The 71,853-nt window shown below is 43.6% G+C and overlaps 4 protein-coding genes across 4 annotated transcripts in view; all 4 read right to left on the bottom strand.

Annotated features, from left to right (window-relative positions):
- Positions 1-10,523: 10,523 nt before the first annotated feature.
- Positions 10,524-24,365, bottom strand: LOC134405705 (vomeronasal type-2 receptor 26-like). Its single transcript, XM_063136950.1, has 5 exons — positions 24,120-24,365; positions 22,515-23,369; positions 19,986-20,213; positions 11,863-11,989; positions 10,524-11,434 (listed from the first exon to the last, which is right to left on the bottom strand). The coding sequence occupies exons 1-5, from the start codon at positions 24,363-24,365 to the stop codon at positions 10,524-10,526; spliced, it is 2,367 nt and encodes a 788-aa protein (XP_062993020.1).
- A 6,736-nt stretch (positions 24,366-31,101) lies between these two features.
- LOC134405706 (vomeronasal type-2 receptor 26-like) lies at positions 31,102-32,450 on the bottom strand. The gene is made up of 2 exons (XM_063136951.1): positions 32,444-32,450; positions 31,102-32,012 (listed from the first exon to the last, which is right to left on the bottom strand). The coding sequence occupies exons 1-2, from the start codon at positions 32,448-32,450 to the stop codon at positions 31,102-31,104; spliced, it is 918 nt and encodes a 305-aa protein (XP_062993021.1).
- Positions 32,451-51,220: 18,770 nt separating this feature from the next.
- LOC134405707 (vomeronasal type-2 receptor 26-like) lies at positions 51,221-60,368 on the bottom strand. The gene is made up of 5 exons (XM_063136952.1): positions 60,225-60,368; positions 56,982-57,839; positions 54,583-54,810; positions 53,909-54,035; positions 51,221-52,131 (listed from the first exon to the last, which is right to left on the bottom strand). The coding sequence occupies exons 1-5, from the start codon at positions 60,366-60,368 to the stop codon at positions 51,221-51,223; spliced, it is 2,268 nt and encodes a 755-aa protein (XP_062993022.1).
- A 3,438-nt stretch (positions 60,369-63,806) lies between these two features.
- The window catches only part of LOC134405708 (vomeronasal type-2 receptor 26-like), an 8,317-nt gene continuing 270 nt past the window's right edge, over positions 63,807-71,853 (bottom strand). Inside the window, exons 2-5 of the mRNA XM_063136953.1 lie at positions 70,019-70,876; positions 68,189-68,416; positions 67,412-67,538; positions 63,807-64,717 (exon numbers count right to left, since the gene is read on the bottom strand). Of these exons, the coding sequence (XP_062993023.1) occupies positions 63,807-64,717; positions 67,412-67,538; positions 68,189-68,416; positions 70,019-70,876 (2,124 nt within the window). The remainder of the gene's footprint in view (positions 64,718-67,411; positions 67,539-68,188; positions 68,417-70,018; positions 70,877-71,853) is intronic.

Below are 71,853 nucleotides of genomic sequence, written 5' to 3' on the forward strand. Positions count from 1 at the left end.
TTTCAAACCAAGGTCCAGGGAGTCTTCCCAGCTTCTCCTCCCCAGTGCAGCTTTCCTTGTTTGGCACATAAAGATTATATTGTGGGAGCGAACAGAGAAACGCACTAATCCAGAACTGCTGGATGAAATAAATCGTTGACTGAAACGGATTGATGCTCTCAAGAAAGTCTTGAAATCCTGGCACCAGATTTGTATGGAATGTAAATGATAAGGTGCCGTTGAAAGTCCTTGTGGTGAGCATTGCCCCATTGGATACAGCAGTGAAATCCCATTGAGCAGTTATGATCCATACTCTTTCCAATGGGCGCTTTTTAACGATCTCAGCTGAATACAAAACCATTCGAAAACCCTCCACAGACTGACCATCCCCATACACAAGGATCACATTGATGTCACTCAAAAAGAGGGTATTACTAATTGGGAGCAATTTTTCTTGGATTATCTTATTTGGTAAATATGGTGTCACTGTTGGGATCACTTGAGTCCAAGCAATGCAGATAGTGTTTTGCAGGAGCCTTGGTTTCAGGGTCCAAAGGAAAGTTTCTCCACTGTCATCCTCTGAGACAACGAGGCCAATCCAGTTCCATCCAAAATGCTTGAGCAGCCCAACAATCCCGACATACTGAGGATCTTCATTTGGGACCATCCGGTAGAAGGAAGGGAACTGAATTTTGTCACTCAACACTGGATCAAAGGAGCCATAGCTGAGCTAGTGGGGAAAATACCATATCTGATTGAATGAGTGATTGAATGAGTGAATGGCATTCATTTTTTTCTTCAATGGAAACTGACACTGGACATCCGAAGGAAATGTGCTGGATTTTAAAAGAGACCGAAACCATCATTTTCCTGTGTGTGGGAATGCAGATGTACAAGCCACTTCTTTTGTGAATTCTGACTTGTCACTAAGCTTTACCACCAATCAGATCCTTCCCCTTCATCGACCTTGTTCAGATGACATGCTAAGCCACGGTGGTTAAGCATTTTTGAGCTCAACATTATGGCTTAGCATGCTATGTGATCCATGTCTTAGCCGTGTCATGTGAACCAATTCTAACCCTGATTTAAAAACATAACTATGGTTTAAACATGTTCACTAGCATTTGCTGAGGAAATCTAGAGTCCAACTGTGTGATTGCACTTACGAAGAAGAGAAAGTTCTTTGCATGCAGAAAGTGCCTAGTTTCAGTGGCTTCCAACCTCAATAAACACTTGCTTCCTCTGTGCCACAAGAGTGTGAGTGAGTGAGGTTTTGTGTGTGTCTGCCAGTCTGCGGGAGTATGAGTTCACTCATAAAATGAATCATTACATGCCTTGAATGCCAAAGGTCCCACATTTCATCAACCCCCATTTCCTAGACTTCAAGATATCTGCAGGTGTCCTCTTTCTTTCTTTCTTTCTTTCTTTCTTTCTTTCTTTCTGGCCCCAAATTGTTGAGAACACCAACACTAGCCAATTTTGTAATGGGACCCTCAATACCTCTTCAAAAATTCAAATGAGGCTCAAGCCCACAAAGTTAGCCTTCCTCTGCTTTACACACATACCTGTGGAATCTTGAACATATTTAAGATGTTGGCCATCTGGATGGACGTTTGGGAGTTGAGCCCACCAAGAGCAGCCATGGGTTCCTCTCTCCTGTTACATTTGTAGGTAGAAGGATTCCTCAGTCCTCTGAATAGCAGATCCAGAGTAGTCCAGTAAGTCCTTATTGCATTGAAAAAATTGTCATAGATTTTGGCTCCCAGTGTGATGTTGGGTAATAACTTGGCGTCTTTGTTGATCTCACCCATGGCAAAAACAAAAGCAAGGACATGCTGGTAGTTTTTAGGGATCATCCTGAAATAAGATTTTAATGTAGTCTTCGATCCTACATTACAGAATCAAGTGTGTTACAGCTTACATTATGATGTATCCATCTGTGTTGAGGGTGGGCAACTACTGGTCCTCCAAATGTGGGCCAAAATATACAACTCTGATCAGCCCTAGTGAATTGTAAGTGATCATGGGAGTTTAGGGCAAATGAATAGAAAGAGCCTAAGTAGCCCACCCCTGAACTGTGTAAATGAGATGTTGCGGCAATAATTAATGAATTAACTTTTTTTTAAAAAAAAACACTGCTTAACCGTACTGACGATACAAGGATAACCTTCTTAGGCAATGTAAATAGCACTGCCAGAAGGATGAAGTGGCTCCCATGTTTGTGTGTATACGAAAAACCCAAGTTCTCCAAACCCGTGTTCATTTGTAAAGTTTACTAAGGCTTAATCTACACCTGTAGGCCTTCCGGATTGGGGAGGGATGATCATTGGGATTGACGCTTGAGGGATCATTCTTCAGTGGCCACATGGCAGTGAGTTTTCCTTGAAGTAAAGGAGGCCCGTTCTGGGATGCCATTTTTTTTAATAAGCAGAGGCAATTGCGCAACAGCGCAGGCAATATTTTGTGCGAAGATACATTTTGAAATAAACACACAACAAGCTTGGTGCTGGAAGGCACTGAGAGCCTTGACAGAGATGGCAAAAATGCTCTCCCCCTCACCCCTGATGCCCGTGGACTCTCCCTGCACAGCTCCTTGCCTGTTTCCTTAGCCCCACTACTCATGGGGAAGAGGGAAGACACCAGGAGGCAGCGCCACACATCCCTGTGAACCTCAGGATTGCACAAGGACCAGAAAACCCCCAGGACAAAAGCAATCCAAGATATCGTGGAAGAACCTAGTGGTCATTCCCGGTTCACCCCAAGATAAGCTGTGGCTTATTTGGACCCACAGCGATGACCTTGAGTCCACCGCGGGAGAAATGGCAGGTGTATTTAAGGCCTAAAAGTGCTTGTGCAAAATGCTACCTCTTGGGTTGTTGTGAGGGTATATTATTATTTCAAAGTCTTCCAAAGAAGCATGGAGTACAAAGAAAGGAGTTGCTAGAACACAACCCACATGGTGGCTGGCAGATTAAACCGTTCTTCCTGCCCTTCTTTCTACTTAATGGTTGATCTGCCCAAGGGTTAAGCAAAATATGGGAAAAGATTTCTTTCCCTCTCTCCTTCTGCTGCTCTCCTGTCTCTCTTTTAGACTCACCTTCTTTTCTTTTTTTCTCCTTTACCCCTCTCTCACTTTAACCACCTCCTGTCCTCGTTCTCTCTTTCCTCCTTGCTCTTTATTACTACAAGAACAATACAAGCAATTGGCAGCACTTTCTGCTCCACCTGTAAGACCCCCCCCCTTGTGCAGAAAACTCGGTTTGTACTTTGTGATGTGACATGCTCATGGGTGCTTAGATGGATAGGGATAAAATCAGCTGGGCATCTTTGTGGTTTTATCAAATTGCACAAAGGAAGCTTCCTTATACAAATTCAGAGTATTGGTCCATTCCGCTCAATATTGGCCTCATCTACACCATGCAGGATATTGCACTATGAAAGTGGTATATAAAAGGTAGGAGCCACACGAATGCTTTATAGCGGTGTTGAAGTGCATTGACAACTGTTGGGATGGTTGACATATACGATATACCACTTTCATACCACTATGTACTGCTTGGTGTGCCTCCTGCCTTTTATATACCACTTTCATAGTGCAATATCCTGCATGGTGTAGATTAGCCCATTGTTTATATGTTGACTCACAACTGCTCTCCAGGATTTCACATTAAAACCACACTATTTTGTTTGGAATGGTGAAAGTACATGGAGCCTGACTGATTTTAAAAACCTTGCTGAGTGCCTCTAGCCCGTCATATTGAACCAACTCTATTATGTATGTATGGAAGTGGGGGGGAGGTTTATCTACACATCACATTATTGGCTACCATCTGCCCTAGGAGGAGCAAATCTGATTTCAGGAAAATCCATATTTAAAAGCAATCATGTCGAAACCCGTCTTCTGACCTAATATTTGCTAACACTCACTGAATACAGACTGTTTAAAGCCATGGAACCACAGAGCAATTGAACTGTGCAAAATGTGTCACTCAATGCATACGATGTGTAAATGGGAAGAAAACAGACCATTTGAATTCAAACATAAAACTCCACTGCCCATTGCAAAACACATAGCTTATAAATTCATGCATATGCAATGCAGACATTATTTGTTTGAATTCAGCGGGTGGGTTAGTTGGCAATGCCCCATTTTTTTCCAGCTAAAAGCAGAATAAATGAAATTAGCTTGAATCTATATCAGCATGATAAAAACAAAAATGTGCGAGTGGAGGAAGAGGGAATCACTTACTTTGTTGAGATGACAATTATCGTTTGGCCCAGTAGAGCATTTCAAAATGAAAAGACAAATCAAAGAAAGAACTACTTACGAGACAGTTGTAGAGGAAAATGTATTTTCAACAAACCCAGGCGGAATCATTTTAGCAAGTGTAAGAGATACAAATTCACCAATGATAATCTCATCTGTCCGACTATATGAATGACTTTGAGTTGTTGTCTGCCATCTACAGATGGTGGAGTTCAGACTCTTGCTAGACGAATCCTGTAGCAGCAGCAAAATCAAAGTGAGTGCAAAAAAATCTTGCCTGAACTCCCGGCTGCAGATCTCCATGGCCACCTATTCACTCGCCCAACTAGCCTTTGTCCCGGTAAGAGTTACAGTCAACTTTACTTCAGAAGGAGGAAGAGATTTCACCTCTGCACCAATTGAGGCCTCTTTGTCTAACAGAAAACGTATCAAAGCTCAAGTGGACACAATATCAAACTGACATTCCAGGCGAGGGTAGTGCATGTGGTTTGGGATGAAGTCTTTATACACTGTGCACCAAATAAACACATTAAAGTTAAAATGGGCAGCTCTGGAATGGTTTTCACACATGGCTTTTGGTTGCCAATGGGGTTTTCAATAATAGCAGTGCTGATCACAGTAATTTCCTTTTTTAAATGTTAATTACATGGCAAATCATTGTTGTTCCAATCTGTTCAGGTCTTGACACAAGCAAAGATAACATAGCAATCCCACTATACCTCTGCTATTCTACAGCAAACTATACTAAAAAAAAACAAGGATACTATAGTCTCTTGGAAAGTTGGCCAAACAGAGGAATTGGGACCTGACCAGTTGTTGACTATGAACTTACCTTTCTACTGAGAAATGCCATTAGAAAAGATTGCCCAGGATTGTTTATTCTAACTAGCATTGGCTCAGGAAAAAGCACCTCCCTTTGGGTGACCATATGAAAAGGAGGACAGGACTTCTGTATCCTTAATAGTTGTACTGAAAAGGGAATTTCAATGGGTATCATTTCTATTAGGGCTGTACACTGCTTCAGACCCAATTCCTGAATCCGAGGTGAATCACTGTGATTCGGAGGGCTTTGAAACAGATGCAAAGTGAATCAAATCAGGCCTGAATCAGTCCAAAGTGAATCGGCAAGTTCTGAATCTATTTGGATGGATTCAAATTGATTTGGACCCTTTCCCAAGCATAGACAGACATGAAAATTGGCACCATGACAGGGCTTCAGTAGGGCTTCATCTCTGCAAAGATTGAAGCATATTAGTTCCTCTCCAGATTTTTGAAATTTTTTAAAATGTGAAGTTTAAAATTTAGTTTTTCAAAACATCCTGCCATTTTTAAAGATAAAGAGATGAATCTCAGCACCATGATAGGTCCTAAGTAGGGCTTTAGACTTGCCAATGTTGAAGCATATTGTTTTATCTCTTGATTTTTAGATTTTTTAAAAAATTTGAGGTTTTAAAAATAAGTTTTTGAAAATACGCTGTCAATTTTAAAGATAAAGAGAGGAAACTCAGCATCTTGATTTATTCTAAGTAGGGTTTCATCTCTGCCAATTTTGAAGTATATCTGTTCATCCTATGATTTATAGGATTTTTTTAAATTTGAGGCAGGCAGGCTATTATTATTATTATTATTATTATTATTATTATTATTATTATTATTATTATTATTATTTGCTTACCATGGAGTAAGTTAACGCTGAAGGACCCTGAAACTATCTTCCTCCTAACCTCCTATTAAGGGGATGCCAAAGCATCTCTCACTGACTATGTTCTGAACCACTGTGCCTCCCTCTCAGGGCCGGTTTGTTTACTTTCTGCCAGCCTCTCTGGGCCAACCTGCCTCTCTGCCCTCCTGGTGCCAGGGAGATGTAGATGGGCTGGGTGGGTCAACCCCACAAGCCTATGGCATACTTGCTCCCAGTGCTTCATGGGCATAGCTGCCTGCTGCCTCTCCTCTTCTGTGCCTGCCTCTTAGGGCCATTTTGTTTGCTTTCTGTTGGTGTCTCTGTGCCCTCCCACATAGTTTCCTCTCTGCCTGGTTTGTGTTTCTGGCTTTGACTCAAGACAATCCTTGGCTCACTTACTCGTGCCCGCATAGCTGCCTGCCTGAGCACCTGCACACTTCTCCAATATTACCTGACTGGTCCAGCCTTGCAGTGCTGGTTTGACTCAATTTCTGAGGCATATTTCTCCCAGCCAGGTAATGTATGTATTGTAGGCAACCTACTCTCCCAGTTTCTTGTCTGAATGGGAAGGGCCTCAGGGACTTGTTAGCTTCAGAACACACAAAAGAAAACTCAAGTAGGGGAGATTTGCACTTCAAAAGCACACAGAGTTTAGGGAAGGGATAGTGTGAGCTTGATTACACACCTTCCCAAATTGCGCTTTGCTTTGAGTAACTGCTTTGTTTCCTTGAAAAATCATGTTTTAGCAGTGGATTACAGAAATTCCAATTCATAGATGTGTCTGAAATTTGGAACACATGAGCATGTCCAAGACATCTGTAAGGTCAGCAACTTTCATATTAACGAGGCATGTTGGCAGGGGCGAAGGTGTTCTCTCAGGTATGCAATCTGTTAAAAAGTAGATCAGGGATAGGGAATCGTGGGCCCTCCAGATGTTGTTGGGCTCCAGCAGCCCCAGAAAGCATGGTCAATGGTGAAGTCCGTCAACATCTGGAGAGACATATGTTGACTACTCTTGCAGCAAATCACAGAATCATAGAATAGCAGAGTTGGAAGGAGCCTACAAAGCCATTGAGTCCAACCCCCTGCTCAATGCAGGAATCCACCCTAAAGCATCCCTGACAGATGGTTGTCCAGCTGCCTCTTGAGGGCCTCTAGTGTGGGAGAGGCCACAACCTCCTAGGTAACTGGTTCCACTGTTGTATTGCTCTAACAGTCAGGAAGTTTTTCCTGATGTCCAGGAAATCTGGCTTCCTGTAACTTGAGCCCGTTATTCCGTGTCCTGCACTCTGGGAGAATCGAGAAGAGATCCTTGCCCTCCTCTGTGTGACAACCTTTTAAGTATTTGAAGAGTGCTCCCATGTCTCCCCTCAATTTTCTCTTCTCCAGGCTAAACATGCTTTCAGTCCCTCTTCATAGGGCTTTGTTTCCAGACCCTTGATCATCCTGGTTGCCCTCCTCAGAACACGCTCCAGTTTGTCTGCGTCCTTCTTGAATTGTGGAGCCCAGAACTAGACGCAATACTCTAGATGAGGCCTGACCGGGGTCGAATAGAGAGCAACCAGTACATAGAGAGGAACCAGTACACCATATATACATAAGTATATATGGAAGCTATACTTCTATTAATGCAGCCCAAAATAGCATTCGCCTTTCTTGCAGCCATATCACACTGTTGGCTCATATTCAGCTTGTGACAACCTTAGTCCTCCTCCAATCATCCGGCACCTCACCCGTCTTCCATGATTTTGCAAAGATGATCGACAGCAGTTCTGAGCATTCTTCTGCTAGCTCCTTCAATACTCTAGGATGCAGTTCAGTGGGCCCTGGAGATCTGAACTCATTCAAGGATGAATGTTCTTTGACCATTTGTTTATCAATCTCAAACTGCAATCCTGCCCTCTCAACTTCTGTGTCACTCTCTTCAGGGGGGTCATAGACCTGCTTTTGGGAGAAGACTGAGGCAAAGTAGGGATTGAGCACTTCAGCCTTTTCTTTGTCATCTGTTATCAATTTGCCATCCTCATTAAGCAGTTGAACCACCATTTCTTTCCTCTGTCTTTTACTACTCACATATATGAAGAAAGCCTTTTTATTGCTTTTAGCATCCCTCACTAAACTCAGCTCATTCTCAGCTTTAGCCTTCCTGACACCATTTCAGCATTCTGTGCCACCTGTCTGTACTCTTCTTTTGTAGCCTGGCCTTCCTTCCATTTCCTATATGTATCCTTTTTTGTTTTCAGGTCATCTCTAAGCTTTTTGTTGAGCCACATTGGTTTCCTTTGTTGTCGTCTATCTTTTCTCCTTGTTGGAATTGTTTGTAACTGTGCCTGTAAAATTTCCCTTTTTAAATACTCCCATCCATCCTGCACTCCTTTTCTCATTAGGCTCATTTGCCATGGGACCTTACTTATCATAGTTCTGAGTTTATTAAAATCACCTTTCCTAAAATCCAGAGTAGGTGTACGGATACACTCAGCTTTTGCTTCCTTTATAATCAAGAATTCAAGTATGATGTGGTCACTTTCCCCCAGAGTTCCCGTAACTGCCACTTTAACCACTAAGTCATCCCTATTGGTCAATATCAAGTCAAGGATTGCCGATCCTCTAGTTCCTTCCTCCACTTTCTAAAAAAGGAATGTTATCACCCACACATGTCAGGAATTTCTTGGAAGGGCCACTTTTGGCAGAATTTGTCTCCCAACAGATATCAGGGTAATTGAAGTCCCCCATCACTACTACATCACACTTCCTTGAATCAGAGGCAATTTGTTTCTCAAAAGTTTCATCCTCATCTTCTCCTTGATTGGGTGGTCGGTAGTAGACTCCAATTATCATGTTCTTTTTATTCCTTGCCCCATTTATTTTAATCCAGATGCTCTCGATGGGGTTCCTAGTCTGATCTGCCTGTATTTCTGTGCAGGGATAGGTATTTTTAACATATAGTGCAACTCCACCTCCCTTTCTATTTCTTCTGTTCTTTTTGAACAAGTTATATCCTTCAATTGCTATATTCCAGTCATGGGAGTCATTCCACCAAGTTTCAGTTATACCTATCAGGTCGTATTTGCCTTCATGTAATAAAAGTTCAAGTTCGTTCTGTTTGTTTCCCATACTCTGGGTATTAGTAAATAGACATTGAAGACCATGTGTTTTATAGTCTGGCTTTGTTCCTTCATTGTTGTGGACACTATTTGGGGGCACTATTGGAGCTGTTCTCTGCACTGCATTGCATGGGCCTTCATCCATTTTTGCCTTGAAGTTTACGTCTCCTGCCCCCGTAAGATTCTGCTCCTAACTGTTACTCTTTCCAGGGAGTTTCCTCTTCATTGGCTTTCCTCACCTCAGCATACTCCACTTCTGCTTCAGCTGGCTGTTGCTCTTCAATCTCATGTGCTTCTTGTTGCTGTTGCAGTTCCACAATTCTATCTAAGAATTCCTCATCTTCTTTTATTCCTTGGAGGGTGGACACTCGCCGCACAAGTCCTCTCACTTTTTCTCCCAAAAGTGCCACCAGCTTGCACTTGTTGCACTTGTACGCCATGTCGACCTCAGGCTGGAACACGAACATTGTACACACTTTGCAGGTCACCAGCACTAGGGACTCCTTTCCATCCATATTGTCTATTTCTGTTTTGTTTTTCCTTTCTGGTTATAGTGGAAAGCACCCTGTGCTTTGTCCAATCCTCTCTGAAGGTACACAACTATATGAGTATGTCTTAAGAGAGAGAAAAAGATTTATTTTATTTTAATTTTTATTTGTTTTTGTTTTGTGTTTTTTGGTTTTTTAATTTTTTTCTTGGTTTTTTCCCCTTTGCTTTTTTCTTAGAGAACTCCCCCTTGACCTCCCCTGCCGAACTCCCCCTGTCAAACTCCTGTTTGCTGCCCCTGCTGGAGACTGGATGAGGGGCCTCACACACATAAACATAGGCTCTCCCCAAAGCAGCCAAGGAGTCCATCCCTTGGTCATTTCTGCCATGATGTCCTCTGTACGTGGTGCACGTGCAACATCCAGTGGAAGTTTTAGGAAAGTCAATGTCATCAGAGTATGCCCAAACACAAGGTTACTGCTCATTCTCAGCTACTGCATTTCCTATGTCATTAGGGATGGAAGAGCTGAGAAAAAGATCTGACTCACTAAGCACAAACCACTAGGAAGTTATTCTCTGAATTCCACATTGAAATTGTGTGCATAGGCCCACCTTCATGCCAACATCACATGTATCAGTCCAATAGAGAAGAAGAAAAATTAATGCAAACAGAAGGTTAGGACAGTGCAGGGACTTATTCTATCCTTCTAAAAACCTAATGGCATCCAAGAAGCTGAAGTCTCTTCCTTGATATATTTCTTTTCTTTTCACTCCTTTTGAAACTGGAAAGAAGGTTTTCCCCCTCCCCCCCGTTGCTGATTTATAAACACAAAAAGATCTAATAAATTATTATTTATTATTTCTTGAGTACATACACCTTGCTAAATACTTAACAAACACAAAAGTAGGAATGGCATTGTCTATGGGCTTAACCTTTTTTAAAATAGTCAAAAAGACAATACAGAAGAAGAGGGGGGAAAGGAATTGGGGGAAGAAAGGGAAAAAGTCAGTACTTACAACCCTTCTTGCTTACTAGCTGGTCTCTGGTGTTCAGCTCAGGCCTCAGCACAATAATATAGAATTTGGGGAGAAAGATACAACCTAATAAGCCAGCACTAGAGGCCAAGATGGAGAAGATCTCCATGGCCACCATGTACTTCCCCTTGGTGCTTAGGTAGGTGGGAACAAAGGACACCCAAACACTGCAGAAGACCAACATGCTGAAGGTGATCAACTTGGCTTCATTGAAAGTATCGGGCAACTTTCTGGCAAAGAAAGCCACAGTGAAGCTGACGATAGCAAGAAAACTGATGTAGCCCAGGACAAGGTAGAACATGATGTCTGAGCCTTCGTTGCATTGCACTACAATCTGCCCAATCTGGGAGTGCATGTCAAACTCTGGGAAGGGGGGAGAGATTACAAACCACACTGCACAGATGCCAGCTTGAATAAGAGAAGGGAGAATGATGACTGATAATGCCAGCCTCTTCCCAACCCATTTTCTCATTCTGTTTCCAGGCTTTGTGGCCATGAAGGCCAAAACCACAGTGATGGTTTTGGCCAACACACAAGAAACTGCAATGGAGAAGACGATGCCAAACACAGTTTGCCTCAGAAGGCAGGTCACCATCCCAGGCCTCCCAATGAACAAGAAGGAGCAGAGGAAGCAGAGCAGCAGAGAGCAGAGCAGGGCACACGTGATGCTCCAGTTGTTGGCTTTGACGATGGGAGTATTTTGATGTTGAATGAAGCTCCACGACACCACAACTGTGATTACAGAAAGGAAAAGAGCCGAGGAAACAAGAACTGCCCCCAAAGGCTCCTCATAGGCTAAGTAACTTATGTCTTTAGGAATACACTGGTCCTGTTTCTTGTTTGGATACTGATCTTCTGGGCACTTCTCACATTGGTCTGCATCTGAAAGTCATGAGAAAAGTCTCAGTATTTTCTGGTTATACAATATTCCCAGTTCTTAGTTGACAACTACTAATTTTAATGGTGACAAACAAAACACATTATTGGGCTTAGACAACAAAGGTGTAGTATTCAGTTTCACCTTCACCTAATTATTATTATTATTATTATTATTATTATTATTATTATTATTATTAAAATTTATATACCACCCCATAGCCGAAGCTCTCTTGGTGGTTTACAAAAGTTAAAGTTATGGTTATGCTTTCCAATAAACAAAAACACAATCTCTCTCTCTCTCCCTCTCCCTCCCTCTCTCTCTCTCTCTCACACACACACACACACACACGTAAAAATGACACAATTACAGTAGACACACATTTTAAAAGTTCTGGTACATTTTCCATGTAAATCGAGATTCCTTGACTTACCTATCATTTTTGAAATCATTGCTTTAGCACATTGAACACAATCATAGCAACAGATTTGTTGTCCCTGCTGGATCAACATGCTCTGTCCATGGTGGCAGCTCTTGACACAGGTAGAACTGGGCAGCATCTAATGGTAAATACAAGGCAGGACATTTGGTTAAGCTAGTTTGTCTTCATTGCTCTAATTCTCAACTACATCTTTTTTTGCCCTGCAACATTGCAACATCTTGTGACCAGCATCTCAAAATGTGAAGATGTCAAGGATGTACCACCTGAGAAACACACAACACCATGATTCCTGATGATAATTCATCTCACACACCTTGTCACTCACTCTCTTCCCCAAACACACAGGTGGACAACTGGTAAAAACTAGGGGTGTGCACGGACCCCCCGCTCCGCTTCACTTGCAGATCCACCATTTCCCGGATCGGGCCGCTCCGCCCCGCCCCCGCTCCGCCCACTTCCGCTCCGCTCCGCTCGGAGCTCCAGATCCAGATCGGAGCTCCGTTTTTTCCCCCATAGGCTTGCATTGAAAGCTAAAAAATTATACATCTTTTTTTCTGTTCAAGTTAGAAACCTCATGTTTGGCACCATGACACCTCATGGGGGTATACACACGCACGCCAAGTTTCAAAGGAATCCCATCATCCCCTGATTTTTGGGGAATTTTTGAAAATCGGGCACCCCATTCACACCCCTTTCCATAGCTCCATCAATTTGCACGTTAGAAACCTCAAACACGCCACCATGAAAGCTTATCCAGGGATACATACGCAAACCGAGATTCAAGGCAGTCCCATCATCCCCTGATTTTTGGGGAATTTATGAAAATCCAACACCCCTTTCCATAGCTCCGTCAATTTTGCACGTTAAAAAAAACCCTCAAACTCACCACCATGACAGCTTATCCAGGGATACATACGCTGCACGCCGAGACTCAAGGCAGTCCCATCATCCCCTGTTTTTTGGCGGGGCTTAAACCTGCAAAATTTGGAACTTCCAAAACTCCAAGTGAGCGCAGGAAGGACTTCTCCCCTGAGTCAAAGCCACACACACACAACATCCCTGCGAGGTGGGCAGGGGGGGAGGGAGGGAAGGCAGGCATGCAGCTGGCATTTCTGAGGGCATAAGGAAGTGAGCCAAGGATAAGCCAGTAATGCATATAAAATGGAATAAATCAATAAATAAACAAAGGAGGGGTGGAATTAAAAGCAGCAGTGTTGCTCAATAAACAGCAAGAAGATTTTTTTTAAAAAGGCTATATCTGTCTTTTACCAGCAATAGGGGGACGTGCCCGGGGAGGGGGAAGTAGCTGCCAGTTCAACTCAAGACAGCCATTGCTTCACCACGAGAGCTCTAAGAAGCAAACGCTCACTTCAACTCATAACAGGCATCGCTCCACCACTAAGAAATGAACGCTCACTTCGACTCATGATAGGCATTGCTCCACCGTTTTACTCTCTTTGGAAGGCTCTAATGGCCTTCCAGTGCAGGAGAGAGTGGGGGCACGTCCACGATGAGATGCCCTAGGGGAGCTCATCCCCTTGCACCACATCTTTTCAGTTGTTCCCCAAAGTTAGGGTGGGGAGCAGTGCTGTCTTTCTCTCTCTTATTCTTGGCTTAGTATATGATTTCAGGTTGTGTTTGTGCATTTGCTGGGGCTACTGTGTTAAAAAACACTGGGAAAAGTCCGTTCAGATGAAGAAAGAGAAGTTTCCCGGAATCCCAAGTTACCCATTTTGCCTATGCCCTCCTCTAACTTTGGGATCATGTGATCATGACCGGGAGCTGACTCTGCCCCTCAGCCCTTTGAAAAAGGTATTTTTCCCGCCGATTTTTAAAAAAATTCTAGCGCGCGACCCGCATGACGCAGAGAGGTGAGAGTAGTCTCAAAATGACCCCCATCCACAACTCTCTGTGCACAAGAATTTTCAGAAAGATAGCTTAAAAACCAACCCAGTTATGCCCGAGGCTTTCCCGCAATGCAATCCTATGGGCGAAAAGCCGAAAACGCCGTTTGAGCCGCGTGGTTGACCTGATTTTCAAAAATATATAGCACGCGACCCGCACGATGCAGAGAGGTGAGAGTGGTCTCAAAATGACCCCCATCCACGACTCTCTTAGCTTCAAAAAGAATGTAGTTATCTGCGATTATTTGCCGCAATGCAATCCTATGGCAAAATGTTTTCAAGATGGCGATCGGAGCGCTCCGCGGAAACCGGAGTGCTCCAAAAATGACCGCTTCTCTTCGCCTTGCTTCTAGGGGTCCGCGGTCCGCTCCTACTCCGCCTCTGGGTAAGGCAGAGCAGGCCAATCCGCTACTGCTTCTACGCTCCTAATCGGAGCGGATCACACCCCTAGTAAAAACTAGCTCTTGCCACTCACTCACTTTATTCATCACAGAATAAAGTGTGTTACAACTTACATTATGATGTATCCATCTGTGTTGAGGGTGGGCAACTACTGGTCCTCCAAATGTGGGCCAAAATATACCACTCTGATCAGCCCTATTCAATTGTAAGTGATCATGGGAGTTTTAAGGCCAAGCAATTAGAAGTCCATAAGTTGCCCACCCCTGGTCTAAGTAAATGAGATGTTGCTGCAATAATTAATTAATTAAAAAAAAAACACTGCTTGCCATACTGGTAACCTTCTTAGGCAATGTAAACAGCACAGCCAGTAGGATGAATTGGCTCCCGTCTTTGGTTTGGATACGAAAAACCCAAGTTCTCCAAGCCTCTTTTCTTTTGTAAAGTTTACTAAGGCTTAATCTACACCTGGAAGCCTTTCAGGAGTGGGAAGGGATGGTCATTGGGATTTGCGCTTCCGGGATCATTCCTCAGGGGCCACACATCAGCGAGTTTTCACGGAAGTAAAGGAGGGCTACTCTGGGGTGCAATTGTTTTTTTAAATGTGGAGGCATTTGCGCAACAGTGCGGGTATGATCCTTCACGAAGGTGCGTTTCAAAACACACACACAATGAAGAAAGATGGCGAAAATGCGTTCCCCCTTATCCCAGATGCCTGTGGACTCTGCCTGCACAGCTCCTTGCCTGTTTCCTGAGCCCTGCTACTCATGGGGAAGACAGAGGACCAGAGGAGAGAGAGCCACACTGCCTGTGAACCCTGGGATTGTTCCAGGACCAGAAAACCCCCCCAGGACAAAAGCAATCCTAGATATCCCGGAAGAACTGACTGGTCATTCCCGGTTCATCCCAAGAACAGCTGTACATCATTTGGACCTGAAGCGATGACCTTGAGTCCACCCCAGGATAAATGGCAGTTGTAGATTAGGCCTAAGTGTGCTTGTGTTTAATGCTACCTCTTGGGTTGTTGTGAAGATATATTGTTATTTCAAAGTTTCACGAAGCATGGAATAATACAAAGTAAGAAGTGGCTAGAACACAACCCACATCGTGGCTGGCAGATTAAATCATTCTTCTTGCCCTTCTTTCTACCTAATGGTTGATCTGCCCAAGTGTTGAGCAAACCAAGGAGAAACATTTCTTTCCTTCTCTCCTTCTGCTCCTCTCCTGTCTCTCTTTAAGACTCAACTTCTTTCCACCTGCCTTTATCTCCTTTACCCATCTCTCACTATAAACACGTCCTTTGTGGAATGTAGTTATCCGCGATTATTTGCCGCAATGCAATCCTATGGCAAAATGTTTTCAAGATGGCGATCGGAGCGCTCCGCGGAAACAGGAGCGCTCCGAAAATGGCCGCTTCTCTTCGCCTTGCTTCTAGGAGTCCGCGGTCCGCTCCTACTCCGCCTCTGGGTAAGGCGGAGCAGGCCAATCCGCTACTGCTTCTACGCTCCTAATCGGAGCGGATCACACCCCTAGTAAAAACTAGCTCTTGCCACTCACTCACTTGCTCTCTCTTTTCGGGTGGTGGTGAGGACTGGGCTTACTGGACCTAATTCTCACAGCCAACTTGAAGGAGAAGTCAGGTGAGTTTACAAGCACTACTTTGCTGCTTCACCTGGTGGCTCTCGGGTAACTGAAAGGTGGTGATAATGGCAATACTATTGACAAAAAGGAGTCCCCAATCCCATAGCAAGAAGAGTAGGCCCACAAAACCCAAGTGATCCTCAGCTCTTGGGGTTGGCTGTGTAAGATCTAATCTCATGATTTTTATCTCTGAAACTAGAATTATCACTCCAGTTCCAATGATGGAGTGGACAATATGCAACCACCACTTCTGAGTTGCATATTGTCCATTCCATCATTACAGTTCTTCATCCCAGTGATGTAGTTTATTCCATTGTCTGTGCCTCAGAATCCCAAATAGCATGTTCTTCCTTGAGTGTACAGAAGGCCAATCCATACCAAGTCCATGCATGTATATTGCCATCATATAAAATGGGAATTGTTCGATTGTACATCAGAGCATTGAGTTTCTTCCCTTCTAAGTGCATACAGATGTTATCTATTCCATGCTAGAGCTTTGGGTATTATTAATCTTATCTGGGTGCACCTATGGGAAGTAGAGTAGGGGTGCAACTCTGATGCATCTCAGAGTTCATAATAGTATTGAGGGTTTTAAGGCCAAAAGATGGGTTATAAACATTTTAATAACTATTAAAATAACTCCTTTGCTGAGGTAATTGCACTGGCTGTTTATTTGCTATTGGGCCAAGTTTAAGGTTACTTTTATTAGCGTCAAAGCCCTAAACAACTTGGGACCAGGATAATTGAGAGAGTGCCTTTTTCCTTCCAACCTTCCTGGTCATTGAGGTCATTAGAGAGCATGCTCCTGTTGGTTCCACATGGATCTATGGCCCACTTGGGAGTTCACCAGGAGAAGAGTCTTCAGTGTGGTGGCCCCTTTTCTTTGGAATTCCCTGCCCCTAGAGTTCAGGCAGGCACCAACACTTTGCTGCTTCTAGTGCCTCCTGAAAACAGCTCTTTTCCATGAAGCATTCCATAACTGACCAGCCACCATTTTTATTGGTATTCAGTTTTGAAATGAACAATTTTAATATGCTGTTTTCATCTTTTTAAAATCTTTTTACTGTTTATGTTCACCACTCCAGAATTTTTTTTAGATATGGAACGGTATATAAATATTGTAAATAAATAAATAACATATCCACTTGATAACAGCGTATGTGTGACTTTGGCTCTGCATTATTGAGCATCGTTTAAGATGTGTGTGTGACGGGGGAAGGAAATATTGTGAAATATTTGAATTATACATCCTGAAGCACCTAGAAGGCTTCACATTCCTAAATACCTGAGATCCAAATATCTACAATTTAGCTGCTTCAAAAAATGATTGTAACTTTACAAACATTTTAGTATGAATGGACCTAATACACACTTTGCAAACTAATCTGCAAATGGGGATACAATTATCCTTTATTTTTCACTCTGCTCCAAATTTTGTGTTGCAGTGCTCCAATCAAAACAGTGTGTACAGAAATGTATACATTCATGAAAACAGCATACAAAAAGTCATAGTGGGGAAATTTGTGTCAAATATGTGCACAAAATTTCTGAGAAAGTATTAGTGAAATAGATAGATTCACCCGTTCCTAATCCTAACAAGCCAGACTGAGAACACCTCAACATTAAAGGGAAATTGCCTTGCTTACCCTTGGCTTTGTGCTTGCTGCTTCGTTTGCACGATTGTTATGGGCTGCACTACATGGGTGCAGAGGGCAACCATGTGATTTGAATACTTCCCCTTTAAGTGTGCTCCAGTTAGTTCCATAGGGATAGCACCATTTAGTGGTAGATGATCCCACTTTTTTTGGATATTATCACATTAAATGTGGTTCTTTTCATGGCGGGATTTTCAGGGAATAGCTTGGGAGACATCCTGGTTGTTGACGACATTGTGTAATTGACCCACAAACATCTCTGAGTGGAATAAATCACTCGCTTAGAGGAGCCAGAAGTAGTCATGAGCTGGCATTCCATTCTGTCTTTTTATCAACACATTATTTATTTATTTATTTATTGCACTTATTATTATTATTATTATTTATTTATATAGCACCATCGATGTACATGGTGCTGTACAGATAACACAGTAAATAGCAAGACCCTGCCGCATAGGCTTACAATCTAATAAAGTTGTAGTAAACAATAAGGAGGGAAAGAGAATGCAAACAGGCACAGGGAAGTGTAAACAGGCACCGGGAAGGGTGAAGCTAACAGTATAGAGTCAGAACAAACTCAAAGTTTAAAAGCTATAGGGAAAAGAAAAGTTTTTAGCTGTGTTTTAAAAGCTGTGATTGAGTTGGTAGTTCTCAGGTGTTCTGGAAGAGCATTCCAGGCATGAGGGGCAGCAGAGGAAAATGGGCGAAGCCGAGCAAGGGAAGTAGAGACCCTTGGGCAGGCAAGAAGCATGGCATCAGAGGAGCGAAGAGCACGAGTGGGGCAATAGTGTGAGATGAGAGAGGAGAGATAGGCAGGAGCTAGACCGTGAAAAGCTTTGAAGGTCAACAGGAGGAGTTTATATTGGATTCTGGAATGAATTGGGAGCCAATGAAGAGATTTTAGAAGCGGAGTGACATGGTCAGAGCGGCGGGCCAGGAAGATGATCTTAGCGGCAGAGTGGTGGACAGAGACCAGCGGACTGATGTGAGATGAGGGGAGGCCAGAGAGGAGGAGGTTGCAGTAGTCCAACCGAGAGATAACCAGTGCGTGAACAAGAGTCTTGGCAGAAGAGACAGACAAAAATGGTCGAATCCTGGCAATATTATACAGGAAGAAACGACAAGATTTAGCTACTGCCTCGATATGAGGAATAAAGGAGAGCGAGGAATCAAATATAAAGCCAAGGCTACGAGTTTCCTTGACCGGAGTAAGCGTGACATCGTTGACAGTAAGAGAGAATGAGAGATGAGGCTGGGCAGTTTACAGAAATTCTAAAATTAAGATTAAAACAAGTACACAAAATTTAAAATTCTAAAACACAGAACATACACACATAAAGCATTAAAAACCGTTAAAAAAAACAAACTAAACATGTGGGTGATTAAGATGTGCCGCCATATGCCTGGGCAAAGAGGAAAGTCTTAACCTGGCGCCGGAAAGATAGCAGCTTTGGCGCCAGGTGAGCCTCGTCAGGGAGATCATTCCATAGTCTGGGGGCCACCACCGAAAAGGCCCTGTCCCTCGTTGCCACACTCCGAGCCTCTCTCAGAGTAGGCACCCGGAGAAGGACCTTAGATGTTGAATGTAGTGACCAGGTATATCCACGTCGGGAGAGGCGTTCCATCAGGTATTGTGGTCCCAAGCTATGTAAGGCTTTATAGGTCAAAGCCAGCACCTTGAATTGGGCTTGAAAACATACAGGCAGCCAGTGCAAGCGGACCAGAGCAGGTGTTATATGGTCGAACCTTCTGGTTCCCGAAATCAATCTGGCCGCTGCATTTTGCACGAGCTGCAGCTTCCGAACCTTCTTCAAAGGCAGCCCTACGTAGAGTGCATTGCAGTAATCTAACTTGGAGATTACCAGAGCATGGACAACTGAAGCCAGGTTATCCCTGTCTAGATAGCGGCATATCTGGGCCACCAACAAGAGTTTATAGAAGGCACTCTCTGCGACCGAGGTCGCTTGAGCCTCAAGTGACAATGATGGATCTAAAACAACCCCCAAGCTACGAACCAGCTCCTTCAGGGTGAGTGCAATCCCATCCAGAACCGGTAGAACACCCCCCATCCTGTCACCAGAATCACCTACTATCAGCATCTCAGTCTTGTCTGGATTGAGTTTCAGTTTATTAGCCCTCATCCAGTCCATTGTCGCAGCCAGGCACCCGTTCAACCCATCCACAGCCTCTCCTGCTGAAGATGAAAAGGAGAAATAGAGCTGTATGTCATCAGCATACTGATGACAGCACACTCCAAAGCTCCAGATGACCGCACCCAGCGGCTTCATGTAAATGTTAAACAACATAAAAAGTAATTATGCTCCAGATAATTGTGAACTTAATAAATCACATTATTGGTTGTGTGTGTGTGTGTTGCCCAGGGTGAGGGGAGAGAATACCAAGCATACTTTGAGAAATAGGCATCTCTGACATATTTGAATATTATACAGGGTATGCTGATTGATGATGATGATGATGAAGGAAGAGGAGGAAGATGTGTGAAAGTAACACCCACCTGCTTAAACTTGGGGTTCCATGTAACAGCACTTGCATTGATTTTGAACTCTTTGCCTGCAGGAGCTTGAGGGTCCATCTCTCCAACTTGGACTCTCTGGAAGGATTGGTTGGGAAATGTGACCAGGTTGATGATATCAAATCCACTTGCAAGCTCCCATTTCTCATTGAAGGATATTTCTTCCTTTGCACTATTGTTAAATCTGATGTTCCTGAGAAAAGAGTGAAGCTAGATTGCAAGAAAATAAACAAAAAAACAAATTAAGGACAATCTTGGGGAAAGGGTTAGCATTCTGTCTTTCAAATTTTGCCAAGTTGTGTCCTGAGTATCATTTCTCAATGTATCAGTACTGCCTGGCATAAATCCACAAAATGATGTATTTTGCAGATACACCACTTTTATTAGAAAAAAGTCTATCCAAAGGCAGAAGGCAGTAAAATTAATGTTCCTAACCAGCGTTTGGGTTGCCTGACCCCGGGAGGGCCATTGTAGGTGACGGGGGAGGGGATGAGGAGACGTTCCTCAAGTCCTAGCATTGGTGGGGCTTTGTGGTGACACTGGCCAGAAGAGGGGCTGATGAGGCAATTTTAGCCTTTGGGGACCCTCATCCTGCCCTCTTTGAAGCATGGCTGCCGGCAGAGAAGCTCCCAGCTGAGCAATTCCTTTTCTGCTCCTGCTGCCAGGGGGAATGGCCTTCTCCTGGAGGCAGCAGTTTTTAGGTGTGGCAGCAGAGCAGCCAGAGGGTTGTTGCCCCTGTTTTTGGATCCCTACTCAGCGACCCCCTTAATTCAGCACTTATTGCGTGTCACATCATGGTGTGCTTGGACACACCTGGCACACCCTTGGAGCATGCCTATGTCTGGACACCAAGCCCACTTACCTACAGCACTTCAGCCTTGTTGGGATCCAGCTTAAGTTTGTTAATGCTCATCCAGTCTGTCAGGATCCGTGCTAGTGCAGAGTATTTGCAGGACCCAGGTCCACTGTCAAGAGCTGTTCTGCTGTAGAGTGCTTGTTGGCTTAGGCCCTTTGCCAGCAGTACTCCATGGGGGCTGATGTGGATCAGCTGGGAGCAGCTAGGGTAAGGGCTATAAGTCTAAGTCCAGCATTTCTTCTCTAGTCTTTGTCTCAGCAATGTGATCTTTTGGATCTGCTGTAGCCTGTTCCTGCAAGTTCAGGCCTTGCTGTGCCTGAACCTCTGTTTCATTGTGACCACGTCCCTTGCCTCTGGCCCTGCTGGAATCCTGCTGCTCTGGGATTCGGACCCCTGCTTGAACCCTGGTTTGCCTTTGGCCTCTGAAACCTGCTTCTTTCTGGACTTTGCCTCTGGCTCTGGCTCTGCTTGGACTTTGTGTAGCTGTGGCCTCAGAACCCTGCTATTCCTAGACTCTGCTTTTGTCTCTCACCCTGCTTAGACTTTGTGTACTCCTGGACTCTGAATCCTGCTCATGCCTGGACTTTGCTTTTGCCTTGGGCTCTGCCATACCTTCATAAAATCGAAGAGTTGGAAGGGGCCTATAAGGCCATCAAGTCCAACCTCCTGCTCAATGCAGGAATCCACCTCAAAGCATCCCCGACAGATGGTTGTCTAGCTGCCTCTTGAATGCCTCGAGTGTTGCTAGTATTATTAAAGTAAGACCTTTCCAGACTACCTGTCTTGTGTGGGGCTCTGTTATGTTTTAGTTCTCCCGGATCCCGGCGGCCTAGCCCTAGAGTCTGGCTGCCCATGCCTCGGATCATTACACAGTCCATTGCTGAATGCAAGAACTTCGACAGCTTCACCTGACTTTCATGACATTGGGCCTGTGCAGACAACACACTAAGCCACGGTTGGGCTGCTAGTGCTTTTGCAGCAAATGCTAGTGAATGTGTTTAAACCATGGTTATGTAACCACCAGGGTTAGTATTGGTTCACATGACATGCTAAGACATAGATCACATAGCATGCTAAGCATTAATTTTTGGCTCAAAATGCATAACTAGCATGGCTTAGCATGTCAGCTCAACTGAGTCAAAGACATGTAGAGGTGTATGTCCACCACATACTAATGGCTCTGATGTCCAAATCACTGGATAACCAGCAGCTTCCCATAGATATTAAAATGCATGAGGGACAAGATGGTCACCAGTGGAATGATCTAGAGCAAATTTCAAGGGCACAAGGCGCAAGCAACCAGGACAACCTCTTGGAACTGACCCTGCAACAACTATTTGAACCTCACTTCACCACCCTTCAACTCCCAGCTCACAGAATTGGTTCAGAAGGATACCATGGTTAATAGTACAATAAGCCATTGAGAAGGTTACACCTCCATTATCTGTTTCCTGCCCTTTTATTGTGGTGACAAAGGCTAAACCAGGCCTAAAGCTGGATTGGAATAGATTTAAATAATCATTTCATTTTCATCAAAGGAAGCCTGGAATTGGACAGTCCCCTTGATTTTTAAATAGATTTTTGCTCCCAATCCCCGTTTTTAATGGTTCTACATTATTTTACGTTTTATGATTATGTTTCATTGCTGCAGCTACCTGCCACGGCTGAACGTTCAGGAGGCTCCATTTCCCCCTCTCTCCCATTGCTCTCTTCAGGGCTCTCGATGAATCCATGGCATGGAGAGCATGTGCTACAGCATAAACAGCATTGTAGATACTGTAGCTCCGGCCGGACATCCCCACTTCAAACCAAGGTCCAGGGAGTCTTCCCAGCTTCTCCTCCCCAGTGCAGCTTTTCTTGTTTGGCACATAAAGGTTATATTGTGGGAGTGAACAGAGAAACGCACTGGCCCAGAACTGCTGGATGAAATAAATCGTTGACTGAAATGGATTGATGCTCTCAAGAAAGTCCTGAAATCCTGGCACCAGATTTGTATGGAATGTAAATGACAAGGTGCCGTTGAAAGTCCTTGTGTTGAGCGATGCCCCATTGAATACAGCAGTGAAATCCCATTGAGCAGTTATGATCCATACCCTTTCCAATGGGCGCTTATGAGAGAACTCAGCTGAGAACAAAACAATTCGTAAACCCTCCACAGACTGACCATCCCCATACACAAGGATCACATTGACGTCACTCAAAAAGAGGGTATTACTAATCGGCAGCAATTTTTCTTTGAGTATCTTATTTGGTAAAAATGATGTCACTGTTGGGATCACTTGAGTCCAAGCAATGCAGATAGTGTTCTGCAGGAGCCTTGGTCTCAGGGTCCGAAGGAATGTTTCTCCGCTGTCATCCTCCGAGACAATGAGTCCAATCCAATTCCATCCAAAATGCTTGAGCAGCCCAACAATCCCGACATACTGAGGATCTTCATTTGGGACCATCCGGTAGAAGGAAGGGAACTGAATTTTTTCACTCAGCACTGGATCAAAGGAGCCATAGCTGAGCTAGTAGGAAAGATACAATGAGTGAGTGAATAAATGAATGAATGTGTGAGTGAATGGCATTCATTTTTTTCTCCTTTTTGGAAAGTGACACTGGACATGTGAAGGAAATGTGCTCGATTTTAAAAGCTCAGTCAACTAATTTGACTGTTTTCATATTTGAGACCTAAACCATCATTTTTCCTGCATGTGGGAGCCACTTCTTTTGTGAATACTGTTTGGTCACTAAGCTTTACCACCTCTCAGATCCCTCCCCTTCATCGACCCTGTTCAGATGACATGCTAAGCCACGGTGATTAAGCATTTTTGAACTCAACATTATGGCTTAGCATGCTAGGGGATCCATGTCTTAGCGTACCATGTGAACCAATACTAACCCTGGTTTAAACACATAACCAGTTTCAGTGGCTTCCCAACCCCAATTAACACTTGCTTCCTCTGTGCCACAAGAGTGTCGATGAGTGAATGAGCCTTTGTGTGTGTGTGTGCCTGCCTGTGTGAGTTCCCTTTTAAAATGAATCATTACATGCCTTGCATGCCAAAGGTCCCACATTTCATCAACCCCCATTCCCCAAACTTAAAGATATCTAAAAGTGTCCTCCGTCTCCTCCCCCTTCCTTCCTTCTTTTTGGCCTCACATTGTTAAGAACACCAACACTAACCAATTTTGTAAAGGCAACTTCAATACCTCTTCAAAAATTGAAATGAGCCTCAAGCCCACAAAGGTAGCCTTCCTCTGCTCTTCACACATACCTGTGGAATCTTGAAGATATTTAAGACGTTGGCCATCTGGATGGATGTTTGGGAGTTGAGTCCACCAAGGGCAGCCATGGGTTCCTCTCTCCTGTTACATTTGTAGGTAGAAGGATTCCTCAGTCCTCTGAATAGCAGATCCAGAGTGGTCCAGTAAGTCCTTATTGCATTGAAAAAATTGTCATAGATTTTGGCTCCCAGTGTGCTGTTGGGTAATAACTTGGCGTCTTTGTTGATCTCACCCATGGCAAAAACAAAAGCAAGGACATGCTGGTAGTTTTTAGGGATCACCCTGCAAGAAGATTTTAATGTAGACTTCGATCCTTACATCACAGAATCAAGTGTGTTACAACTTACATTATGATGTATCCATCTGTGGTGAGGGTGGGCAACTACTGGTCCTCCAAATGTGGGCCAAAATATACCACTCTGATCAGCCCAAGTCATTTGTAAGTGATCATGGGAGTTTTAGGGCAAAGCAATTGGAAGACCATAAGTTGCCCACCCCTGGTCTAAGTAAATGAGATGTTGCTGCAATAATTAATTAATTAAAAAAAAAAAACACTGCTTGCCATACTGGTAACCTTCTTAGGCAATGTAAACAGCACAGCCAGTAGGATGAATTGGCTCCCGGGTTTGGTTTGGATACGAAAAACCCAAGTTCTCCAAGCCTCTTTTCTTTTGTAAAGTTTACTAAGGCTTAATCTACACCTGGAAGCCTTTCAGGAGTTGGAAGGGATGGTCATTGGGATTTGCGCTTCCGGGATCATTCCTCAGGGGCCACACATCAGCGAGTTTTCACGGAAGTAAAGGAGGGCTACTCTGGGGTGCAATTGGTTTTTTAAATGTGGAGGCATTTGCTTAACAGTGCGGGTATGATCCTTCGCGAAGGTGCATTTCAAAACACACACACAATGAAGAAAGATGGCGAGAATGCGCTCCCCCTTATCCCAGATGCCTGTGGACTCTGCCTGCACAGCTCCTTGCCTGTTTCCTGAACCCTGCTACTCATGGGGAAGACAGAGGACCAGAGGAGAGAGAGCCACACTGCCTGTGAACCTTGGGATTGTTCCAGGACCAGAAAAAAAACCCAGGACAAAAGCAATCCTAGATATCCCGGAAGAACTGACTGGTCATTCCCGGTTCATCCCAAGAACAGCTGTACATCATTTGGACCTGAAGCGATGACCTTGAGTCCACCCCAGGATAAATGGCAGTTGTAGCTGAGGCCTAAGTGTGCTTGTGTATAATGCTACCTCTTGGGTTGTTGTGAGGATATATTGTTATTTCAAAGTTTCACGAAGCATGGAATAATACAAAGTAAGAAGTGGCTAGAACACAACCCACATGGTGGCTGGCAGATTAAATCATTCTTCTTGCCCTTCTTTCTACCTAATGGTTGATCTGCCCAAGTGTTGAGCAAACCAAGGAGAAACATTTCTTTCCTTCTCTCCTTCTGCTCCTCTCCTCTCTCTCTTTAAGACTCAACTTCTTTCCACCTGCCTTTTTCTCCTTTACCCATCTCTCACTATAAACACGTCCTTTGTGGGACGGACGCAAGAAATAAGAGACGATACAAGTGCTGGAATTAAACTGGGCCACATTTATTCAAGATCTGCAAAGGGGGGTTCTCCTCAGGCACTCAGGGCCTAAGCCCACGCTGATGAGGCGCGATGAGTGGTGAGGTATGGTGGAAGCAGGCCGATGATGTGGAGATTCACCGAGCGGAGGAAGCTTCAGGTCTGTTTCAGCCGCGGAGCACGAGGGCAAGAGGGCCTGGAGGGGTCGGGCATCCCCTGATAAAGGGCCCAAACCCCTCCCAGCCCCCAGTGGCCCTGCCAATGCAGGACAGCCACGTCTCTTGCTTGCACCGCCCACAATACCCTACCCATGCCCAGGCTTTGCCAGGCATGGCAGAATGGGCCTTCCTCTTTCTCTCTTCCCTCCTTGCTCTTTATTATTACAAGAACAATACAAGAATTCGGCAGCAATTTCTGCTCCACCTGTAAACACCCCCCCCCAAGTGCAGAAAACTCTGTTTGTACTTTGTGAAGTGACATGCTCATGGGTGCTTAGATGGATAGGGATGAAATCAGCTTGGCGTCTTTGTGTTTGTAACAACTTGCGCACAGGAAGCTTCCTTACACGAACTCAGAACATTGGTCCATTGAGCTCAATATTGACCTCATCTACACCATGCAGGATATTGCACTATGAAAGTGGTATATAAAAGATAGGATCAAAACTACTGCTTTATAGCGGTATTGAAGTGCACTGACAACTGTTGGGTCCCATGACACATACCAAATACCACTTTCATACCACTACGTACTGCTTGGTGTGGCTCCTGCCTTTTATATACCACTTTCATAGTGCAATATCTCGCATGGTGTCGATGAGCCCATTGTCTATATGTTGACTCACAACTGCTTTCCAGGATTTCACAATGAAACCACACCCTTAGGTTTGGAATGGTTAAAGTACATAGAGCCTGACTGATTTTAAAAACTTTGCTGAGTGCCTCAAACCCGACATATTGAATTTTATTTATTTATTTATTACATTTATATACCGCCCCCCCAGCCGAAGCTCTCTGGGCGGTTTACAACAATTAAAAATAGTAATCATTAAAAGTATACAAAATTTTAAAAAAACATAAAAACAGTATAAAAACAACAACAGTATCCATTTAAAACCAACTCTATTATGAATCTGTGGTGTTATTTTTCTCATCTATACATCACATTACTGGCTGCCATCTGCCCCAAGAGGAGCTAATCCGATTTCAGGAAAATCTGTATTTAAAAGGAATCATGTCAAAACTCATCTTCTCGCCCAATATTTGCTAACGCTCACTGAATACAGACTGCTTAAAGCCATGGAACCACAGAGCAATTGCAGTGTGCAAAGTGTGTCACTCAATGTGTACAATGTGTAAATGGGAAGTAAAAAAAGACCACTTGAAATCAAACATGAAACTCCACTGCCCAGTGCAAAACACGTAGCTTATCAATTCATGCATATGCAATGCAGACATTATTTGCTTGAATTCAGCGGGTGGGTTATCTGGCAGTGCCCTGTTTCCTACCAGCTAAAAGCAGTATAAAGGAAATAAGCCTGAATCTATGGCCCTTTCTAAGGATTATCCCTGGAAAATGGAGGGATCATCCCTGCTTGCTCCTGGGACCCCCTGTGTGTCATTTGGATGCACAGGGATGATCCGGGCATGTTCCCAGGGAGAAAAGGTAGGTGTAGAAATGGCCTATATCAGCATGACAAAAACAATAATGGGAGAGTGGAGGAAGAGGGAATCATGTATTTTGTAGTGATGACAATGATAATATATTCCAGTAGAGCATTTCAAAGAAAATGAAAAGAAAGAACTACTTACACGCCAACATGGGAGGAAACTGGATTTTCAACAAACCCAGGCGGAATCACTTTAACAAGTGTAAGAGATACAAATTCACCAATGGTAATCTCATCTGTCTGACTATATGAATGACTTTGAGTTGTTGTCTGCCATCTACAGATGGTCGAGTTCAGACTCTTGCTAGAAGAATTATTTAGCAGCATCAGAATCAAAGTGAGTGCAAAAAAATCTTGCCCGAACTCCTGGCTGCAGATCTCCATGGCCACCTATTCACTTGCCCAACTAGCCTTTGTCCTGGTAAGAGTTACAGTCAACTTTACTACAGAAGGAGGAAGAGATTTCACCTCTGCACCAATTGAGGCCTCTTTGTCTAACAGAAAATGTATCAAAGCTCAAGTGGACACAATATCAAACTGACATTCCTGGCGAGGGTAGTGAATGTGGTTTGGGATGAAGTCTTTATACACTGTGCACCAAATAAACACATCAAAGCTAAAATGGGCAGGTCTGGAATGGTTTTCTTACAAGGCTTTTGGTTGCCAGTGGGGTTTTCAATAATAGCAGTGCTGATCACAGTAATTTCCTCTCTTTTTAAATGTTAATTACATGGCAAATCATTGTTGTTCCAATCTGCTCAGGACTTGACACAAGCAAAGATAACATTTCTCTGCAATCCCACAATACCTCTGCTATTCTATAGGAAATCATACTTTAAAAAAGGATACTAATGTCTCTTGGATAGTTGGCCCTAACAGAGGAATTGGGACCTGACCAGTGGGAAGACAGAAAAGTCAACTTAATAAATCACATTATCAATCCACATGTGGCCAGCCCAATCTCCCATTTATTTATTTATTTAATTTATTTTACAACATTTATATACTGCTCCCAATTGAAAATTTAAGAGTGGTGTACAAGACAAAATAAGATAAAAACGGAATAAAACACTTCAAAATAGATTTTTTTTAAAGAAAATTTACAATGACCTATGGCTGGTGATTAAGGAAAGACTTCTTGCAATAATGACGTTTTCAGGAGGCGCTGAAAGGAATACAAAGTTGGTGCCTACCTCCAGAGCCAGGGAGTTCCATAGAAAGGAGCCACCATGCTGAAGGCTCTTCCACTCGTGGACTCCAATCAGAGGATGGGTCTTTGTGGAACCACTAGGACCATGCCCTCGGGTGACCACAGTGACCAGGCAGGTTGATAGGGGAGAAGGTGTTCTCTCAGGTATGCAATCTATTAAAGAGTATATCAGGGATAGGAAATTGTGGGCCCTCCAAATGTTGTTGGACATCATCAGTCCCAGAAAGCATGGCCAATGGTGCAGTCCCTCGACATCTGGAGAGACATATGTTGACTACCCTTGCAGCAAAGGACTGAACAAGGGGCCTCATACATGTGCTCTGCCACTGAGCCATGAGTCCTTCCTCTGAACCAGTATGCACCCTCACACACATAAACATAGGCTCTCCCCAAAGCAGCCAAGGAGTCCATCCCTTGGCCATTTCTGCCATGAAGTCCTCTGTATGTGGTGCAGGTGCAACATCCAGAGGAGGTTTTATGAAAGTCAATGTCATCAGAGGACGCCCTACCACAATGATACTGTTCAACTCAGCTGCTACGTTTCCTATGTCATTAGAGATGGAAGAGCTGAGAAACATATCTGACTCACTAAGCAGAACACACCAGGAAGTTATTCTCTGAGATCCACATTGAAATGGTGTGCATAGGCCCACCTTCATGCCAGCATCACATGTATCAGTCCAATAGAGAAGAAGAAAAATTAAAGCAACCAGAAGATTAGGACAGTGCAGAGACATATTCAATCCTTTTAAAAACCGAATGGCATCCAAGAAGCTGAAGCCTCTTCCTTGATATATTTCTTCTCTTTTCACTCCTTTTAAAACTGGAAAGAAGGTTTTGTTTTTCCCCTGTTGCTGAATTATAAACACACATAAAGAGCTAATAAATTATTATTTATTATTTCTTGAGTTCATACACCTTGCTAACTGCTTAACCAACAGAAAAGTAGAAATGGCATTGTCTATGGAATTAACATTTTTTTAAGTAGTCAAAAAGACAATACAGAAGAAGAGGGGGGAAAGTCAGTACTTTTGACCCTTTTTCCTTGCTAGCTGGTCAGCTCAATAATGTAGAATTTGGGGAGAAAGATGCAACTCAAGTCAGAAGGCCTGTTCAGACAACATGCTAAGCCATGGTTAGGCCATTAACCCTTTTGCATCAAATGGTTAGTTAGTGTGTTTAAACTGTGGTTGTGTAGCAACCATGCTTAGGAGTGGTTCACATGACATGCTAAGCCATAACGTTTAGCTCAAAATGCTTAACCACTGTGGTTTACTGTGCCATCTGAACAGGGTCAAAGGGAGCTTCAGGATGAAATTTGGGACACCTCTGTGAGCTCTGGTTTTGCTGATTCACTCTTATGTACCCAGGCTAAGTGCCATTGAGATATCCTTCTTCCATGAATTTCTCTAAACTCCTTTGAAATTATTTTACAAGGTGAAAAAACTCACAGAAAAATGGTATTACAAAAATTCTTGGACAAATGGGCAAGACTGCCTCATACATATATATGTATTCCTGGCGATTCACTATGGATGTTGGGATCCTTTGCACAATCCCTTCTGAGCTTGTGGAATGGCTAGAGAGAGGTCATCAAACCCTGTGTGGTTTCTGGACACTCAGTCAAGTACCTGGCTATTTTTAATAATGGTGCTCTTCCTTCAAAATGGATGCCAGTCATTTATGCAACTTTCCAATTACCATGCAGCTTCCCCAAGAGAAGCATCTGCATTCAAGCCAGGCCCCTCAATTCTACACAACACCATGGGACAGCTTAAACCTTGAAAGACGTGGGAAAGATTCCTCTCTGAAAATTTGGATACATGCTGCCAGTCAGTGTAGACACTTCTGAGCCAGATTGACCAATGGTCGGACTCAACGTAATGCAGCTTCGTAAACCTGCACGTACTCTATATTATTTCACATTGCAGGAGGAACTCACATAGCAGTATTCTTCCATTAATTGTTGTAAACTGCCCAGAGAGCTTCGGCTGTGGGGCAGTATATAAATGTAATAAAAAAAAAAAAAAAAAAAAATAAATAAATAAATAAATAAATACGAAATCAGCTATGGGGAAAGGCTAACGCAGGTACCCCCATTTTTTACCAAAAGGGTCACCAAGATGCTCTCTGCCATGCGGATAGTTTGTAAATGGTAATGAAACAGTTGGAGAACATTTAAATACAGCCCAGCCACCACTAATATGTGTGGAATCAAAGAAGATGCTTGAGAGCAGTTACTCCAGGAAGGGAAATACAGCAAGAATAAAATGTTCAAAGAGTCAAGCAAGAGAATTCAATTCTTTCACAGCTGCTCTACCTCTCAATGTATAATAATATAGCATTTGGGGAACAGATTCAGCCCAGTAAGCCAGCCTCAGATGTGCAATATGCAGGTGAGCTTTGGCTGTTTGGAGGTATAAAAATGCAATAAATAAATAAATAAATAAATAAATAAATAAATAAATAAATAAATGAATGAATGATTTCTATGCCTACAAAATAAGGTTTGAGGTCACCACTTCAAAGCTGTTCATTCTTTTTCCTCACCAACTGCTGTCTAGTGTTTAACTCAGGTTGAAATATAATAACGTAACATTTGGGAAGAAAGATACAACCTAATAAGCCAGCTCCAGAGGCCAAGATAGAGAAGATCTCCACGGCCACCATGTATTTCCCCTTGGTGCTTAGGTAGGTGGGCACAAAGGACACCCAAACACTACAGAAGACCAACATGCTGAAGGTGATCAGCTTGGCTTCATTGAAAGTATCGGGCAGCTTTCTGGCAAAGAAAGCCACAGTGAAGCTGACGACAGCAAGGAAACTGATGTAGCCCAGGACAAGGTAGAACATGATGTCTGAGCCTTCATTGCATTGCACTATGATCTGCCCAATGTGGGAGTGCATGTCAAACTCTGGGAAGGGGGGAGAGATTACAAGCCAGACTGCACAGATGCCAGCTTGAATAAGAGAAGGGAGAATGATGACTGATACTGCCAGCTTCTTCCCAAACCACTTTCTCATTCTGTTTCTGGGCTTTGTGGCCATGAAGGCCAATACCACAGTGATGGTTTTGGCCAACACACAAGAAACTGCAATGGAGAAGACAATCCCAAACACAGTTTGCCTCATCAGGCAGGTCATCTTCCCAGGCCTTCCTATGAACAAGAAGGAGCAGAGAAAGCAGAGCAGCAGAGAGCAGAGCAGGGCACACGTGATGCTCCAGTTGTTGGCTTTGACGATGGGAGTATTTTGATGTTGAATGAAGCTCCACGACACCACAACTGTGATTACAGAAAGGAAAAGAGCCGAGGAAACAAGAACTCCCCCCAAAGGCTCCTCATAGGATAAGTAAATTATGTCTTTAGGAATACACTGATCCTGGTTCTTGTTTGGATACTGATCTTCTGGGCACTTCTCACATTGGTCTGCATCTGAAAGTCATGAGAAAAGTCTCAGTATTTTCTGGTTATACAATATTCCCAGTTCTTAGTTGACATTTACTAATTTTAATGGTGACAAACAAAACACATTATTGGACTTAGACAACAAAGGTGTAGTATTCAGTTTCACCTTCACCTAATTATTATTATTATTATTATTATTATTATTATTATTATTATTATTATTATTATTATTATTTATATACCACCCCATAGCCGAAGCTCTCTTGGTGGTTTACAAAAGTTAAAGTTACGGTTATGCTTTCCAACAAACAAAAACACAATCTCTCTCTCTCTCCCACTCCCTCTCCCTCTCTCTCTCTCTCACACACACACACACGTAAAAATGACACAATTACAGTAGACACACATTTTAAAAGTTCTGGTACATTTTCCATGTAAATCAAGATTCCTTGACTTACCTATCATTTTTGAAATCATTGCTTTAGCACATTGAGAACAATCGTAGCAACAGATTTGTTGTCCCTGCTGGATCAACATGCTCTGTCCAGGGCGGCAGCTCTCAACACAGGTAGAACTGAGCAGCATCTAATGGTAACCACAAGGAAGGACATTTGGCTAAGCTAGTTTGTCCTCATTGCTCTAATTCTCAACTACATCTTTTTTGCCCTGCAACATTGCAACACCTTGTGACCAGCATCTCAAAATGTGAAGATGTCAAGGATGTACCACCTGAGAAACACACACCACCATAATTCCTGGTGATAATTCATCTCACACACCTTGTCACTCACTCTCTTCTCCAAACACACAGGTGGACAACTGGTAAAAACTAGCTCTTGCCACTCACTCACTTGCTCTCTCTTTTCAGGTGGTGGTGAGGACTGGGCTTACCTAATTCTCACACCCACCTAGGAGAAGACAGGTGAGTTTACAAGCACTACTTTGCTTGTTCATCCGGTGGGTCTTGGGTAACTGAAAGGTGGTGATAATGGCAATACTATTGACAAAAAGGAATCCCCATTCCCATAGCAAGAAGAGTAGGCCCACAAAACCCAAGTGATTCTCAGCTCTTGGTGTTGGCTGTGTAAGATCTAATCTCATGATTTTTATCTCTGAAACTAGAATTATCACTCCAATTCCAATGATGGAGTGGACGATATGCAACCACCACTTCTGAGTTGCATATTGTCCATTCCATCATTACAGTTTTTCATCCCAATGATGTAGTTTATTCCATTGTCTGTGCCTCTGAATCCCAAAGAGCATGTTCTTCCTTGAGTGTCCAGAAGGCCAATCCATACCAAGTCCATGCATATATATTGCCGTCATATAAAAAGTTAATTGTTCGATTGTACATCAGAGCGTTGAGTTTCTTCCCTTCTAAGTGCATACAGATGTTATCTATTCCATGCTAGAGCTTTGGGTATTATTAATCTTATCTGGGTGCACCTACGGGAAGTAGAGTAGGGGTGCAACTCTGATGCATCTCAGAGTTTATAATAGTCATGAGGGTGTTGGGGCCAAAAGATGGGTTATAAATATTTTAATAACTATTAAAATAACTCCTTTGATGAGGGAACTGCACTGGCTGCCTATTTGCTATTGGGCCAAGTTTAAGGTTGTTTTTATTAGCGTCAAAGCCCTAAACAACTTGGGACCAGGATACTTGAGAGAGTGCCTTTTTCCTTCCAACCTGCCTGGTCATTGAGGTCATTAGAGAGCATGCTCCTGTTGGTTCCACATGGATCTATGGCCCACTTGGGAGTTCACCAGGAGAAGAGTCTTCAATGTGGTGGCCCCTTTTCTTTGGAATTCCCTGCCCCTAGAGTTCAGGCAGGCACCAACACTTTGCTGCTTCTAGTGCCTCCTGAAAACAGCTCTTTTCCATGAAGCATTCCATAACTGACCAGCCACCATTTTTATTGGTATTCTGTTTTGAAATGAACAATTTTAATATGCTGTTTTTATCTTTTAAAAATCTTTTTTACTGTTTTATTTATTATATTCACCACTCCAGAATTTTTTTTAGATATGGAACGGTACATAAATATTGTAAATAAATAAATAACATATCCCCTTGATAACAGCGTATGTGTGACTTTGGCTCTGCACTATTGAGCATCGTTTAAGATGTGTGTGTGACGGGGGAAGGAAATTTTGTGAAACATTTGAATTATACATTCTGAAGCACCTAGAAAGCATCAAATTCCTAAATACCTGAGATCCAAACACCTACAATTTAGCTGCTTAAAAATTAATTTGAACTTCACAAGCATTTTAATATGAATGGACCTTATACTAACTTTTCAAACTAATCTGCAAATGGGGATACAATTATCCTTTATTTTTCATTCTGCTCCAAATTTTGTGTTGCAGTCCTCCAATCAAAACAGTGTGTACAGAAATGTATACATTCATGAAAACAGCATACAAAAAGTCATAGTGGGGAAATTTGTGTCAAATATGTGCAAAAAATGCCTGAGAAAGTGTTAGTATTACAGGAAATGAAATAGATAGATTCATCTGTTCCTAATCCTAACAAGCCAGACTGAGAACACCTCAACATTAAAGGGAAATTGCCTTGCTTACCCTTGGCTTTGTGCTTGCTGCTTCGTTTGCACGATTGTTACGGGCTGCACTACATGGGTGCAGAGGGCAACCATATGATTTGAATACTTCCCCTCTAAGTGTGCTCCAATCAGTTCCATAGAGATAGCACCATTTAGTGATAGATGATCCCACTTTTTTTGGATATTATGATGTTGTGCAGACTTTATACTGTTAGTTTTACCCTACCCTGTGCCTGTTTGCATTCTCTTCCCCTCCTTATTGTTTTACTATGATTTTATTAGATTGTAAGCCTATGCGGCAGAGTCTTGCTATTTACTGTTTTACTCTGTACAGCACCATGTACATTGATGGTGCTATATAAATAAATAAATAAATAAATAAATAAATAAATAAATAATAATAATAATAATCACATTAAATGTGGTTCTTTTCATAGCAGGATTTTCAGGGAATAGCTCGGGAGACATCCTGGTTGTTTACGACATTGTGTAATTGACCCACAAACATCTCTGAGTGGCCATTCATGAGTGTGCAATAAATCACTCACTTAGAGGAGCCCAAAGTAGACATGAGCTGGCATTCCATTGTGTCTTTTCATCAACACATTATTTATTTATTTATTGCACTTATATACCCCTCATATAGCCAGGGCTCTCTGGGCGGTTTACAGAAATTCTAAAATTAAGATTAAAATGAGTATACAAAATTTAAAATTCTAACACAGAACATACACACATAAAGAATTAAAAACCGTTAAAAAACTAAACGTGGGTGATTAAGATGTGCCGCCATATGCCTGGGCAAAGAGGAAAGTCTTAACCTGGCACCAGAAAGATTGCAGCATTGGCACCAGGCGAGCCTCGTCAGGGAGATCATTCCACAGTCTGGGGGCCACCACCGAAAAGGCCCTATCCCTCGTTCCCGCACTCCGAGCCTCTCTCAGAGTAGGCACCTGGAGGACGACCTTAGATGTTGAACGTAGTGACCGGGTATATTCACATTGGGAGAAGCGTTCCATCAGGTATTGTGGTACCAAGCTGTGTAAGGCTTTATAGGTCAAAGGCAGTACCTTGAATTGGGCTTGAAAACATACAGGCAGCCAGTGCAAGCGGACCAGAGCAGGTGTTATATGGTCGAACCTTCTGGTTCCCAAAATCAATCTGGCTGCTACATTTTGCACGAGCTGCAGCTTCCGAACCGTCTTCAAAGGCAGCCCTACGTAGAGTGCATTGCAGTAATCTAACTTGGAGGTTACCAGAGCATGAACAACTGAAGCCAGGTTATCCCTGTCTAGATAGGGGCGTAGCTGGGCCACCAACCAGAGTTTGTAGAAGGCACTCTGTGCCACTGAGGTCACTTGAGCCTCAAGTGACAATGATGGATCTAAAAGAACCCCCAAGCTACGAACCTGCTCCTTCAGGGTGAGTGCAATTCCATCCAGAACCAGTAGAACACACACACACACCATCCTGTCAGCGGAATCACCTACTAACAGCATCTTAGTCTTGTCTGGATTGAGTTTCAGTTTATTAGCCCTCATCCAGTCCATTGTCACAGCCAGGCACCGGTTCAACACATCCACAGCCTCTCCTGCTAAAGATGAAAAGGAGAAATAGAGCTGCGTATCGTCAGCATACTGATGACAGCACACCTCAAAGCTCCGGATGACCGCACCCAGCGGCTTCATGTAAATGTTAAACAACATAAAAAGTAATTATGCTCCAGATAATTGTGAACTTAATAAATCACATTATTGGGTGTGTGTGTGTGTGTGTGTGTGTTGCCCAGGGTGAGGGGAGAGAATACCAAGCATACTTTGAGAAATAGGCATCTCTGACATATTTGAACATTATACAGGATATGCTGTATAATGATGATGAAAGATGATGATGATGAAAGAAGAAGTGTGAAAGTAACACCCACCTGCTTAAACTTGGGGTTCCATGTAACAGCACTTGCATTAATTTTGAATTCTTTGCCTGCAGATGCTTGAGGGTCCAACTCTCCAACTCTGACTCTCTGGAAGGATTGGTTGGGAAATGTGACCAGGTTGATGATATCAAATCCACTTGCAAGCTCCCATTTCTCATTGAAGGATATTTCTTCCTTAGCACTATTGTTAAATCTGATGTTCCTGAGAAAAGAGTGAACCTAGATTGCAAGGAAACAAACAAAAATACAAATTAGGGACAATCTTGGGGAAAGGGTTAGCATTCTGTCTTTGAAATTTTGCCAAGTTGTGTCCTGAGTATCATTTCTCAATGTATCAGTACTGCTTGGCATAAATCCACAAGATGACGTACTTTGCAGATACACCACTTTTATTACAAAAAAGTCTATCCAAAGGCAGAAGGCAGTAAAATTAATGTTCCTAAACAGCATTTGGGTTGCCTGACCCCGGGAGGGCCATTGTAGGTGACGGGGGAGGAGATGAGGAGACGTTCCTCAAGTCCTAGCATTGGTGGGGCTTTGTGGTGACACTGGCCAGAAGAGGGGCTGATGAGGCAATTTTAGCCTTTGGGGACCCTCATCCTGCCCTCTTTGAAGCATGGCTGCCGGCAGAGAGGCTCCCAGCTGAGCAATTCCTTTTTTGCTCCTGCTGCCAGGGGGAATGGCCTTCTCCTGGAGGCAGCAGTTTTTAGGTGTGGCAGCAGAGCAGCCAGAGGGTTGTTGCCCCTGTGTTTGGATCCCTACTCAGCGACCCCCTTAATTCAGCATTTATTGCGTGTCACATCAGGGTGTGCTTGGACACACCTGGCACACCCTTGCAGCACGCCTATGTCTGGACACCAAGCCCACTTACCTACAGCACTTCTGCCTTGTTGGGATCCAGCTTAAGTTTGTTAATGCTCATCCAGTCTGTCAGGATCCGTGCTAGTGCGGAGTATTTGCAGGACCCAGGCCCACTGTCAGGAGCTGTTGTGCTGCAGAGTGCTTGCTGGACTTAGGCCCTTTGCCAGCAGTACTCCATGGGGGCTGATGTGGATCAGCTGGGAGCAGCTAGGGTAAGGGCTATAAGTCCAGCATTTCTTTTCTAGCTTTTGCCTCAGCAATGTGATCGTTTGGATCTGCTGTAGCCTGTTCTGGCAAGTTCAGGCCTTGCTGTGCCTGAACCTCTGTTTTGTTGTGACCACGTCCCTTGCCTCTGGCCCTGCTGGAATCCTGCTGCTCTGGGACTCAGATCCCTGCTTGAACCCAGGTTTGCCTTTGGCCTCTGAAACCTGCTTCTTTCTGGACTTTGCCTCTGGCTCTGCTTGGACTTTGTGTAGCTGTGGCCTCAGAACCCTGCTATTCCTAGACTCTGCTTTTGTCTCTCACCCTGCTTAAACTTTGTGTACTCCTGGACTCTGAATCCTGCTCATGCCTGGACTTTGCTTTTGCCTTGGGCTCTGCCATACCTTGCTAGTATTATTAAAGTAAGACCTTTCCAGACTACCTGTCTTGTATGGGGCTCTGTTATGTTTTAGTTCTCCCGGATCCCAGCGGCCTAGCCCTAGAGTCTGGCTGCCCACGCCTCGGATCATTACACAGTCCATTGCTGAATGCAAGAACTTCAACAGCTTCACCTGACTTTCATGACATTGGGCCTGTGCAGACAACACACTAAGCCACGGTCGGGCTGCTAGTGCTTTTGCAGCAAATGCTAGTGAATGTGTTTAAACCATGGTTATGTAAACACCAGGGTTAGTATTGGTTCACATGACATGCTAAGACATAGATCACATAGCATGCTAAGCCTTAATTTTTGGCTCAAAATGCATAACTAGCATGGCTTAGCATGTCAGTTCAACTGGGTCAAAAAGATGTAGAGGTGTATGTCCAACACATACTAATGGCTCTGATGTCCAAATCCCTGGATAACCAGCAGCTTCCCATAGATATTAAAATGCATGAGGGACAAGATGGTCACCTGTGGGATGATCTAGAGCAAGTTTCAAGGGCACAAGGCGCAAACAACTGGGACAATGTCTTGGAACTGACCCTGCAACAACTATTTGAACCTCACTTCACCACGCTTCAACTCCCAGCTCACAGAATTGGTTCAGAAGGATACCATGGTTAATAGTACAATAAGCCATTGAGAAGGTTACACCCCCATTATCTGTTTCCTGCCCTTTGTGGTGACAAAGGCTAAACCAGGCCTAAATTGTGGTGACAAAGGCTAAACCAGGCCTAAAGCTGGATTGGAATAGATTTAGATAATCATGTCATTTTCATCCAAGGAAGCCTGGAATTGGACAGTCCCCTTGATTTTTATATAGATTTTTGCTCCCTCCCCCTTTGTTTTTAATGGTTCTACATTATTTTTAGGGGTGTGCACGGACCCCCCGATCCGCTTCTCTTCCAGATCCGCAATTTGTGGATCGGGCCGCTTTGCTCTGCCCCCGCTCCACCTATAGTCTGCTCCGCTCCGCTGCGGAGCTCCGGATCCGGATCGGAGCTCTGCTTCCCACCCCCCCATAGGCTTGCATTGAAAGCCAAAAAAGTATACAACTTTTTTCTGTTAAAGTTAGAAACCTCAAGTTTGGCACCATGACACCACGTGGACGTATACACATGCATGCCAAGACTCAAGCCAATCCCATCATCCCCTGATTTTTGGGGAATTTATGAAAATCGGACACCCCATTTGCAGACATGGACTGTTCTCTGACATTTTGTCAGATAAAAAAATTGGAAGTGGGCATGCCATCTAGATCCACATTCATGGCAAGACTCAAGCAAATCCCATCATCCCCTGATTTTTGGCGGGGCTCTAACCTCTAATGCACCACCCATAACCCCAATTCACACCCCTTTCGATAGCTCCGTCAATGTTCATGTTAGAAACCTCAAACTCAGCACCATGATAGATTATCCATGGATACACATGCATGCCGAGACTCAAGGCAATCCCATCATCCCCTGATTTTTGGGGAATTTATGAAAATCGGACACCCCAGTATCTCAGGGATTTAGAGCTGCTGACAGCTCAATGGGGCCATTTCAAAGGAAATCCCAACATGCCATGAATTGGGGAGTAGAGATAAACCTAAATATGAATCTTCTTCCACACTTGAAAAATTGATTTGGAACTTCCAAAAGTCTAAGTGAGCGCAGGAAGGACTTCTCCCCTGAGTCAAAGCAAGACACACACAAACCATCCCTGCGAGGTGGGCAGGGGAGGAGGGAGGGAAGGCAGGCAGGCAGCAGACATTTCTGGGGGCACAAGAAAGTGAGCCAAGGATAGTTTCAAAGGCAGTAATGCATTGCAAACCATCCCTGTGAGGTAGGAGCAGCACAGAGAGATGCCTTTTCTTTTGCATCCCATAACTACTAGGAGGCTAGGAAGATAAGAGTAAAGCTTTGTGATCCTTGCTTCAGAGTTGATTGACTTCACTGTGATCACAGCCATTACTAAACAACAAAATAATAATGTTAATAGCTGTACTACTAATTAATATTAATAGCAACAACAACAACAACAACAACAACAACAACAAGGAGTTGAACCAGCCTGCCTGACTTCACTGAAGAGAAAAAGCCAGGAGAGCTTGGGCTATGGGGTGTAAATAATATAAAATGGAATAAATAAATAAACAAAGGAGGGGTGGAATTAAAAGCAGTAGTGTTGCTGAATAAACATCAAGAAGGATTTTTTAAAAAAGGCTATATCTGTCTTTTACCAGTAAGAGGGGAGTGGATGTGCCCAGGGGGAGGGGGAATCATATGCCAATTTGACTGTGCCTGTCTAGGGACCAGTCTTTGAGAAGCAAACTTTCACTTCAACTCATGACAGGCATTGTCTCCACGGGTTAACCTTTGGAGGGCTCTGATGGCTCTCCAACGTCAGGAGAGTGCACTGGGCACATCCACATGCCCTAGGGGAGCTCATCCCCTTGCACCACATCTATTCAGTTGTTCTCCAAGGTTATGGTGGGTTAGCAGTGCTGTGTTTCCTATCTGTTATATTTGCTTAGTATATGATTTCCAGGTTGTGTTTGTGCATTTGGTGGGGCTACTGTTTTAAAAAACACTGGGAAAAGTCCGTTCAGAGTAGAAACAGAAGTTTCCCAGGATCCCAAGTTCCCCGTTTTGCCTTTCCCCTCCTCCAACTTTGGGATCATGTGATCATGACCGGGAATTGACTCTGCCCCTCAGCACGTCAAAAAAGGTACCTTTTCCCGCTGTTTTTACCCAACTTTTCAAAAAATTCTAGCAAGCGAACCGCAGCACGCAGAGAGCTGAGAGTAGGCTCAAAATGACCCCCAGCCATGACTCTCTAAACACAAGAAGTTTCAGAAAGATAGCTTAAAAAACAACACAGTTATCCCCTATTCTTTTCCGCAATGCAATCCTAAGGGCGAAATTTTTCAAAATGGCGATCGGATCGGTCCGCGGAAAGAGAATCCCTACGCCAATGGGCATTTCTCTTCGCCTTGCTTCTAGGGGTCCGTGTTCGCTTCTACTCCACTTCTACTCTGGGCAAGGTGGAGCAGGCTAATTCGCTTCTGATTCTCCGCTTCTAATCGGAGTGGAGCATATGCCTAATTATTTTATGTTTTATTATTAGGTTTGGTAGCTGCAGCTACCTGCCATGGCTGAACGTTCAGGAGGCTCCATTTCCCCCCCTCTCCCATTGATCTCTTCAGGGCTCTCGATGAATCCATGGCATGGAGAGCATGTGCTACAGCATAAACAGCATTGTAGATACTGTAACTCCGGCCGGACATCCCCATTTCAAACCAAGGTCCAGGGAGTCTTCCCAGCTTCTCCTCCCCGGTGCAGCTTTTCTTGTTTGGCACATAAAGGTTATATTGTGGGAGCGAACAGAGAAACGCATTGATCCAGAACTGCTGGATGAAATAAATCGTTGACTGAAATGGATTGATGCTCTCAAGAAAGTCCTGAAATCCTGGCACCAGATTTGTATGGAATGTAAATGACAAGGTGCCATTGAAAGTCCTTGAGGTGAGCATTGCCCCAATGGATACAGCAGTAAAATCCCATTGAGCAGTTATGATCCATACTCTTTCCAACGGGCGCTTATTAAAGAACTCAGCTGAATACAAAACCATTCGTAAACCCTCCACAGACTGACCATCCCCATACACAAGGATCACATTGATGTCACTCAAAAAGAGGGTATTACTAATTGGTAGCAATTTTTCTTGGATTATCTTATTTGGTAAATATGTTGTCACTGTTGGGATCACTTGAGTCCAAGCAATGCAGATAGTGTCCTGCAGGAGCCTTGGTCTCAGGGTCCGAAGGAAACTTTCTCCGCTGTCATCCTCTGAGACAATGAGGCCAATCCAGTTCCATCCAAAATGCTTGAGCAGCCCAGCAATCCCGACATACTGAGGATCTTCATTTGGGATCATCCGGTAGAAAGAAGGGAACTGAATTTTGTCACTCAGCACGGGATCAAAAGAGCCATAGCTGAGCTTGTGGGAAAAATAGAATCAATGAATGAATGAATTCTGACCACTTCTTTTGTGAATTCTGACTGGTCAGTAAGCTTTACTACCTCTCAGATCCCTCCCCTTCATTGACCTTATTCAGATGGATTGCTAAGCAATGGTGGTTAAGCATTTTTGATCTAAACATTATGGATTAGTATGCTATGTTGTCCATGTTTTAGTGTGTCATGTGAACCAATACTAACCCTGGTTTAAACACATAACCAGTATCAGTGGCTTCCCAACCCAAATTAGCACTTGCTTCCTCTGTGCCACAAAAGTTAAGGTGAGTGAGTGAGCCTTTGTGTGTGTCTTCCTGCCTGTGTGAGTTCACTCATAAAATGAATCATTACATGTCTTTCATTCCAAATGACCCACATTTCATCAACCCCCATTCTCCAAACTTCAAGATATCTGAAGGTGTCCTCCCTCTTTCTTTCTTTCTTTCTTTCTTTCTTTCTTTCTTTCTTTCTTTCTTTCTTTCTTCCTTCCTTCCTTCCTTCCTTCCTTCCTTCCTTCCTTCCTTCCTTTCTGGCCCCACATTGTTGAGAACACCAACACTAGCCAATTCTGTAAAGGCACCCTCAATACCTCTTCAAAAATTCAAATGAGCCTGAACCCCACAAAAGTAGCCTTGCTCTGCTTTACGCACATACCTGTGGAATCTTGAACATATTTAAGATGTTGGCCATCTGGATGGACGTTTGGGAGTTGAGCCCACCAAGAGCAGCCATGGGTTCCTCTCTCCTGTTACATTTGTAGGTAGAAGGATTCCTCAGTCCTCTGAATAGCAGATCCAGAGTGGTCCAGTAAGTCCTTATTGCATTGAAAGCATTGTCATAGATTTTGGCTCCCAGTGTGCTGTTGGGTAATAACTTGGCATCTTTGTTGATCTCAGCCATGGCAAAAACAAAAGCAAGGACATGCTGGTAGTTTTTAGGGATCATCCTGAAATAAGATTTCAATGTAGACTTCGATCCTTACATCACAGAATCAAGTGTGTTACAGCTTACATTATGATGTATCCATCTGTGGTGAGGGTGGGTAACTACTGGTCCTCCAAACGTGGGCCAAAACATACCACTCTGATCAGCCCAAGTCAATTGTAAGTGACCATGGGAGTTTTAGGGCAAAGCAATTGGAAGAGCGTAAGTTGCCCACCCCTGATCTAACTAAATGAGATGTTGCTGCAATAATTAATGAATGGTTTAAAAAACACACACACACACACAAAAAAAACTGCTTAGCCATACTGATGATACAAGGATAACCTTCTTAGACAATGTAAACAGCACAGCCAGTAGGATGAAGTGGCTCCCGGGTTTGGTTTGGATATGAAAAACTCAAGTTCTCCAAACCCCTGTTCGTTTGTAAAGTTTCCTAAGGCCTATTCTACACCTGGAGGCCTTCTGGACTGGGGAGGGATGATCATGGGGATTTGTGCTTCCGGGATTGTCTGTCAGGGGCCACACACCAGTGAGTTTTCCCAGAAGTAAAGGAGGGCCATTCTGGGGTGCCGTTTGTTTTTACAAGCAGAGGCATTTTTGCAACAGTGTGGGCATGATCCTGTGCGAAGGTACATTTTTAAAAACACACACAATGAACTCGGTGCTGGATGGCGCTGAGAGCAGTGACAAAGAGCTTTATCACACCAGCGTTATACTGTGCAATCACTGTGAATTGCATGCATAGGACTCAGAAGTTTTCCACCTTATAATCTGCTTTGATTGTGAAGTACTCCCATGCATCCTGCTTTAATTGTGCAATAAAGCAAAAAGATTAGCCATATTTAGCCCCTCCTTTTTGAGCGTATCTTCCGACCTACCGCTGGGGTGCAGGAGCAGGACTTTAAAGAAATGCTTACATCTGTGCAAGCTTAAAATATAAAGACACTAAAATTGGCAAAGCAATAGATATTAGGGAGAGCTTTAAGCATACCAAATTTGAATTGAATTGGGTCATCCATTGATTTTTAAATGATTTTTTACATTTCCCCCCTTAAACTCACTTCCTGGTATGATCACTGTCGCCCGGTAGCAAAAACAACAACAATCGCGAAAGCTTAGTGCTACGGGGATAATCCGAGGGAAGCAGGTAAGTGGGATGAAGCTTAAAGATGGCAAAAATGCTCTCTCCCTCACCCCTGATGCCCGTGGACTCTCCCTGCACAGCTCCTTGCCCGTTTCTTGAGACCCACTACTCATGGGGAAGAGGGAGGACCCAATATACCCGATCACTACGTTCAACATCTCAGGTCCTCCTCCGGGTGCCTACTCCAAGAGAGGCTCGGAGTGTGGCAACGAGGGATAGGGTTTTTTCGGTGGTGGCCCCCAGACTGTGGAATGATCTCCCTGATGAGGCTCGCCTGGCACCAATGCTGCTATCTTTCCGGCGCCAGGTTAAGACTTTCCTCTTTGCCCAGGCATATGGCGGCACATCCTAATTACCCTCATGTTTAGTTTTTAATCAGTTTTTAATGCTTTATGTGTGTATGTACTGTGTTTTAGAGTTTTAAATTTTGTATAGTTGTTTTTACCTCAATTTTAGAATTTCTGTAAACCGCCCAGAGAGCCCTGGCTATGGGAGCGGTATATAAGTGTAATAAATAAATAAATATAAATAAATAAATAAATAAAGGAGGGAAAGTCACACCTCCTGTGAACCTTGGGATTCCCCCAGGACCAGAAAAAACCGCAGGACAAAAGCAATCCTAAGCCACTGCTAGACCTAAGGTTTATCCTGGGATCATCCTGGGTTCGCCCCTGCCTGAGCACTGGATCCTCTGTGTGTCACCTAGATGAACAGGTTTGACCCCTGGATGATCCAGGGATAAACCTTAGGTCTAGCTATGGCCCTAGATATCCCAGAAGAACTAAGTGGTTGTTCCGGTTCACCCCAAGATCAGCTGTGCTTCATTTGGACCCGCAGCGAAGACCTTGAGTCCACTCCGGAATAAATGGCAGGTGTATTTTAGGCCTAAGAGTGCTTCTGTAAAATGCTACCTCTTGGGTTGTTGTGAGGATATATTGTTATTTCAAAGTTTTCTAAAGAAGCATAGAAAACAAAGGAAGAAGTGGCTAGAACACAACCCACAAGGTGGATGGCAGATTTTAAAGTTCTTCCTGCCCTTCTTTCTACCTAAGGGTTGAGCAAACCATGGGGAAACATTTCTTTCCCTCTCTCCTTCTGCTGCTCTCCTGTCTCTCCTTAGGACTCACCTTCTTTCCACCGGTCCTTTTCCCCTTTACCCCTCTCTCACTTTAAACACGTCCTTTCCTCTTTCTCTCTTCCCTCCTTGCTCTTTATTATTGCAAGAACAATACAAGAAATTGGCAACAATTTCTGCTCAACTTGTAACACACACACCCCAATGCAGAAAACTCTGTTTGTACTTTGTGAAGTGACATGCTCGTGGGTGCTTAGATGGACAGGGATAAAATCAGCTTGGCATCTTTGTGTTTTTAACAATTTGCACACAGGGAGCTTCCTTACACAAACTCAGAGTATTGGTCCATATTGGCCTCATCTACACCATGCAGGAATGCCCTGTTTTCTACCATCTTAAAGCAGTATAAAGGAAATTAGCCTGAATCTATATCAGCATGATAAAAACAAAAATGACCGAGTGGAGGAAGAGGGAATCACTTATTTTGTTGAGATGACAATGATCATTTGGCACAGTATAGCATTTCAAAAAAAGAAAAAGAAAAGAAAAAATTACTTACACGCCAACTGGGGAGGAAACTGGATTTTCAACAAATCCAGGCGGAATCACCTTAGGAAGTGTAAGAGATACAAATTCACCAATGGTAATCTCATCTGCCGGACTATTTGAATGACTTTGAGTGTTTGTCTGCCATCTACAGATGGTGGAGTTCAGACTCTTGCTCAAAGAATCCTGTAGCAGCAGTAGCAGCAGCAGCAAAATCAAATTGAGTGCTAAAAAATCTTGCCCGAACTCCCGGCTGCAGATCTCCATGGCCACCTATTCACTCGCCCAACTAGCCTTTGTCCTGGTAAGAGTTACAGTCCACTTTACTACAGAAGGAGGAAGAGATTTCACCTATGTACCAATTGAGGCCTCTTTGTCTAACAGAAAATGTATCAAAGCTCAAGTGGACAGAGTATCAAATTGACATTCCAGGCAAGGGTAGTGCATGTTGTTTGGGATGAAGTCTTTATACACTGTGCACCAAATAAACACATCAAACTTAAAATGGGCAGGTCTGGAATGGATTTCACACATGGCTTTTGGTTGCCAATGGGGTTTTCAATAATAGCAGTGCTGATCACAGTAATTTCCTCTCTTTTTTAATGTTAATTACATGGCAAATCATTGTTGTTCCAATCTGCTCAGGTCTTGACACAAGCAAAGATAACATTTCTCTGTAATCCCACTGTACCTCTACTATTCTATAGCAAACTATACTTTAAAGGATTCTATAGTCTCTGGGATAGTTGGCCTAACAGAGGAATTCAGACCTGACCAGTGGGAGGAACTTGTTGACTATGAACTTACCTTTCTACGGAGAAATCAGGATTGTTTATTCTAACTAGCAATGGCTCAGGAAAAACCATCTTCCTTAGGGTGACCTTATGAAAAGCAGGACAGGACTTCTGTATCCTTAACAGCTGTATTAAAAAGGGAATTTCAATGGGTATCATTTGTGTTGGGGCTGTGCATCACTTTGGATCCAAATCCTGAATCCGAGGTGAATCACTGTGATTCGGAGGGTTTTGAAATGGATCTGAAGAGAAACAAAACAGGTCCGAATCAGTCCAAAGTGAATTGGCATGATCCAAATCAATTTGGATGGATTCTGATTGATTTGGACCCTTTCCCAAGCACAGATAGACATGGAAATTGGTACTATGTTAGGGCTTCAGTAGGGCTTCATCTTTACAAAGTTTGATGCATATTGGTTCATCTCCAGATTTTTAGAATTTTTTAAAATTTGAGGTTTTAAAATTAAGTTTTTGAAAATACGCTGTCATTTTTAAAGATAAAGAGATGCAACTCAGCACAATTATAGATCCTAAATAGCGCTTAAGGCAGGTCAAGGTTGAAGCATATCAGTTCACCACTTGTTTTTTGGGGGGATTTTTAACGTTCAAATTCTACGCACATTGGCGTCTAGCAGCTTGAGAAGGAACCAAGTTTCACAAAACACAAAAAGAAAAAAGAAATTACACTTTGAATTGTTTTAGTTTTTGTGAACTGCCCAAGGAGCTTCGGCTATTGGGTGGTATAAAAGTGCAATAAATAATAATAATAATAATAATAATAATAATAATAATAATAATATGAAATAGGAGACATGGTGATGGCAAGTTGCAAGCTAGTTGGGAGGGGCCATATATAGTTCAAGAGAAACTTGGCACGCTGAACTACATCATAGTAGTTCTTCGCGAGCCCCGCCAAAGAAAGTGAGGCAGGTGGCTAGCAGGAGGAGGGCCTTCTCTGCTGTGGCACCTCGGCTGTGGAATGAGCTATCTAAGAAGGTTCGCTTGGCACCTACATTATATGCTTTTAGACGCCAGGTGAAGACCTTTTTATTCTCCCAGCATTTTAACAGTCTATAAATAAATTTTAACTTGGTGTTTTAAATTTGTAATTTTGCATTGCTGCTGTTTTTATCTGGTTGAGCTTTTATATTGTATTTTATATTATGGTTTTATACTGTTGTTTTATACTTTGAATGTTTTTAATTATTGTGAAACACCCAGAGGGCTCCGGCTATTGGGCGGTATAGAAATGTAATTAATAATAAATAAATAAATAAATAAATAAATAAATAGTCTCTGAGCACACCAAGAGAGCCCGCACCGTACATGTAAGTATGCTTAAACCCTATTTGGCCAGAGAGGAAAGGGTTCTACAGGTGGCCATAGTCTTGGAGGAGCAGGGTTTAGGAATACCAGATCAGATTACCTGGAGTAACGGGATAGGGAAGCCTGAGCAAGCTGCTGTCCTGAGCTTATTAGAACAACATCTATATATATAAATGCCCAGAGGCCTCCTCTAAGCCACTTATGCAAATAGGAGAGAAGGCAGAGGCAGTAGATTGGCCTACTGGTTGGTGATGTCACAATGACACTGCCAACCAGTGGGCCAATTCACTGCCTCTGCCTTCTCCTATTTGCATGTTCTCTCCTACTTGTACTTATAGGCCAATCCACTGCCTCTGCATTCTCTCCTATTTGCATGTTTAAAAATTCTGAGCTCACAGGGCCTTCTATGGAAGTTCCAAGAAAAATAACTGCCATCTACCAAGAAAAATAACTGCCATCTAGGGAAGTTCCAAGATAGAAGGCCAGGTTTTGCGGCCTTCTATGGAAGTTCCAAGTTCTGAAGAAAGATAACTGCCAGGAGCTTCCAGCCTAGCAGAGGGGCCAAAACCCACTAACCTCCTCACCAGACTGCTCCTCTACACCTGTCGTATGAGGGGCTTTTTTGCTAGTATAGAAATATTTAGTAATAAGCCAGGGAGGACCAGCCTATTCCAGCACACAATAAAAACAGGAGAGCACTCACCAATAAGATGCACACCATATAAAGTGAATGGGAAGGTGCTAGAAACAATGAGGAGGGAGGTGAAGGAGATGCTGAGCTTGGGAGTGATCGGGGAATCCCATATCCGGTGGGCATCTAGAGTGGTCTTAGTCCCAAAGAAAGATGGAACAATAAGATTTTGTATAGATTACAGGCCCATAAACCAGGTTACTGTGCCAGAAACATTCCCAATGCCAAGAGTAGATGACATGATGGAACTACTTGGGTTCAGCTAACATCATCTCTACTCTAGATCTGTGCAAAGGCTTTTGGCAGATGGAGGTGGAGGAGGCCTCCCGTGACAAGACAGCATTCGTGACACCAGAGGGGCTTTATGAGTTCACGGTCCTGCCTTTTGGATTGCGCAACTCAGCTCTGTCATTCCAAAGGCTAATGAACTCAGTCCTATCTGGTATGTCTGCGTTTGCCATGGCTTATATCGACGATGTGGCCATTTTCAGTAAAACAACAACTGAGCATTTAGATCACATTGGCCAAGTCCTCAGAGCATTAGAAAAAGCAGGATTAACAGTAAAGACAAGCAAGTGTCAGTTTGGGCTACCAGAAGTTACCTACTTAGGGTACAGAGTAGGGAGTGGGAAGATCCTGCCACTTGGGGATAAAGTGGAAGCCATCAAGAGTTGGCTAGTCCCCAAAACCAAAAGACAAGTTAGAGCCTTTCTGGGTATCATAGGCTACTACAGGAGGTTTCTGGAAAGGTGTGGGGAGTTAGCCACCCCATTGCATGAACTGGCACGCAAGCATGATGCATGAAGCGTGGTGAAATGGAGTAGCCAATGTCAGAGGGCATTTGAGCAGCTGAAGGAGGCATTGTGCAATAGCCCCATCCTGATAGCCCCTGACTTTGGACAAACCTTTATTTTGGCTGCAGACGCATTTGAAGTTGGGCTAGGAGCTGCACTACTCCAGGAGAGGGATGGAACACCCCATCACCTTTTTAAGTTGGAAGTTGACGAACCGAGAGAAGAATTATTCCACTGCGCGATCATGTGGGCAATGATCAAACTGCAGCCCTATGTGTGGGGACGAGAGTGCATAGTGATGACGGACCACAGAGCCTTAATCTGGCTGGAGATGATGCGGAATCAAAACACCATGCTGCAAAGATGATCATGGCTGCTGCAAGAATACCACATAAAGTACCAGTATGTGAAAGGCAAAGACCATGTAATACTGGATGGACTGTTCAGAAGCGGCAGAGAAGGTCTTAACAACAACGACAATCCCGGGTAAGGAAGACAGCAAAGAGACATTTTTGAGGTGTTCTGGTGAGCCAAGAACTTTGTACATGCTCTGTATGTGCCCCAGAACAAATACTTGTGAAACATTGAACTCTGCACATGAGCAGGAGCACACACCCCTGGACTTTGGACACTGCGTATGCCCCTTAGGACTGAAGAGGCATACTTCGCTTCAGTTTAAGGGGGCGAGATGTGATGTTTTATTGCTTATGACTATGTTATTAAGTATAAAGTATAAGAATTTATTAAGGTTTGCAGAGTTGTAAGTACTTGTTATATGGCTGTTGCAGATTGGTAAGTATGAACCACAGAGAGGAGAATGAGTGCTGGATGGAAGGAGAGTGCTGATTGGATGTTTGTGTAGGGCTTCTGGATTGGCTGTGAGAAGGGGAGGAGTTGGACGACTGTGGAGAATATATAGGCTGCTTCTGAGGAGAGAAGTTATGGAATGCTTTGGGACAGAGATAGGAAGGGTCTGCGTGTTTGTTGTTTTGGTGGATTGGAGTGTGGGAATGAGAACAGTGTAGTTTAGAAAGGGGTAGAGTAGGTAGGAGTACTTGAAGTTATATATTGTGAAATATTAAAGTGAAGTAACCTATGAAACCATTACGCTTTGTGCTCTGAAACCATACGCTTGTCACTGAGAGAAAACAATAAGCTCTGAACCTGCATAACCATCTTGTTAAATAAATAACGTTCATTTAAACCTGGTGTGGACATTGGAGTACCAGGGGAAGGGTACAGGTAATCATATGGTGGCAGCGGAAGGGAGAATGTTGGGTCAAGGGTGCCGACCTGTGCTGCTGTGGGGGCCTAAGCGGAAGTAGGCAGGCCACAGGGACAGAGTTGGCATCTCTAGCCCTGACGAGTGCACCTGAGCTGGGTCCTTTGGAGTCATAAAAGAAGTAAAGTGATCCAGAAGTAAACCCAGTGGAGGGTGGGCATCACACTGACTCACTAAGTACAACCCACTAGGAAGTTATTCTCTGAGTACCACACTGAAATGGTGTGCATAGGCCCACCTTCATGCCAACATCACATATATCAGTCCAATATAGTTGAAGAAAAATCAAATCAACAAGAACATTAGAACAGTGCAGGGACTTATTCTATCCTGTCAAAAACCTAATGGCATCCAAGAAACTGAAGCCTCTTCCTTGAGATATTTCTTCTCTTTTGACTTCTTTTGAAACTGGAAAGAAGGTTTTGGTTTTTTCCTGTTGCTGAATTATAAACACACATAAAGAGCTAATAAATTATTATTTATTATTTCTTGAGTACATACACATTGCTAAATGCTTAACATAAAAGTAGAAATGGCATTGTATATGGACTTAACCTTTTTTAAAATAGTCAAAAAGACAATACAGAAGAAGAAGGGAAAGAAATTAGAAGAGAGGGGAAAAGTCAGTACTTATGACCCTTTTTCCTTACTAGCTGGTCTCTGGTGTTCAGCTCAGGCCTCAGCACAATAATGTAGAATTTGGGGAGAAAGATGCAACTCAGTAATCCAGCACTAGAAGCTAAGATGGAGAAGACCTCCACGGCCACCATGTATTTTCCCTTTGTACTCAGGTAAGTTGGGACAAAGGACACCCAAACACTGCAGAAGACCAACATGCTGAAGGTGATCAGCTTGGCTTCATTAAAAGCATCCGGCAACCTCCTGGCAAAGAAAGCCACAGTGAAGCTGATGAGGGCCAAAAACCCCAAGTAGCCCAGGACTATGTAGAACATAAGGGGTGAGCCTTCATTGCATTGCACTATGATCTGATCCACCTGGGAATGCATGTCATACTCTGGGAAGGGGGTAGACGTTGCCAGCCACACTGCACAAATGCCAGTTTGAATCAGAGAAGAGAGAATGATGACCGATACTGCCAGTCTCTTCCCCACCCATTTTGCCACCCGATTTCCTGGCTTCGTGGCCACGAAGGCCAGAACCACAGTGATGGTTTTGCCCAACACAGAAGAAACGGCAACAGAGAAAGCGATGGCAAACAACGTTTGCCGCAGAATGCACGACCCCACCCCTGGCTGGCCAATGAACAGAAAAGAGCACAGAAAGCAAAGCAGCAGCGAGGCGAGCAGGGTGTAGGTGATGCTCCGGTTGTTGGCTTTGATGATGGGAGTGTGCCTGTGCTGAACGAAGGTCCGCGTCACCACTAGTGTGATCAGAGAAAAGATCAGAACTAAAGCAGCCAGAACGATTCCCAGGGGCTCCTTGTATGATAGAAAGGCTAAATGTTTGGAGATGCATCGATCCTGCTTCTGGTTTGGATGCTGGTTGTCTGGACACTGGTTGCACTCGTCAGCATCTGAAAGTTAAAAGTAAAGTCTAAATAAATAAATAGTTATTCATGGCATCTGTATACCACTGAATATAGTAAAAAGCAGTTCACAATATTAAAAATATGCACATATTCTCTGAGCCGCACTGATGTCAATCTGCCAATGCTGTGGCAAGAAACAAGGCACTGGCCAGATAGATGAGAATTCACATATACATGATCCTGCAAGTATTCATAGAATCATAGAATAGCAGAGTTGGAAGGGGCCTACAAGGCCATTGAGTCCAACCCCCTGTTCAATGCAGGAATCCACCCTAAAGCATCCCCGACAGATGTTTGTCCAGCTGCCTCTTGAAGGCCTCTAGTGTGGGAGAGCCCACAACCTCCCTTGGTAACTGATTCCATTGCCGTACTGCTCTAACAGTCAGGAAGTTTTTCCTGATGTCCAGCTGGAATCTGGCTTCCTGTAACTTGAGCCCGTTATTCCGTGTCCTGCACTCTGGGAGCATTGAGAAGAGATCCTGGCCCTCCTCTGTGTGACAACCTTTCAAGTATTGGAAGAGTGCTATCATGTCTCCCCTCAATCTTCTCTTCTCCAGGCTAAACCTGCCCAGTTCTTTCAGTCTTTCATCGAGACAGGGCTGTGCTTCAGATTTGGCTAAATCCTGAACCAATATGGGCTGATTCTCACCAGTTGGGAAGATGTCTGAATTGAAGCCGGGATCTTCAAAAGCGCATTGAATCCATCAAACGTGAAGATTCATTAGCAATTTGGATTCAGACAGTTTGGCTCAAAAAGAAAATGGGAGAAATAAGATACATTTCTCCCCAAGCTCTGCATGTAGGGAAACCATTCAGGTGGAGAGAGGGAGGGATAAAAAGGAGGGGGTCATTGTGTGATTTTCAGCTCAAGTTTCTAATCACAGTGAATGGTTTTGCCAGGGCTCTCCTGCCCCAGTGTTTGGTGTATCGGTTGGTGCCCTTTGCCACCATTAAGCTCTTTCAACCATGTCTGACAAAGGAACAGAAAACACCTTCACAAACATAGGAAAAGATTTTGACCTTTTCTTTGGTCCTCTTGAACCCCTGTCTGTTGCCTTAAAACACACCCTAGAGCAGCCTTCCTCAACCTGGGGTGCTCCAGATGTGTTGGACTGCATCTCCCAGAATGCCCCAGCCATCTGCTGGGGCATTCTGGGAGTTGTAGTCCAACAGATCTGGAGCGCCCCTGGTTGAGGAAGGCTGCCCTAGAGGCTGCCTTTCAGCCCCTTTGACCATGGGAAGCCCAGAGAACTTCGGCTATTGGGCGGTATAAAAATGTAATAAATAAAATAAATGAAAACAAAATGAATAGGTCCAATCTACACCAAGGAGGCTATTGTACTATGAAAGCAGTATATAAAAGGCAGGAGCCACACTACTACTTTATAGTGGTATAGAAGTGCACTGGCAACTGTTGGGGCTCATTGACACATACCATATACCGCTTTCATGCTGCTATATCCTGCTTGGTGAGGCTCCTGTCTTTTATATACTGCTTTCATACTGCTTTCATAGTGCAATATCCCATTTGGTGTAGATTAGGCCCTACTCTTATTAGATGGCAGTGTGTCCTTCTTCCCCTCCTCCTACGAGTTCATAGCTTTGTAGAACAAAAAACAAAAACAAAAAAATCCTAGCAGCCTTGTGCTGTAAATAGAGGACTCAAATAGGAAACTTTCTCCCCTAGAATGATTTCTGCTGTTTAGTATGCCAGTCAGCTTTCCTTCACATTGTAAGTGACTTCTTAGCAATCCCAACTTACCTATCCGGTTTGAAATCCTTCCTTCAGAGCATTGAGGACAGTCATAACAACAGATCTGTTCCCCCTCAAGAATTCTCTTGCTGTGTCCTGGATGACAACTCTCAACACAAGTTGATTGGGGAAGCTTCTAGCAGTAAACACAAGAAAATGTGCTAAATCTGAAGTCCACCATTTTGAATAAGTACACAATAACACCTCATCCCTGTTTCTTTGCCTAGAATACTTCAATATTCACAGCAGTTGGAGATCCATCTTATTCCTAGACCACATGAAGTCTCTCACTTACCCCTTTCTCTCATGAATTGGCCCCAGGACACTCCAGTGTATGATTGATTGCATGAGGCAACCAAGGCCACAGCTAGACCGAAGGTTTATCCTGGGATCATCCAGGGTTCGCCCCTGCCTGAGCACTGGATCCCCTGTGTGTCACCTAGATGAACAGGTTTGACCCCTGGACAATCCAGGGATAAACCTTAGGTCTAGCTATGGCCTAAGTTGGTTAATATATGAGTGACTTTGGGACCACCATACAGCTCTTTGTCCATTTCATTGGGTTGGTCTAAGTGCCAGCCTGCAGTATCTTCCCCAATGTGGATTCTCAAGAACCTGACAAACAGAGTTTCCATGTTCTTTTGCAATGGAGGAAACCTCAAGAAAATAATAGCCATTCCCACCTGGTTAAACTTGTGATTCCACACAATGGTATTTGCACTAATGGTGAATTCTTTCCCTGCAGGAACTTTGGGGTCCATTCTTCCAACTTGGAATCTACGGATGGATTCATTGGGATACGTAACTGTGTTGATGATGTCATATCCAGTTGACATCTCCCCATTTTCATCAAAAAATATTTCTTCCCCAGCACTATTGTTGAAGCGGATGTGCTTCAAAAAGGAATGGAGCTAAATTGGAGAAGGAAAGAGAATGAACTAGGGGCAGTAATAGGAAAATGGGTTGCTGAGAATTTCCTGGAATATGCTGTTTTGGGCTAAATCTACACCAATTCCAAAGATGGAATTGTCTGCACTACATGGTATAAATGCACAAGGGTGATATTGTGTCACCATGAAGGGATTGTATCGATACAATACCTGGCCAGTATCTGTTGACATCTGTTAGATTTGTTAATCTAATATTATACATAAATAGCTGGTTCTTATTTTTGTAGGTCTGTGCATATAAGACCCACTCTGGCCCGCTTGCATTGGCCTCCTATACGTTTCCGAGCCCAATTCAAGGTGCTTGTTTTAACCTATAAAACCTTTCATGGCTTGGGACCGCAATACCTGATAGAACGCCTTTCCTGACATGAACCTACTTGAACACTACGTTTAACATCTAAGGTCCTCCTCTGGGTGTCTACTCTGAGGGATGCTTGGGCGATGGCAACAAGGGAGAGGGCCTTTTTAGTGGTGCCCCCACCCCCAATTATGGAACGATCTCCTTGACGAGGCCTGCTTGGCACCAACATTGTCATCTTTTTGGTGCCAGGTCAAGACTTTTCTCTTCTCCCCAGCATTTAGCAATATGTAATAAGCCTGGGTTTGGTTTTTGGCTCATCGTTTTTGAAGTTGTTATAGTGGTTTTAAATGTATGTGCATGTTGCATGTTTTTGTGGTTTTTAGTTTTTGTATATTGTTTTGAAGTGTTTTATCTCATGTGAACTGCCCAGAGAGCTTTGCCTATGCTGCGGTATACAAATGCAATAAATAAATAAATAAATAAATATAATAATAATAATAATAATAATAATAATAATAATAATAATAATAATAATACATCCCTGTTAGTGTTACATAGGGTGGCCACCTCTTTTTTTCCTGACAGATGCCATTGCCACAACTTCATCAGCTACGTAGCAGGCAGGCACTGTATATTGTAGCCTACCCCATGCTGGGAATAGCAATTGTAAACTTTTGTAAACTGCCCAGAGAGCTTTGGCTATGGTGTGGTATATAAATATAATAAATAAATAAATAAATAAATAAATTTGGCTGGTGCAGATGGATGAGAATTTCATTTTGGTTGGTTTGTTCTGTTAGAAAAAAAATACTAAAATCTCCAAAGTTCATACCTGGGAGAGGAAGAACTTGAGATTTTAAAAATGTGAATGAAGGAGAAAGTAAAACCGAGAGATTGACCCATCCTTGCTCAACTACATCCCAAGCTAGTTCCTAGTTCCCTTCCACAACCACCCATTCACATATCTGGCTGTAGGTGTGGCAGCAACAGTGGAGGCAGGGAAGGAGGGCTCCCTCTCATTTTCTTCCCCCAATTAGTTCTCCACTCATCACCCCCTTAGAAGCATACATGCCTACCCAACTCTCCCAATCTTCTAGATGCAGTTGATGTTGCAGCAAAGGAAAGGGGGAAGAAAATCTCTCTGTTGTCTTCTGCTTCCCTTCCTAGTGCTAAGAACTCCATGGCATCATAGGCCTCATCTACACCCAGCAGGATATTGTGCTATGAAAGTGGTATATAAAAGGCAGGAGCCACACTACTGCTTTATAGTGGTATTAAAGTGCACTGACAACTGCTGGGGCCCACTGACACATACCATATACCGCTTTCATACCACCATATTAGGGTGACCATATGAAAAGGAGGACAGGGCTCCTGTATCTTTAACAGTTGCATAGAAAAGGACATTTCAGCAGGTGTCATTTGTATATATGGAGAACCTGGTGAAATTCCCTCTTCATCACAGCAGTTAAAGCTGCAGGAGGCAGGAGCTATACTAGAGTGACCAGATTTAAAAGAGAGCAGGGCACCTGCAGCTTTAACTGTTGTGATAAAGAGGAAATTTCACCAGGTTCTTCATATATACAAATGACACCTGCTGAAATGTCCTTTTCTATGCAACTGTTAAAGATACAGGAGCCCTGTCCTCCTTTTCATATGGTTGCCCTACTGCTGCCCCCCAGGACTTGAAAAATGCATATTTTGAGAATTGAACTTTAATGTGTAAATTGGGAGGGATTGCATGTGACACATGCAAATGTGATGTGGACCTGAAGTAGACCCATTTGCCCATACATCAGGACAGTAATGACTGATAAGAGACTCTCCTTACCTGCCATGGGTGAACATTCTGAAGGCTCCAGGTACCATCATCTCCTAGTGCTTTGGGCTGGGATCGCGAGGAAAACATGGCATGGAGTGCATGTGCTATAGCATAAACAGCATTGTATATACTGTAGCTCTGGCCAGACATTCCTGCTTCGAACACAGATTCAGGGAGGCTGCTCAAGCTCTCTTCCCCAGTGCAGTTTCCTGCACCTGGTATGTGCCAGTTATGTGCAGGAATTGAGCACACAAATGCACTGGACCAGAACCCATGGATGAAATAAAGTCCAGACTGCTTAGGCGTTAAACTCTCAAGGACATCTTGGTATCCTGCTACATCATTCGTGTGGAGGGTGAAGGACAAGGTCCCATTGAAGGATTTGGGCGTGAATGCTCCACTGTAGTATACAGATGCAAAATCCCACTGAGCTGTGATGATCCAAACCCTCTCAACAGGCTTCATTTCATCAAGCTCACTGAACGATAGAGCCATCCGTAAACCCTCCATAGATCTTAAGTCTCCGTGCACAAGGATTACATTTGTTTTTGCCGAAGAGAGAATAGAAAGAATTCTTTCCAATTTAGTATTAAGCTGCTTGCTTCCTCCCCAGTGCTCCTTCAGTGTTGGAATTATTGCCTTAAAAGCAAAACATATATTGTCCTCAAGTAGCAAAGGAGTGAGAGTCCTCAGTAGCATTTCTCCACTGTCATCACCTGAAACGATGAGGCCAATCCAGGTCCATCCAAAATGCTTAAGCAGCCGAACAATCCCAACATACTGAGGACTTGCATTGGGGATCATCTGATAGACAGAAGGGAATCGAGTTTTATCACCCAATGCAGGGTCAAAGGACCCATAATTTAGCTAAAGAGAATGAAAGCGATCTGTTTAGAACTAACAGCTATTTTCCCTCTCTCAAACCCGCCCCCACCATTCCTGAATTTCAATTACTATTATCTCTGATGTTTTCGTAGGCTAGAAGGTGGGAACTCATTGATCTCCAACAAATACTACAGAGGCTAAAAGCCGTCTGGTGCTATACTTTCGGTATGCATACCAAAAGGTAAAGTACAGATTTGATGCAAGGCCTTATATTAGTGCCCCAAGACATTTGGTGCAGAGCAGAATTTGGAGCAAAGAGCTCAAGGGTGGAACGGTGTGCTTATTTTTAACCTTTTGCTGTCACGCTTTTTTCCCCTGGTCCAGATTATTCCTTCCCTGTTGGTTTGTCCCTATTTTTTGAGTTCAACCCTAATAAATAAACATTTTAGCAGACAATTTGGAGTGAAGAAGATGCTGATAGTGAGAGTTAAGCAAAGAAATGTGCACGTGCAACTTTTCAAATCTAAATGCCAAGCTCCCCAAACTGCTCTCGTTCATGTGTTTGGAGTTACTTGTATTCAGCTCTTGAGTTGATCTGGATTTGTGCTGAGCTGGATGGTCTGAGCAGAGCCTTTGCGCCTTTCCAATTTTGAGGAAAAGAGTAGGTAGAGACAAAAATGTGCCTTCTCACATAACTACCCTAGTAGTTGCCTGGGCTGGTGCTACCATTAGGCCAACTAGGCATCCGCCCAGGATGCTGACCTCAGAGGGGTGCAGTACTGACCTTTAAGAGTCACAGTTTTATACAAATTAGCTGTTTTAAGAAGAAAACATAAAAGGAAAATATAATAGTTCAGAAACTCTTCTTGAACAGCTGAATCAAAGTTGGCAATTTTGGGTGTGTGTGTGTGCAAGTAGCTTGCCTTGCCTAGGGCACAAAATAGTCTGGGACAGGCCCTGGTAGTTGCCCCTAGTTATCTGGTTAAATTTCATAGGATCATAGAATAGAAGAGTTGGAAGGGGCCTACAGGGCCATCGAGTCCAACCCGCTGCTCAATGCCAGAATCCACCCTAAAGCATCCCTGACAGATGGTTGTCCAGCTGAATCCTGACCCACATTAGATGGATATATACAGTTTTGGGGGACATCCAAATGAAAGTGGAGTAAATTGGAACAGTTGTGAAGACTCAGGATTTGGAGGGACCCAGAGATACAGACACTATGGACATGGCTACACTATGCCAGGGTCGTCTCCAGGTCATCCCTGTGTGTCCACATGACACACAGGGGATCCTGGGGGTAACTGGGATGACCAGGGACTTTCTCCAGGATATCTGGGACCACGGATTTCCTGATATTTTCATGGTTCCTGGACCATACCGATAAGCATCGCAAGTGCTCCCAGGTTGTCCCTTCTTCTCCATGAGTAACAGGGTTCTTGAAATGGGCACAGAGCTGAGCGGGGGCAGTCCGTGCCCATTGGGGGTGGGGGTGGGGAGCGGTTGCAAGGTGTGTGTGTTTTTAAACTTACATGCACTGGAGCAATTGTGCTTTGTCTCTGTTCCGGGTTGGGTGGGGAATGGCAGCCACGACATCCCTCTTCCCTTCCGGGGCATCACACGATTGTCAAGACGCTGGGGGAGGATCATGGAAGCAGGTAAGACCATAATCCTCCCCCTCCCTCCCTCTACACCCTTAGGTGTAGATGTGCCCTTTGTCTCCAAAAATGGATTCATTTCTCCTGAAGCTTTCCATATAAGGAAAGCACTAAGAGGGGAACTACACAGAGTCATCGGGGCACCCTGAAGGCGCTGGCGTGCGCCTCCAGGGCGCCCCTAAACTCCTAGTGTAGATACTTGTAGATACCTGTCCAGAAGAGGCGGCGGAGGAGGAGGCTTCTTCCGCCGAGCTCTCCAACCCGGGTGGCTCTTTCGCCGGCAGCAGGAGGCCGGCAGGGAGGTGAGCGGCGGCGGCAAGGACGCTCTAGGCACCCTCGCATCCGACAGGAGCCCTGGGAACTTTTTGCCGCTGCGGCCTCCTCCTCCTCCTCCTCCTCTTCTGGACAGGGATCTACAGGTATCTACACTAGGAGTTTCAGGGCGCCCTGGAGGCGCACGCCAGCGCCTTCAGGGCGCCCCGACGACTCTGTGTAGATTGACTGCTGTGCCTTCAAATTCCATCCAATTCTGACAAACAGAAAAAAAAAGTTATAGCTATTTCTTGATTTCCAATGATAATCAATGGGAAGCATGAGGATTGGGACGTCTGAAGCAAGCTTCGGATTCAGTTATGAGTCGAAGTGGGCAGCCTCTAAAACAGTCCAACCCACAAACCTGGCTGTTTTCTGAACTCCCGTATTAGCATCCACACAGCATTTTGTGATCCGTGCACACACCCCTATTATTTCTACAGGTGGTTACACATACCTGTGGCATCTTATAGATATTTAAGATGTGAGGCATCTGGTTGGAGTTATGAGAGGTGAGCCCACCAATGACAGCCATGAGCTTGTATTTCCTGTCACAAATATAGTTCGGGGGACTCCCCTGTCTCACAAAAAGGTGGTCCATAGTCGCAAAACATGCTCCCTTTTCATTGTAAGCATTTTGAGAGAAGATGTATTTTAATGTGCAGTTGGGTAAGAGGTGGGCATTTTGGGTGATCTCTTCAATGGCAAAGGCAAAGGCAATGACTTGGTGGTAATTCTTAGGCACCACACTGCAATGAGATTTCGATGTGGTTTTAGGGTTGTGTCATGGGTGAAAGCACATCGCTTGAATTAATGTGTACACAATTCACTTTGGATTGGATCCATCCCTTCTTAACTCTTAATATTTTTCACCTTTTAAATATTTTTGTTATATCTTTATGTTTCTCTCCCCCAATTCTTTTCCCCACCCTTTTGTGATTCTTCTGCATGGTGTGATTCATCTGTTGTGTTGATGTTTGGAATTCATGCATAGAATCATAGAATCATAGAATAGCAGAGTCGGAAGGGGCCTACAAGGCCATCGAGTCCAACCCCCTGCTCAATGCAGGAATCCACCCTAAAGCATCCCTGACAGATGCTTGTCCAGCTGCCTCTTGAAGGCCTCTAGTGTGGGAGAGCCCACAACCTCCCTAGGTCACTGATTCCATTGTCATACTGCTCTAACAGTCAGGAAGTTTTTCCTGAAGTCCAGCTGGAATCTGGCTTCCTTTAACTTGAGCCCATTAATCTACCTTGAGCCCACATTGAAGGCTGGGCTTTGAAAATGCATGTGATACGTAAGCAATGCACAAGAAGACCCAATATTTGTTTCCTCTCCTCTTTGCCACTACAACAGGCAGCTGTGCAATTTGGATCCTACTTCCAATGAGGCAGAATAAACTCATAAATGGGCTGTATTACTTCAAGTGGACTCACTGAGGTTTCATCTGCACCAAGCAGGGTATTCCACTATGAAAGTGGTACGAAAGCAGTATCTAAAAGGCAGGAGCCACACTATTGCTTTATAGTGGTATTGAAGTGCACTGACAACTGTTGGGGCCCATGACACATCTACACCAAGCAGGATATAACACTATAAAAGTGGTAGGAAAGCGGTATATGGTATGCGTCATGGGCCCCAACACTTGTCAGTGCACTTCAATACCGCTATAAAGCAGTAGTGTGGCTCCTGCCTTTTATATACTGCTTTCATACCACTTTCATAGTGGAATGTCCTGCTTGGTGTAGATGAGACCTAAGTGATGCCCCATGCCATGAAAATCCAATAATTAGCATTTCAGGCAGAGGAATTTGGGCCTGGCTGTCTCCCTGTGATACCACTTTTCTATATGCAGATAAATATTTCTTAATTGTGGAGCATTCCACCATGTGAGTCTCTACTACAAGGCAGAACCTTTGCTACAGGTCAGTATTTCAAGAAGGACTAATCCTCATTTTCCAGAACAATAAGATTATTCATACACTTTGTTACCGGATTCCATCTCAGGTTGCCATTGAGACAAAAAGAGAGGACTGCAGTGCTTTGAGCACTGGTGAAGAATCTGTGATGCTCCTGCTCCTGATGTTGTTGACTACAACTGCCATCATCCCTGATGATGTCTGGGGCTGATGGGAGTTGGAGGCCAACAACATCTGGAGGACCACAGATCATTCATTTTTGACTTAGGGCTTCTGTAGCTCAGGTTGAAAAGATATTAAAAATGAAAAAAAATCAAACAGAATTATCATTTGTCTCTGTATGCTACTTGCATATGATAAAAGATCAACTTACTAGCCACTGATTATCTCCTGTGGGATTCTATCAAAGGGAAGCTCATTCAATATGGGAATAATAAGAGAGACAAATTCACCGATGACAATATCCTCTAGAAAGCCATAAAAGTTCTTTTGAGCCTTTAACTGCCAAGCACAACTCCTGTCAAAGTTCTTGCTGACAGTGCAAGGAAGCTGCAGCAGCAGCAGCAGCAATGGTATCCATTTCACTATCAGCAAATTTTGGGCCCAGCCACATCTGGGCATGTTCCTTTTGTCACACATACAGGACAGCAGTGCTACCAAGACCATCAGTCTTCAAAGTACATTCCAAACAACTCTGAAAACCTGTTACGGGGAAACAAACGTTGCTGTTTCACCAATTCCAGTCTGAACTCTCAAACATCTGATCTTAAAACCCTTCCTGTCTTCAGTCATCCTCCGCGAACTGTGTCTTAATAGGTTGTTTTGAAATTAGTCTTTATAGCTCGAGTGATGTGTATCACCAGCTGCTGAGGCGGGGTCATCCATGTTTGTGGCTTCCAGATAATTTTTGGCATTGATGACTGGATAACAGTGATTATGATGATGATGATGACAGGGTAGGTAATTGCCCGTCCAAATACTCACAACCATTGGCAAAATTAAAGAAAATGTACTAATGTGCCTCCAGAGGTGTTGGTATACTGACTGTGGGCATTGTTTCTTGCTACCATGGAAATAAGACCCAAATTATTTAGAAAGGCAAAAGGCCCAACCAAACATGACTTTAACTGTGAGCCTAACAATTTACATCATTGTTGTTGTTTTCATTTTTACTCTAGAGTAGAAGCAGGACCCCCGATCCAGACCCTAGCATGGGGGAATTGATGGGCTTTTGCAATACAGAACGGAATGCCTGCACCTACTCTAGAGTAAAAAGCGAAAAGAAAACTGAGGTGCTAGTCGCGTCTTGTGTGGTTTTGCCCTCAGGAGTCCTCTGGAGACTCCATTCTTGGTGGATTGACTTCGCACAGGATCAGAATATTTTGCACTAACAGGCATGCTCAGGATGTCCATGGATGGATAGGCATTTAGGCAGTGATGCCAGGGGTTCAGAAGGACCATTCTTCCTCATGACTAAATTGGGTCCCAACCCAGCTCCTCTGCATGTGTTCAGGAACCAGTGTTTCACACTGGGAATGGGTGTCTATGCTGGGCTTCTGTATCTTTTGTGTCTGGTCATGTTAGGCAGGGCTCCTACAGCTTTAACTGTTGTGATGAAGAGGGAATTTCACCAGGTGCTGCAGGCAACTGACGCCACAGCAAAAGTGTGGGGTTTCTGGCGGCAAGCCAGTTACCATCCACCTGGCCATGCCTCTGCCAGGACTAGGCTAGATAGCGGATACGCCATACTCGCCTCGCTCCAGAGAAAAAAGTCAGGGTAAATCCCCAAGTTTTTTCTTCGGAGTTTAGAGGGAAACCCCTGTGGTGGCTGGGAATCTGAGGCTGTGTCATATAACTGATGCAGTGCAGATTCACAACCACTGTTGGGCTTTGGGTGCATATAGACAACACCTTAGTGACTTAGAGCTCACCTACACCAAGCAGGATATTCCACTATGAAAGAGGTATGAAAGCGGTAAATAAACACATACAAAAGCTAATGTGTCATCATTGTTTATTATTTGTTGAGTAGATACACTTAGCTAAACCCTTTACAGATATAAAAGTAGACATAAGCCTATGGACTCACAGGTCTTAAAATAGAGTAGGAAGGGAGATATCAGTACTTATGACGCTTTTTCCTTACTAGCTGGTCTCTGGTGTTCAGCTCAGGCCTCAGCACAATAATGTAGAATTTGGGGAGAAAGATGCAACTCAGTAATCCAGCACTAGAAGCTAAGATGGAGAAGACCTCCACGGCCACCATGTATTTTCCCTTTGTACTCAGGTAAGTTGGGACAAAGGACACCCAAACACTGCAGAAGACCAACATGCTGAAGGTGATCAACTTGGCTTCATTAAAAGCATCCGGCAACCTCCTGGCAAAGAAAGCCACAGTGAAGCTGATGAGGGCCAAAACCCCCAAGTAGCCCAGGACTATGTAGAACATAAGGGGTGAGCCTTCATTGCATTGCACTATGATCTGATCCACCTGGGAATGCATGTCATACTCTGGGAAGGGGGTAGACGTTGCCAGCCACACTGCACAAATGCCAGTTTGAATCAGAGAAGAGAGAATGATGACCGATACTGCCAGTCTCTTCCCCACCCATTTTGCCACCCGATTTCCTGGCTTCGTGGCCACGAAGGCCAGAACCACAGTGATGGTTTTGCCCAACACAGAAGAAATGGCAACAGAGAAAGCGATGGCAAACAACGTTTGCCGCAGAATGCACGACCCCACCCCTGGCTGGCCAATGAACAGAAAAGAGCACAGAAAGCAAAGCAGCAGTGAGGCGAGCAGGCTGTAGGTGATGCTCCGGTTGTTGGCTTTGATGATGGGAGTGTGCCTGTGCTGAACGAAGGTCCGCGTCACCACTAGTGTGATCAGAGAAAAGATCAGAACTAAAGCAGCCAGAACGATTCCCAGGGGCTCCTTGTATGATAGAAAGGCTAAATGTTTGGAGATGCATCGATCCTGCTTCTGGTTTGGATGCTGGTTGTCTGGACACTGGTTGCAGTCGTCGGCATCTGAAAATTAAAAGTAAAATTTAAAAATGCGCACATATCCTTTGAGCAAATGTGACACCAGTCTGACAGTATTGTGGTAACTACAGGGATGAGAAAAAACTTGTGAACCTTTACAGTAATTACATAAATTCCACAGTTTTACCATGATAGCCTTTGTGAATCAAAGCTGGTGAAAAATATCCAATAGGGATCCTCCAATGCACACTAAATCCAAATGTGAAGCCTCCTGAAGTTTCCCTAGCATTTTGGGTCCACAGCAATGCAATACAGAGCCTCAAATCATCATCATCATCATCATCTCCCCAAACTCTGCACATAATGAAAATACTAGTGTAGGGAGACAGGGGAGGAGAAGGAAAGTGTGCAGTTTCGTGATTTGCAGTTCTAGAGCATCATCACACAGGGGGAAATCATGTTTCCTTACCGTCGCTTCTCTGCTCCCACCTTTGTCTCTCATTACTTCCTCTTCTGCCCAGAGTGGAAAGAGGAAATAAACAAAGACCACGTGGTGCATTGAGGGACCGTTTTAATCACGCCACTTTTCCTGCACACAGCAGGAGATCGTGGTACATTCCATTGTTGTTGTTGTTGTTGTTGTTGTTGTTTAAAAGCCAGATTAAAAGGGGTCTATTTTGTGACGGAAAAGTGAGCAGAAGGAGTGGGATGTAAGCAAGAGGAGGATGTTGTCTAAAGGTTGCACGCACATCCATATGTGGGCAGTTGCGAGCGTGTGATAAAACACTCATCTGATGAACCTCCTAGTCTCTAACCACACTGAATGGTTTTGCCAGGACTCACCAACTCCAGAGCGCTGGGGAAGGAATTTTGAAATAATGTACATTAGGTCAGAACCAGTGTTCAGTACTCTTTGCTAGTTCTCTCTTGCAGGAACAGGAATGTTAAAAGAGATTTGGCAGACTACGTGAGACCTGGGAGAGGGTAGCATTTGGGTGCTTGTTTGAAGAATGCTGCATGTTCAGTTCATTCTGCTTATGGCCCCATATGCTCCACACCTCCATAACCTACCCCTGTCTTCTGCCATCTGACCAAAAGCAAAGTGTTCTTAAACTGCTTACCATTCATTATATCATCATCATTTATTATACGGTCACAGACCCTATGGCAGACATCATTAAGACTGTAAAAACGCAATCAGTCATACATTATACAGAAGGCTAAGAAATTATTAAAACATACCCATGTTTAAAATATCTTAACATAGTTAAAACACCTGAGACAAAGAAAAAAACCTGAAAATTAAAAACAACAACTTGAAATAGAAGTTGCAATTATGATGGGGAAATGGTCTTATGAGTCCTTTGTACAGAGAAAAGGAACCTAGCCACTGCCTCTGTTCATCCCTGCCAGGAAGTATTCCAAATACTGCTCAGATGGCCTTCTAGGGCATTTCCTCATGATAGGGCCAAGAAGTCTATTTCATTGCTCCCTGTGGAGGCTGCATTCAAAAAAGAAAATGCCCTAATGATTCAACTGCTTCATCACCACAGCCACACAAGCGGTCATCATACGCTGTGCCCTGAAAGCACCCTACTAATATTGCAGAAGGGAGGCAGTTAAATCTTGCCTTTGAAAAAAATATGGCGGTACTTGGGGATGGTCAAATAAGTCCAAATATCTGTCATATCTAGCAAATTCAAAAATTAGACTGGAGTGTAATGGAGAGCAGATCTACATGCTTTTGACATAGCGTATTGAAGATCATTGTCCTTAATCCGTTGTTCTACAATAGATTTTGCCACAGGGTAATCTCAACTTGAAGCTCTTTCAACTATGTCTGACAAAGAGGCAAGAAATGCCTTCACAGCCATAGGAAAAGGTTTTGATCTTTTCTTTTTGTCCTTTTGATCACCTCTGCCCATTCCATGCAGTGCCCAAAAGAAAAGTGAAGACCATTGGGTCTGCTTTTCAGCCCCTCTGACCACAGGAAACCATTTTCATTGGATGGAGGTATGTCTCCCTCCTCCTCTAAGAGTGCCCAAAAGTTCATTGCTTTGTAAAATTCACCTTAGCTCCCTTGTGCTGGATGTAAATGATTCAAATAGGAAACCCTCTTCCCCAGAAAGATGTCTGCTGTCTAGTCAGCTTTCATTCATAGAATCATAGAATAGCAGAGTTGGAAGGGGCCTACAAGGCCATCGAGTCCAACCCCCTGCTCAATGCAGGAATCCACCCTAAAGCATCCCTGACAGATGGTTGTCCAGCTGCCTCTTGAATGCCTCTAGTGTGGGAGAGCCCACAACCTCCCTAGGTAACTGATTCCACCATTGCACTGCTCTAACAGTCAGGAAGTTTTTCCTGATGTCCAGCCGGAATCTGGCTTCCTTTAACTTGAGCCCGTTATTCCGTGTCCTGCACTCTGGGATGATCGAGAAGAGATCCTGGCCCTCCTCTGTGTGACAACCTTTTAAGTATTTGAAGAGTGCTACCATGTCTCCCCTCAATCTTCTCTTCTCCAGGCTAAACATGCCCAGTTCTTTCAGTCTCTCTTCATAGGGCTTTGTTTCTAGACCTCTGATCATCCTGGTTGCCCTCTTCTGAACACGCTCCATCTTGTCTGCATCCTTCTTGAATTGTGGAGCTGTCATCATAAATGACTAGTAAGCATGTGTAAGAAGCAGCCCTTTGACTACCCCCACCCCACCCCACACACACTGATGTGTACTCTCTACTTACCTTTCTGGTTTGAAATCCTTCCTTCAGAGCAATGAGGACAATCATAACAACAGATCTGTTCCCCCTCAAGAATTCTCTTGCTGTGACCGGGATGGCAACTCTCAACACATGTTGATTGGGGAAGCTTCTAGCAGTAACCACAAGAAAAAGGACTTACTTTGGAGTATGCTGAAGTCTGCCATTTTGAATAATTACACAGTAACACCTCATTGCTGTTTCATTGCCTAGAATGCTTCAATATTCACAAGGGTTAAAAACCCACCTTATTCCTTCACTGCTTGAAATCTCTCACTTACCCCCTTTCTTTCATGAATTGGCCCTGAGAGACTCTGGTGAACATATCTTAGCTTTAGGCAACCATATAGGTTAATATATGAGAGACTTAGGGAACAATTTTCTGCTCATGCAGCTCCTTGTCCATTTATTTGCATTTATTTTTTATTTTATTTATATCCCACCTGTTTCCCTCCACAGAACCCAAACTGATGTACATAATCATCCTCCTCTAAATTTATTTTCACAACCACCCTGTGAGGTAGGTTGGGCTGAGAGTCTGTGACTGGCCCAAAGTTACCCAATGAGCTTCCAATTGGGACTAAAACCTGAATTTCCCAACTCCCAATCCAACACTCTAGCCACTACACCACACCACATTGGCTACTTGGTCTAAGAGCCACACTGGAGTATCTCCATTCTGGATTCTCAAGGACCTGACAACAGAGTTTCCTTATTCTTTTGCAATGGAGGAAACCTAAAGAAAATAGTACTCATTCCCACCTGATTAAACTTGTGGTTCCACACAATGGCATTTCCACTAATGGTGAACTCTTTGCCTGCAGGAGCCTTAGGGTCCATCTTTCCAACTTGGAATCTTCGGATGGATTGATTGGGGTATGTGACTGTGTTGATGATATCATATCCAGCTGCCATCTCCCCATTTTCATCAAAAAATATTTCTTCCCCAGCACTATTGTTGAAGCGGATGTGCTTCAAAAAAGAATGAAGCTAAATTGGAGAAAGAAAGAGAATGAACTAGAGGCAGAGTTGGGAAATGGGGGGAGAGGGGGCTGAGATTTTCCTGGAATATGCTGTCTTGATCTGTTAACATCTCTTAGATTTGTTAATCTAATACTATACATAGCTGATTGTTACTTTTATGCATGACATTTTGAACAAAACATTTACCATTCTACAGATATGCTATCAAGAAGTTCAGCAAAGTTATGGTTTCCAGCGATAAACTTGAATGTGCAATTTAAATTCCTATTCCACAACTTTTGAAACATAGTTATTCATACTTTTTTTCACATTAAGCGGGCACAGGAATGCCTTTGTGGTTATTGTGAGTTGCAAAAAATAAAAACATCCCACCATTAAAACCTCAAACGTCCACTCTTTATAAAAAGGCACCTGTTTACCTAATAACCTGAGACTTAAAATTCATAATCTACCTGATGAAGTCTACAATTGTGACAATCTGATAACAAGTGCTACAGGTACAGCAAGTTAAGAAATGCTTGAAATAGAGGCATGACATTGGTATGTTTTACTCCAAACCGTGCCTTGGATATCTGTCATTTATTTATTTTTAAAGAAACTACTGATGTATAGTATTCTGGCTTGTCAAGAAGGTGTGACTTTCATTGGTGTGGTGAAATTCTGAGTAGTAATTAAAAAGTTATCAAGGCTTTTCTGCCCCATGAAAGCCTATGGCAGCAAATGATTTTAAAAATGCATATTTTGAGAAAAAAATGTTACATGTTTATTTATCTTTTAGAGGCAGCAAATGATTTTAAAAATGCATATTTTGAGAAAAAAATGTTACATGTTTATTTATCTTTTAGAGAGAGAGAGAGAGAAATATTTTAAACATCTATATTTTTGTGTAGTTTTTTTTAATGCTGTTTAATGTGGAAACACGAGACAATGGACTCATCTACACCAAGCAGGATATTCCACTATGAAAGTAATATGAAATTGGTATATAAAAGGCAGGAGCCACACTACTGCTTTATAGCGGTATTGAAGTGCACTGACAACTGTTGAGGCCCATTGACACATACCATATACCGCTTTCATAGTGTTATATCCTGCTTGGTATAGATGTGTTGTGGGCCCCAACAGGTGTCAGTGCACTTCAGTACCACATAAAGCAATAGTGTAAATCCTGCAGTGTACTTCAATACTGCTCTAAAGCAGAAGTGTGGCTCCTGCCTTTTATATACTACTTTCATAGTGGAATATCCTGCTTGGGGTAGATGAATCCAATGAGCTGAAGGATAAACACATGCAAAAGTAGATTGATTTGCCACTCCTGATTTGTGTCTATTCACACTTCTGTAGATCATGGCCTAATCTACACCAAGCGGGATATTGCACTATGAAAGCAGTATATAAAAGGCAGGAGCCACACTACTGCTTTAAAGCAGTATTGAAGTGCACTGACAACTGTTGGGTCCCATTGACACATACCATATACTGCTTTCATACTACTATATCCCTGCTTGGTGTGGCTCCTGCCTTTTATATACTGCTTTCATAGTGCAAAATCCTCCTTGGTGTAGATGAGGCCCATGACAGTAGTAACTGATAACAGACTCTCCCTACCTGCCATGAGTGAACATTCCGAAAGCTCCAGGTACCTTCATCTCCCAATGCTTTCTGCTGGGATCGTGAGGAAAACATGGCATGGAGTGCATGTGCAACAGCATAAACAGCATTATAGAGACTGTAACTCTGGCCAGAGATTCCCACTTCAAACACAGATGCAGGGAGGTTGCTCAACTTCTCTTCCCCTGTACAGTTTCCTGCACCTGGTATATACAAGTTATACCCAGGCAATGAGCACCAAAATGCATTGGACCAGAATTCTTGGAGGAAAAAAAGCCCAGAATGCTTAGGAGTTAAAGTCTCAAGGACATCTTGGTATCCTGCCACATCATTCGTGTGGAGTGTGAAGGACAAAGTGCCATTGAAGGATTTGGGGGTGAATACTCTACTATAGTATACAGATGCAAAATCCCACTGAGCTGTGATGATCCAAACCCTCTCGACGGGCTTCATTTCATCCCACTCATTGAAGGACAGAACCATCCGAAAGCCCTCCATAGATCTTAAATCCCCATGTACAAGAACCACGTTGGTTTCAGTTGAAGAGAGAACAGAACTGATTCTTCCCAGTTCATTACTAAGCTGCTTGCTTCCTCCCCAGTGCTCCTTCAGTATTGGAATTATTGCCTTAAAAGCAAAACATATATTGTTCTCAAGCAGCAAAGGAGTGAGAGTCCTCAGTAGTATTTCTCCACTGTCATCACCTGAAACAATGAGGCCAATCCAGGTCCATCCAAAATGCTTAAGCAGCCGAACAATCCCAACATACTGGGGACTTGCATTGGGGATCATATGATAGATAGAAGGGAACTGGGTTTTGTCACTCAACGCAGGGTCAAAGGAGCCAAAATTGAGCTAAAGAGAATGACAGTGATTTGTTTACAACTAGCAACAATCTCCTTTCCCCCTGAATTTAAATTGCCTTCTTCAATGTTCTGGCAGGATGGAAGATGTGAACTCATGGAATACTGCAAAGGCTAAATGCCTTCTGGTGCTGCAAACTGGGCAGGAGTTAACTGAGCATCAGCTGCAAAATCTTATATTAGAGCCCTAAAATTGACTCAATGACTTTCCCCCTCCCCAACTCTTTTCCTTTCATTTCAGAGTTCAGACATATTACATAAACCCTTTAAGGGTTATGTAGAAGTTTCAGGGAGTGAAAGAGTTAAGCACACAAATGCACACCTGCAAGTTCTATGCCCCAAATTCCCCCCCCCCCAACGGCACTTTAAAAAAATGCACAAAGGCTCCAACACGTATATTGGATGCGTATCTGGTTAATATACGCAGCGTCTGAATTGATCAGGGCAGGATCTACACTACTGCTTATAACGGTTTATAATGGTTATAACAACTGTTCAGGCCCAGGACACATTACATATACTGCTTTTATACCATTTTTAAAGTGTTATATCCTGCTTGGTGTAGATCGGGCCCAGGATGTGCGTTGAGAAAAACTGACAGAGCAGAAGCTTTGCTCCCCTAAGCCCCTGCCCTTATTATGTGGGCAGGGGGTGCTTTGGATTTGGATGACTCCTGAACTGAATTAGGCTGCCCCAAACAGATTTGGGAGCTGTTCAGCTCAAAGCAGGACTCCTTTGAAGTGGACCAAATCTGGATATGAACACTTCTGAAAATTCAGGATTTGGAGGAGTACAGAGACACAGTGTGTCTTTAAAAAAAAATGATGTATTTCAGCTCAAAATCTCAATATAAGGAAAATACCTGGGTGGGGAGAGGCTGGAGGAAGTACTGCTCCTGGAAATTTCATCTAGTTCTGACAATCAGAATTTTTAAATTATCTCTTTCTTCATCTGAAGTTATAGCCAATG

Source organism: Elgaria multicarinata, chromosome 11 (genome assembly GCF_023053635.1).
Source record: "Elgaria multicarinata webbii isolate HBS135686 ecotype San Diego chromosome 11, rElgMul1.1.pri, whole genome shotgun sequence".
Classification (NCBI taxonomy): domain Eukaryota; kingdom Metazoa; phylum Chordata; class Lepidosauria; order Squamata; family Anguidae; genus Elgaria; species Elgaria multicarinata.

Coding starts and splice junctions, on each gene's coding strand:
- LOC134405705 (XM_063136950.1), bottom strand. CDS start 24,365: ATGGGTGAGATCAACAAAGACGCCAAGTTATTACCCAACAGCACACTG. Junction 23,370..24,119: donor ATATCTTCAAGATTCCACAG/GTATGTGTGAAG, acceptor CTTTCCTACTAG/CTCAGCTATGGCTCCTTTGA. Junction 11,990..19,985: donor GGAACCCCAAGTTTAAGCAG/GTGGGTGTTACT, acceptor ATTTACCATTAG/ATGCTGCCCAGTTCTACCTG.
- LOC134405707 (XM_063136952.1), bottom strand. CDS start 60,368: ATGGACCACCTTTTTGTGAGACAGGGGAGTCCCCCGAACTATATTTGT. Junction 57,840..60,224: donor ATATCTATAAGATGCCACAG/GTATGTGTAACC, acceptor CATTCTCTTTAG/CTAAATTATGGGTCCTTTGA. Junction 52,132..53,908: donor AAGGATTTCAAACCGGATAG/GTAAGTTGGGAT, acceptor TTTAACTTTCAG/ATGCTGACGAGTGCAACCAG.